This window comes from Dendropsophus ebraccatus, chromosome 3, assembly GCF_027789765.1.
Source record: "Dendropsophus ebraccatus isolate aDenEbr1 chromosome 3, aDenEbr1.pat, whole genome shotgun sequence".
In the NCBI taxonomy this organism is placed as follows: domain Eukaryota; kingdom Metazoa; phylum Chordata; class Amphibia; order Anura; family Hylidae; genus Dendropsophus; species Dendropsophus ebraccatus.
This window is the reverse complement of record NC_091456.1, coordinates 123,865,135-123,934,252: the sequence shown is the minus strand read 5'-3', so window position 1 is coordinate 123,934,252 and position 69,118 is coordinate 123,865,135. Positions and strand designations below refer to the sequence as shown.

At 45.9% G+C, this 69,118-nt stretch overlaps 2 protein-coding genes across 3 annotated transcripts; both read left to right on the top strand.

The window, feature by feature from the left end:
* Positions 1-11,625: 11,625 nt before the first annotated feature.
* LOC138787320 (uncharacterized) lies at positions 11,626-19,683 on the top strand. Its single transcript, XM_069964557.1, has 2 exons — positions 11,626-11,797; positions 17,437-19,683. Exon 2 carries the CDS (start codon positions 17,445-17,447, stop codon positions 19,587-19,589), a length of 2,145 nt encoding a protein of 714 aa, XP_069820658.1. The 5' UTR covers positions 11,626-11,797; positions 17,437-17,444; the 3' UTR covers positions 19,590-19,683.
* A 23,891-nt stretch (positions 19,684-43,574) lies between these two features.
* Positions 43,575-61,554, top strand: PHAX (phosphorylated adaptor for RNA export). 2 transcript variants are annotated; one of them, XM_069962626.1, is made up of 5 exons: positions 43,575-43,753; positions 47,752-48,344; positions 51,883-52,003; positions 52,440-52,523; positions 56,449-61,554. In XM_069962626.1, the coding sequence occupies exons 1-5, from the start codon at positions 43,637-43,639 to the stop codon at positions 56,707-56,709; spliced, it is 1,176 nt and encodes a 391-aa protein (XP_069818727.1). In that variant the 5' UTR covers positions 43,575-43,636; the 3' UTR covers positions 56,710-61,554. The 2 variants fall into 2 exon arrangements, with proteins under 2 accessions (XP_069818727.1, XP_069818728.1); XM_069962627.1 differs by lacking the exon at positions 43,575-43,753 and adding an exon at positions 43,768-43,882.
* Positions 61,555-69,118: the final 7,564 nt, after the last annotated feature.

The window sequence follows — 69,118 nt, the reverse complement described above, 5'->3', positions numbered from 1 at the left end:
AGCTATTTAGATCTAATCTGCTGCGTATCGCAGCAGTAAATACGCTGCGTATGCGGTGTGTGTGCTTGTACCCTAATGCTGTGACACTATCTTGCCTAATGACACTATCTTCCTCCAAACAGTTAAGTGAAGCAATAGTACAAATGTCTAGCCCCATTTCTACATTCACAGGAAAAGTCACCCCCTTACTCATGATCAGAGGGGTTCCAGACAGTCAGACCCCCATCATTTAGAGCAGTGCTTCTCAAACTTTTTCTACTGGAGCCTTATCTAACAGACCAAGGCAATGCCCAGGCCTCACCAGACTGACCAAGAGGGTGCCTGGGCCTCATTATCTGTGGTGAAAGTCCATTTAACCCCTTGCCTCTAAAGCCTGTTTTGGCCTTAATGACCAGGCTCATTTTTCAAAATCTGACCTGTCACACTTTATGCGCTTATAGCTCAGTGATGCTTTAACGTATGCTAGTGATTCTGAGATTGTTTTTTCGTCACATATGGCACTTTATATTAGTGGCAAAATTTGGTCACTACTTTGTGTGTTTTTTGTGAAAAACATCAAAATATCATGAAAAATTTGAAAATTTTTCATTTTATGAACTTCTGAAATTCTCTGCTTCTAAAAAAGGAAGTCATAGCACATAAATTAGTTACTAAATCACATTACCAATATGTCTTCTTTATTCTGGCATAATTTGGGAAACATATTTTACTTTTTTAGGCTGTTATGGGGCTTAGAAATTTATTAGCAAATTATCACATTTTGTGAAAGTTTCCAAAACTGATTTTTTTTTTTAGGGACCAGTTCTTTTTTTAAGTTGATTTAGGAGGCTTGTATGCTGTAAACCCCCATAAGTGACCCCATTTTGGAAACTAGACACCTTAAAGAATTAATCTAGTGGTATAATGAGCATTTTAACCCTACAGGAGCTGGAGGAAAGTATTCACAATTAGGCCGTAAAAAAATAGAAAATTTTAATTTTCCAATAATATATATGTTTAGATTAAAGTTTCTCCTTTTCAAAAGGAACATGAGAGAATCTGCACCCCAAAATTTGTAACGCAGGTTTTTTTGAGTACAACGGTACCCCATATGTGGGCGTAAACCACTGTATGGGCACACAGCCGGGCTCAGAAGGGAAGGAGCGCCAATTAGCTTTTTTAATGCAGATTTTTCTGAAAAAGTTTCTGAGCGCCAGGTGCGTTTGCAGTGCCCCTGTAGTGTCAGAAGAATAGAATACCCCCAAAAGTCACCCCATTTTCGAAAGTACACCCCTCAAAGAATTCATCTTGGGGTAGGATGAGCATTTTGACCCCACATGCATTAGAGGAAAGTTTTCAAAATTAGACAGTAAAAATGAAAAACACGAATTTTTCCAATAATATGTTCGTTTAGTTTGAAATTTCTCAATTTCACAAGGAAAAAGAAAAAAAAGTACCCCAAAAATTGTAACGCAGGTTCTCCTGAATACAACGGTACCCCATATGTGGGCATAAACCACTGTATGGGCACACAGCGGGGCTCAGAAGGGAAGGAGCACCAATTAGCATTTTCAGTGCAGATTTTGCTGAAGAAGTTTCTGAGCGCCAGGTGCTTTTGCAGAGCCCCTGTAGTGTCCGTAGAAGAGAACCCCCCCAAAAGTCACCCCATTTTGGAAAGTACACCCCTCAAAGAATTCATCTTGGGGTGTGTTGACCATTTTGACCCCACAGGTATTAGAGAAAAGTATTCAAAATAAGACAGTAAAATTGAAAAACTAGAATTTTTCCAATAATGTGTTTGTTTAGTCTGAAATTTCTCAATTTCACGAGGAACAGGAGAGAAGCTGCATGCCAAAATCTGTAACGCAGGTTCTCCTGAGTAGAACGATACCGCATATGTGGGCATAAACCACTGTATGGGCACACAGGAGGGCTCAGAAGGGAAGGAGCGCCAATTAGCATTTTCAGTGCAGATTTTTCCGAAGAAGTTTCTGAGCGCCAGGTGCGTTTGCAGTGCCCCTGTAGTGTCAGCAGAAGAGAACCCCCCCAAAAGTCATTCCATTTAGGAAAGTTCACCCTTCAAAGAATTCATCTTGGGGTGCAGTGAGCGGTTTGACCCCACAGGTATTAGAGGAAAGTATTCAAAATAAGACAGTAAAAATGAAAAACTCTAATTTTTCCAATATATGTTCGTTTAGTTTAAAATTTCTCAATTTCACGAGGAATGGGAGAAAAAACGTACCCCAAAATCTGTAACACAGCTTCTTCTGAGTAGAACAGTACCCCATATGTGGGCATAAAACACTGTATGGGCACACAGCAGGGCTCAGAAGGAAGGGAGCGCCAATTTGCTGGAGCAAAACCGCAGCTAGTAATGGTTATTAGAACAGCACAGTTACTAAAATACAATAAAAAATGAGGTTACAGGTAATGTGGGGTGGTTACGGGTAATCTGGGGTGGTTATGGGCAACCTGCGGTGGTTACGGGCAACGTGGGGTGGTAACGGGCAACATGGGGTGGTAACGGATAAACTGAAGTGCTTATAGGTAATCTGGGATGGGTATCTGTAATTTGTGGTGGTTACGGGCAATCTGGAGAGGGTCACTGGCAATTTGGGGTGGTCAGGGCAACGTGCGGTGGTCGGGGGCAACGTGCGGTGGTCAGAGGCAACGTGCGGTGGTCAGAGGCAATCTGGGGGGAATTACATGTGATTAGGGGCAACCTGGGGGGGTTACAGACAATCTGGGGTGGTTATGGGCAACGTGCGGTGGTTATGGGCAATGTGTGGTGGTTATGGGCAAAGTGCGGTGGTAACGGGCAACAAAGGGTGGTTACGGATAAACTGAAGTGCTTATAGGTATTCTGGGATGGGTACCTGTAATTTGGGGTGGTTACAGGCAATCTGGCTTGGTTACGGGCAATCTGGAGAGGGTCACTGGCAATGTGCGGTGGTCGGGGGCAATGTGCAGTGGTCGGGGGCAACGTGCGGTGGTCGGGGGCAACGTGCGGTGGTCGGGGGCAACGTGCGGTGGTCAGAGGCAATCTGGGGGGAATTACATGTGATTAGGGGCAACCTGGGGGGGTTACAGACAATCTGGGGTGGTTACTGATAAACTGAAGTGCTTATAGGTAATCAGGGGTGGGTACATGTAATTTTGGGTGGTTACGGCAATCTGGAGGGGGCCACTGGAACGTGTGTGAGTTAGAGGCAACGTGCAGTGGTTAGAGGCAACGTGCGGTGGTTACGTGCAATATGGGGGGTTACGGGCAATCGGGGCTGATTACGGACCATCTGGAGGGGGTCACTGGCAATTTGGGGTGGTTACAGGCAACGTGCCGTGGTTATGGGCAACGTGCGGTGGTTATGGGCAACATGCGGTGGTTATGGGCAATGTGTGGTGGTTAGAGGCAATGTGTGGTGGTTAGAGGCAACGTGCGGTGGTTAGTGGCAACGTGCGGTGGTTATGGGCAGCGTGCGGTGGTTATGGGCAACGTGCGGTGATTACGTGCAATCTGGGGCGGATACGTGCAACCTGCGGTGGTTACGGGCAACCTGGGGCGGATATGGGCAACCTGCGGTGGTTACGGTTAATTTGGGGGGGGGTTAGGGGTAATCTGGGAGTAAACTGCAATTATTACTATAATAAAAAGTGTGTGTTTTATTTTTTTGTATGTTTTTCACTTTTTGTACTTTATACATTCATTTTCACTGTATTTCTATGATTACTGTGATATTTTCTATCACAGTAATCATAGTTCAGTGACAGAGACCAAATTGGTCTCTGTCACTTTAAATTTTCCGAGATAACTGATTCTGGAGCGCGTGCGCACTTCAGAATCAGCCTGGACGTCGAGGAGGACGGACCTCCCTGGATCAGGTAATGTTTGTGGGGTAGGGGGGTGACTGGGGGACTGGGGGGCGACTTGGGGGGGGGCACGGTGACACTTTTTATCCCCTGTCACCAATGATTTATGGTGACAGGGGATAAAAAGTGCTGATCAGCACTGGGAACAGGCGATCAGCGGTATATAGTATATACAGCCGATCGCCTGCTCCGGGACCACACGGGGGGGTCCCCGAACACTGCCCCATGCTCTCCGCTACCTCCGGTGGCGGAGAGCATGGGGCTTTGATCACTAATTCATTTCCATCCCTGCGAACAAACATCGTTTGTTCGCAGGGGTGGGGGCGGCCATATTGGATCTGATGGCCGCCCGTGTAGGGTGATCTGGGGTCTGAGGGGACATTTTTCATCTCCCCCCACCGTGGATTCACGGTGGGGGGAGATGAAAGCTATCGGCGGCGCCGATAATGCCCGGTACCGGCGGATCGCCGCTAAAACGGTAGTAGCGGCGATCCGCCGGTATCGGGGGACGAGGGGGGGGGGGGGCCGGGGGACACACATTGAGTGGCGGTGGGGGGAGGCAGCGTTCTGCAGCCTCCCCCCGCCGCCCGATCGGCGGGGGACACTGAATCTCCCCATAGACGCTGCGGTCGCATTGACCGCGGCGTTTATGGGGTTAACTGCCCGGGGGAGCGCGGCTCCCCTCCAGGCAGTGGCAGCAGAAGGATGCTGAGTGACACAGCCTCCTCCTGCTGCCCGATCACCGTCAGGGACAGCGGGGGGAGGCAGGGAAACCATGACGTTTGGGAAACGTCATGTTGCGGGAACTACCTGCTTTACATGACGTTTCCCAAACGTCATTTTGCGGCAAGGGGTAAAGGGGTACTCCTGGCAAAATTTATTTTTAATATGTTATTACAAAAGAAAAGTTACACAAATCCCTAATATACACAAATTATGGGAAATGCACATATGATGCTATTTTCCCTCAACTCACTTCCTGTAAAAAAAAGGTGACGTCACAGGGGGTGCATGTATGCATCTATGTAGATGTATCAGTGCCTTCTCCCTCTTTGGGCTGGCTGACACTGACCCCGCTGTGAAGGCCCTTCCCCCGAACTAGCTCACCCTGCCACCAGGTCAGCGCTCCCACAACTAGCTCTGAGCCCACCCATCCTGTGCAGGAGCGCTCACCCGCCGCTCCTTCCTGGCAGGGTGAGCGCTCCTGTACCTCCCCATCTAGACGCCCGGTCCCTTGCAGGAGCGCTCACCTGCCGCCCGTTTGCGGTGCGGTGAGCGTTCCTGCGTCCACTCTCAGATACCCACAGCGCAGGAGCGGGTGTCAGGGTGAGCGCTGAGGCGAAGCGAGGACAGCCTCTGTGCCTCAGTGCTCACCCCGATGCCCGCTCCTGCATTGTGGGTATCTGAGAGGGGACGGGTTGATTTATACGGAGAAGGTACAGGAACGCTCACAGCACCGCGACCGGGCGGCAGGTGAGCGCTCCTGCAAGGGACTGTGCGGCTAGATGGGGAGGGCAGGAGCGCTCACCCCGCCAGGAGTGAACGGCGGGTGAGCGCTCCGGCAAAGGACGGGCAGCTCAGAGCACGGGCGGCTGGATGGGGAGGTACAGGAGTGCTCACCCTGCCAGGAAGGAGCGGCGGGTGAGCGCTCCTGCACAGGATGGGTGGGCTCAGAGGTAGATGGGGGAGCGCTGACCGGGCAGCAGGGTGAGCTAGTTAGGGGGAGGGGCCTCCACAGTGGGGTGAGTGTCAGCCAGAACAGAGAGGGAGAAGGCACTGATACATCTACATAGATGCATACATGCGCCCCCTGGTGGACCCCGCACTTGAGACGTAACATCACTTTTTTTTACAGAAAGTGAGCCTGCCTGATCTACTAAATTGAGGGAAAATAGCACCATATGTGCATTTCCCATAATTAGTGTATATTAGGAATTTGTATAACTTTTTTTTTTGTAATAACATATTAAAAATAAATTTTGCCCGGAGTACCCCTTTAACCCCTAGGCGACCTAGGACGTATGGGTACGTCCTGGTAGTCTGTCCCCAGACAACCCTGGACGTACCGGTACGTCCTGAGCTATGAAGCTCATAGCAGGTGGGGGTCGATCGGTAAAACGGACCGCCGGAGGTCTCTCACCTGCCTCTGTGTGGTCCGATCGCCGATCTGCTGCACTAAGCCTGCACATGCAGGCTCAATGAGCAGATCGCCGATAACACTGATCAATGCTATGTCTATGGCATAGCAATCATCAGTGTAGAAATCCAAGTACTGTATGTACAAGTCCCCCAAAGGGACTTCAAATGTGTAAAAAAAAAAAAAAAAAGTTAAAAACACCAACACACAACCCCAAAACCCCTCCCCCAATAAAAGTTAAAATCACCCCCCATTTTCCATTATACAAATAAAACATATAAAATGAAATAAATAAACATATAATATACCGTAGCGTGCGTAATTGTCAGATTTATTAAACTATAACAAGCGTCATTGCGAACGGCGAATGGCGTACACGAAAAGAGGGAAAAAAGTGCGCGGATTACCGATTTTATGTTACATTATATATAAAAAAAAATAATAAAAAGTGATCAAAACGTCCAATCTTCACAAATATTGTATAATTAAAAACTAGAGATCATGGCGGGAAAAATGACACCCCATACAATCCCGTAGGTAAAAAAATAAAACCGTTACAAGCATCACAATAGGCCCATTTTATTAATATTTAATTGTCAAAAAAAAAGGATTTCATTAAAAAAAATATATAACATTAGAGAATCTGTGTAAACCTGCATATGGTTGTGTTCGGACTGACCTATAGAGTAATAGTATCATGTCGCTTTTACCATATAGTGCATTACATAGACACAGGAACCCCCCAAACGTTACCATATTGCATTGTTTTTTACGATTTCACTTATTTATATCTTCATAAATAATATATTTGGAATTCCATCATACATGTTATGATAAAATGAAAGACGCCATTACAAAGTACAACTATTCCTGTAACAAATAAGCCATTACATGGCCTTTTAGATAGAAAACTGAAAGTGCTAGAGCTCTTAGAAGGGGAGGAGGGAAAAATGAAAGCGCAAAGATCAAAATTTGTGCAGTGAGGCTCCTGGCTCCGGTCCCGCTCAGCTGATCTGAGCAGGACCGGAGCCGGCAGCTTCACTGCCGAGCAGGTACTGTATGCTCTCGGCGGCGGAGATGCGGGCGGCGGAGGGCTGGGGGTGGGCTGATGGGGGGATGTGGCCGGGATGGGGGGATGCGCCGGCGGGGCTGCAAGCACCAGGGAGTCAAAGCACATATTCACAGCGGGATGTTAATCATAGGGGTGAATTGATACCGGATCCGCAGCAGTTCTCGCTTCGAATCCGCAGAAGTGAGATCCGCTGTGGATCCGGTAGGTGTGAAGGCACCCTAAAGGGGAACTATCAGCAGGTTAAACAAATCTAAGGGCCCTATTCTACAGTAACAATAATCGGCCGCATCGGCCCCATTTGGCCGATTATCGTTCGGTGAAATAGAGAGAACGATCAGCCGATGATCGTGTCATCGGCTCATCGTTCATTTAGGGCCAGACCTAAAATCATCGTTCCCCCACCGCGCATCACTACGGTTGAATAGCGGTGCGCGGTGGGCGACCGACGATTTCAGAAGCAGCAGCATCATCATACATTACCTGTCAGGTCTTCTTCTCCGCGCTGTCTTCATCCCCGGGTCCCGCGCGCTCTATCTTCAGAATGGCCGGTCAGCTGACGAAGCACTGAGTGTGGCCTGTCAGCTTACCGGCCATTCGGAAGATAGAGCACGCGGGACCCGGGGATAAAGACAGCGCGGAGAAGCCTGGACAGGTAATGTATGATACTGCAAGGACATCGGTAACGATCATCGGGCCGTGGAATAGGCCCAGTAAACGAGCGGCGATCTAACAGATCGACGCTCGTTTACATCGTTGATCGGGCCCTGCTCGGCCTGTGGAATAGGAACCTAACCTGCTGATATGTCCCTATTGCACAGAAGACGCAAACGAGAAAGGTATGTGTCTCTCACCTTCCTCCTCCGCATCGTTCCAATGCAGTTTGTCGTGTTCCCCACTACGGTCCGGTGGGACCGTTGGGAGCACTGGGGGGGAGGTAGGAGCACTGCCAGCCCCCATAGCACCGATCTGCCCCCTCTGTCAATACACTGCAGCGGAGATTCAAAGAGTTTCCCCACTCCCAGCATGATATGGATACATCATTCCAGTGAAACAGTCCAGGACAGGGCTTCCCCGGCCGTAGGGCCTGTAATTTACAGAAGGTGTGAATGCAGCCTTTGACCCCGACCGAGCAAAACTTTTAAAATGTCTCAATGACATAACAGAATAATGCTGCAGACGTAGGGATGCCAGTGACACGGTCCTCACGACCGGTCTTTTCTCGAGCACCAACGTGCCAATCCCCAGTGTAACAAAACACCTTCCCCTCTGTGTGCAGCACGGTACTTGGGAAAAGACCATTGACGATCACAGAGTGCGTTAAAAAAAAAAAAAGCTGATTCATTCAGGTAAAAAAAAGCGTAGTGATGTACCTGATGGTACATTTACTTTAAAGTGACTGTACCACCAGGCACAGGCTGAAGCACTGGAGGTGAACCGGGTTCGAGTCCATCCGAACCTGAACGTTCGGTATTTGATTAGCGGGGGCTACTAAACTTGGATAAAGCTGTAAGGTTGTCTGGAAAACATGGATACAGCCAATGACTATATCCATGTTTTCCACATAGCCTTAGGGCTTTATCCAACTTCAGCAGCCACCGCTAATCAAATGCCGAAAGTTCGGGTTTGGATGGACTCGAGCATGCTCGAGGTTTGCTCATCTCTACTAAAAATCTTAGTGAGCCCATATTTATGTCTGGGTTTCAGACCACCATTGGAGCAGCTGCATCTTGAACTGTGTGTGTGTAGCTCTAAGGGCTTATTCCTATGTCCTGTATTTTGCAGGCCCTACAAACAGGAAAGCCCTGTAATGCAGTGCTTCCCAGCCACATGTATCAATATCATGCCAGCAGCAGGGAAACTGTTTGAGGGTATATTCACACGAACGGGCTCGCAGCGAGATTCTCGCTGCGAGCCCGGCAGGTCCTATACACTACATACTTGCTGCGATCTAAACGACCGCAGCGAGTATGTAATTATACCGCCCTTAACCCCTTCTGCTCCCGCCTGGCTCCCCCCGCTGTAAGCATACTTTACCTGTCCTTGCTGCACGGGTCCGGCGTCCTGCTCTCCCGCCCGGCCAATTAGTGTGTTGCCCAGCCGCAGCCACTGATTGGCCGGGCGGGAGAGCAGGACGCCGGACCCGTGCAGCAAGGACAGGTAAAGTATGCTTACAGCGGGGGAACCGGGCGGGAGCAGAAGGGGTTAAGGGCGGTATAATTACATACTCGCTGCGGTCGTTTAGACCGCAGCAAGTATGTAGTGTATGGGAACTGCCAGGACCTGCTGGGCTCGCAGCGAGAATCTCGCTGCGAGCCCGTTCGTGTGAATATACCCTGAATCTCAATGTCTCTGTCAGTAAAGTGCAGCGGAAATTCAGTTTCCCTGCTCCCAGCATGATATTGATACATTTCGCCGAACGGGGAAACACTCCAGTACAGGGATTTCCGGTCTGTAGGGTCTGCAAAATACAGGACATGGGAATAAGCCCTTAGATTTGCAAACAGGGCTCAGCCTCCAGTTATTAAACAAGCAGGGACAAGGCTGAAGGGGGGAGGGTGTTACAGCCCTCGGCACTTCAGGAGCTTGGAAATGCCTATCAGAGGGACTGAAGAGATTTTTTTTTAATGAACAAGTGTTATGGTACTTTTACACGGAGCGATAATCAAAATGAACTATTTCTCGCTCGTCCCTTGATCGTTTGCTGCGTTTACACGTACGATTATCGTTCGAATTCGACAGTTATCGTGCAAATTCAAACGATAAATCGTTCCGTGTAAAACCACCATTAGAAAGTCATACAGATTTGTAAATACCTTCTATTCAGCTAATTAAATTAGATATAATCGCAGTCAATAGCAGATATAGGGGTCGGCACTATGCAACATGTAGATTAGCCAACGTGCCAAAAAAGAGTGCTCTGTGATCTGAAGAAGCGCCGATCAGTGGGCCTGAAACAGCTGTAATCATCAGTGGAGGGTGTTTGGCGTCCTCTGCCTGCAGAAACCATGCTTTCATATACAAGCTTTGAATAAAGAAATACTTTGGCTACTGACCGGTGAGTGCACCCAGAATTTCTTTTTTCACGTTTATGGACATTAAATTAGATATAGATATATATCTATCTGAACAAAAGTCCATGGCACTCGGGTGATGATGGTTGCTGGCAGTCACATCTGGAGCCTAGGTGTGAACAGGATACAGTTTTTAAAAAAATCCACAGCATTCGCTGGTTCTCAAGGTAAATTCAGCACTCTTTTTTCTCATGTGCAATAGCAACGTTACTGTCTGCACAGCTTGAAAACAGTCTGCATTGTGCAGACAGAAACATTGCTATTGCACGTGGGAAAATAAAGCACTGAATTTACCTTGAAAACCTGCAAGTGCTGCAGATTTTTGAACACTATTGGGGAGATTTATCCAACATGTGTAAAGTGAAACTGGCTCAGTGGCCCCTAGCAACCAATCAGATTCCACTTTTCATTTCTCACAGACTCTTTGGAAAATGACAGGTGGAATCTGATTGGTTGCTAGGGGCAACTGAGCCAGTCTCACTTACAGCATGTTGGATAAATCTCCCCCTATACATAAAACCAGGTTGGTGCTGGTGAGTAGATCCCGGTGGCACAGACCATTTTTCAAGCCGCTGCCCTGTTTCCACCATCTGCAACTAGGCCTGCTTGGCATAATGGAGACGGGCCCAGCTTCCTAACTTCACCAATATTCCCTCCCCTTGGTAACACGCCTCCTTTAGAATAGAGTCTGGCCGTGTCACCGAGGGGATACAGCGGGAGGAACGCCTGGAAAACTGGGATACAGCCTATGGCTGTATCCCAGTTTTCCAGGCGGTCCTCCCGCTGCATGGAGCGGGCAGACAGTGGTAATCATTACCGAGGGTTCGGGTTCGTAGGAACCCGAACCGAACGCGGTTCGGACCATCCCTACTCTACAGGAAGTGGTGTATTCTTCCCAGTCTGACACAGTGCTCTCTGCTGCCACCTGTCCATAGCAATAGCAAATCCCTATAGAAAACATGTCCTGTTCAGGTGGCAGACACTGTTGGAGGTCTCAGTGATTTTACCCCACGGACCTACAGTGGCAGCTAAGAAGGGGGATAATGTATGCTCAGACCCTATCCATGCAGACCATCGCATAACAGTACAGACACGGTCCCTGCAGTACAGCCAGGGTGCAGCTACCTCATATGGATCATATTGCACTGCACACATTGCCCAACACACAGCAAACTCTATCAATAAAGTCCACACTAACTGACTTCTCTGTGCTAAGGAAAAGCCCGGGAACATGCAGACCGTGGCTCCGCCCCCACAAGAAGCTGGTCACATGGGCATGATGTCACCAAAGGTCCTGTAGCTCACTTGAAAATAGCATTTGCCCATTGGAAACAGCATCTACTGACTGAGAATAAGAAGCTGGTCACTTGGGTGACGTCATCAGAGGTCTTTTAGTGCTCTTGGAAATAGCATTTACCAAAGAAAAGGCAGGGAAGCATGCAGACTGAGCATAGCTCCGCCCACTCAAGGAGCTGGTCACATGAGCATGATGTCATCAAAGGTCCTTTCGACCGCTTGGAAATAACAGCTACAATCTACCCAGAGCGCCTCCTCCTGCCCCACCATCTCTCTTGTACTTCTTGGCTGCCTGTAGTGAGCGCCGGAAGGTGGCGGATACGGGGCCCGCTCAGCCAGCGATTTTAATCGACGGTGTGAAGACGCTACCGCACGGTAAGTACATGTGTGTGACGTGGAGTAAGTGAGGTAGAGGAGGGCAGGCACACCGTACTGCGTGTACGTCTCCCTGGAGGAGTGCTGCTCCGGAGCTCACAGTTCATAGTTAACAACATGTAACTGGTGTAACATATGGTATTAGGCCATTTTTTCACTCCCAGAAAACTGGGGAATGGTGGTTGTAGCCTCCAGACTGCGAAAGAGACAACAATAGGCTACAGAGTTACTCTCAGAACACTTCACAATCACAAAACTTCTTCACTTCATTTTATAATTTTTTTTTTTCAGTGATGTGACCAAAAAATAAGCATCTCATAATAGGCAGGGCTGTGGGATCGGTAAGCCGCAGCTCCGACTCCAACTCCTGTATTTTATCAGGACCGACTCCTGCTCCTTGATAAATGGCCGGTCATATACCAGGGGAGCTATTTATCACACTGGCTCAGCAGCTTCTCCCTAATGTCCTACATGATCCTGGGGCGACTTCTGAGGGAATAAGGAAACATATAAAGCAGCTTCTAGTGTGGGCAGTAGATGCAGCCAGTCTCCAGCCTCCATGTCCTGAACTACTCACAACTAGACTAGATGGAGCAGGGGGTCTTTTCCTGCTGACAATCTTCTATGTTTCTAACTAAATATTCACCAAACACATAGAAACACTACTAACAATGCCAGATCCCTGTGATATAGAGGTCAGACATATTGATATAGAGGTCACACAGTGATATAGAAGATCACTGTGGGGTCACGCAATAGCGCGCAGACACACAGCCTGCCGCAGCTATAGCGCGCGGACGCACAGCCTGCCGCAGCTATAGCGCGCGGACGCACAGCCTGCCGCAGCTATAGCGCGCGGACGCACAGCCTGCCGCAGCTATAGCGCGCGGACGCACAGCCTGCCGCAGCTATAGCGCGCGGACGCACAGCCTGCCGCAGCTATAGCGCGCGGACGCACAGCCTGCCGCAGCTATAGCGCGCGGACGCACAGCCTGCCGCAGCTATAGCGCGCGGACGCACAGCCTGCCGCAGCTATAGCGCGCGGACGCACAGCCTGCCGCAGCTATAGCGCGCGGACGCACAGCCTGCCGCAGCTATAGCGCGCGGACGCACAGCCTGCCGCAGCTATAGCGCGCGGACGCACAGCCTGCCGCAGCTATAGCGCGCGGACGCACAGCCTGCCGCAGCTATAGCGCGCGGACGCACAGCCTGCCGCAGCTATAGCGCGCGGACGCACAGCCTGCCGCAGCTATAGCGCGCGGACGCACAGCCTGCCGCAGCTATAGCGCGCGGACGCACAGCCTGCCGCAGCTATAGCGCGCGGACGCACAGCCTGCCGCAGCTATTGAACACTGAAGAAAAACACACAATCTTCTCCCAGAGAGAAAACACCACATTGAGGACAGAGGTTACTGCTACACTACTTATGTATCCTCCTCCTCCTCTATATTACACAGGATATCTTCATATTACACTGCTGCTCATATACAGTCATCCAGCATCCAGGAAGAGAACAGCACAGATCTCCCCCCACACAATGGACTCTTCCAGCTCAGAAACAAACTGCCAAATAGTGACCGACAACTTTTCCCTGACCCACCTAGTAATAGTGCCAGTGTCCGATAACTGGTATATTCCCCCGACCACCCTTATGTAATAGGGCCAGTGTCCTATTAGAATGTTGCTCATAACATATATTCAAGAGCAAAACTTGTAAAATTCATATCAAAATTCAATTCTACATTTTTCAAAGATTTTTTTAAAGTCTGAGTCGGTACATTTTTTTCCGACTTCAGCCAAAGCTAGCTCCGACTCCACGACTCTGACTCCACAGCCCTGATAGGACAGTTCTGCATGTAGCAATACCTATTTGTTTATCATTGATTAAAGCTATGATATTGGTCATAGAGAGATTGCTGCTCTGCTGTTAGGCCTCATTCACACTTCCACAAAACGTAATCAGCAATTACGGACGTTTTAAAGTGGATGTACCATCAGGCCTACGCTGAAGCACTGAAGGCGGGCTGACCCACCCCCAGAGGAAATATCCGACCCTCTACGATGCGGTTCCTTTAGAATCAATGGAGCCGTGTCATAGAGGGGCGGGGGGGTTCCTCCCAATGGTCAGCCTGCCTCCAGTGCTACAGCCCAGGCCTGATAGTACATGCACTTTAAAATCCATTCATTTTAGGGTGCCCATTCACACATCAGCATTTTTTGCAGATTCGTGAACAGGCAGTGAGCTGTGCCTCGTCTAGAGCCTAAGGCCCTGTTGACACGTAGCAAAACTAGCGGAATTCCGCACCGCGGAATGCTGTTAGCCTCCCTGGGAGGTGCGCGCTGCTGTTCTCACAGCATCTCTCAGCGCTGAAGAATGAACATGTTCGTTCTTCAGCGTGAGGAGAGCAGCAGCGCGCGCCTCCCATAGACTCCCATTATGAGAGGGAGGCTAACTGCATTTAACGGAATTCCGCTAGTTTTGCTACGTGTGAACGTAGCCTAAGGCTTTGTGCACCCTACGGAATCTGGGCCCATAGACTCCATTCTATGCACAGGCGGATTCAGCCATCCTCCCAAAGAATGAACATATCTGGACGGGCGGAATCCGCCTGTGCATACAATGGAGTCTGTGTCGTGAGCGGCGGGTTATCCACCCAGATTATGTCGTGTGCTCATACCCTTAGATTCTGCCTGAGACATATTCTAGCAGCAGTTTGCTGATTGGGCAGCAGGAAGCTGGCTGCCATAGAAACCAGTCGTTACCCCTGCTGTCAGATTGTGAGGATGCTGATCAGTCACTAACAGGTGTCATTTCTGTTACTGAAACAATTAAAGGACAAGTGCCATGAAAAACTTTTTCCCAGTAATTGAAGCACATTACAAAGTTATATAACTGTGTAATGTGCTTCAATTACCTATCTGCCTCCCTTCCCTGTCTTTTCCCCCCTCCACCCCCCACCAGGAAGTGTCCTAACTCACACAGACCTAATGACTGTCCTCACCAGGCAGCTCCTTGTGAGGATGAGTCATCAGCAGGAGGGCTGGTCTAGGTCCTGTTACAGCAGCCCCCCCCCCTCCTTGTCAGGTGACTCTGCTTGCTCAGCTTATCTTCTCTAGTGACATGACTCATTCACTCAGGGCAGCAGGAGAGAGATTGAGGTGGGGGGGGCTGCCTGCCTATGTGCCAGTCGGAGGGAAGATAAGCAAGTGACATGTGACGGCTTGCAGTTGTTCAGCCAATGGGAGCTAAGCAAGCTGAGTCACCTGACAAGGCAGGGGAGGGGGGAGGCTAGTGTAACAGGAGAAGGAGCTGAGAGAAGAGCTTGGTGACGAGTCATTAGGTCTGTGTGAGTTAGGACACTTCCTAGTGGAGGGGGGAAAAGACAGGGAAGGGAGGCAGATAGGTGATTGAAGCATATTGCAGAGTTATATTACTTTGTAATGTGCTTCAAATACTGGGAAAAAGTTTTTCATTGCACTTGTCCTTTAAGGCACACCTATTATTTTTACAAACTTCTGACATGTGATAGCGACGTGCACACTCATGCAGAATAACATAATACACTGGTTCTTAGAAAATGCAAGTTTTATATGATTACAGTTTCTTTGAAACATGGCAATATTTGGTTAAAAAAAATGAGCTGTGTTGTTTATGCCCTGGATAAAGTATTTATTGGACCAAATCGTGTTTATTGTGAAAATCATGTCACTGATGAAAATTATTCTTGTATATGCAGTATGTTACTTGTGCTGCACAGTGAACGTGGCAAAATTGCTGCCCTGCTGCCCCCCCCCCCCAAAAAAAATAAAAAATAAAAAATAAAAATGTGGTAAAATTTAATAAGGCGCATGTATTCCAAAACGGTGCAGCTTATCCTATACATTTGCTCAGGAGGGGTCTGATGAGGCCTGTAATCCTGACCGAGCGAGGAAGCGTCCCCGGTTGCCATGGTGAGTGCAGGAGGCGCGCTAAGACGCTTCTGTGTTTAGTTGGGATTACACGCATCAGTTGTAATACTGTGCACAGAATCACCAGCCACTAGGAGCAGCAGACCACCGAAATGATAGTTGTTTTACTCCTCTTTAGAAAGGCGGCTGTGTCTTTACAGTAGTAGGAAGATTTGAATAGCTTTGGAGCTCCCAGCGTCATAATGTTACATGATGCCGAGGGTTCCCGAGGCCGGCCCACAGCTTCACACTCCGTAGCATCCATGATCTACAGAGCGTGTGCATTCGGCCTAACTGTATGCACAGAGAAGGTGAGTGATGCTACTGGATCACCACTTAAAGGGAACCTGTCCCCCCACCCCCGTGCCGGGTCAGAGCCTGGCCGACCCCCCGCTAGAGCCCCTTATACTCGCCTTGTTCCCAAAGTCCTGTTCCTGGAGCCGGTCCGGGCACGGCGATATCGCCGTGGGAAGCCCGGCGCGCTGCTGGAATGAGTCCGCTTATAGAGAATGAATGGAGCCGTCATTCTCTATGGGCGTTGAACTCATCTTAGTAGCGTCGGACTCGCCTCACCTTACCTGGATGACCCTATCTATATAGGAGAAGGGGCCCAACTGCCGTGAAGCCCCACCTAGGTGCCACTGTCCACCAATAAAAGTTGTGATTTTACAGCAGAAAGAAGACAGCTAATACAGGTATATATTGCTTGTGAATGGTGTGGAGAACCACACACAGAGTAAGGGGGGGTGACAATATCACTTTAACTTTTTACTTTCTGAGAGCCAGGCCCTCTGCACCTGACTCATTGAGAGTAAAAGCCAGTTTAAAGATTTACATAATTCCTTATTGAAAAACTCTGCTCAGTTCCAAAACAGCTTTCCATAACAGATTAAGATCGAGAACAGAGGTATTACTGTATTGTACTAAAGGCCCAAACGGACTGTAGATGCAACCGGCTCACTGGCGCAGCTTGCTTTACACTATATCTAAATATCTATCTAACTACATAGATTAGAGAGATGTAACAACTGTCTCCTTTCCCCTATGCTGCTCAGGAGGCTGTCACTGTTTAGTTTCCCCTCTCCTTGGCCAGGCGCTCACTGATTGGTGTGATGTCAGATGAGGGCAGTGTTACAGTTTGCCTAGCAACAGAAGAGAGAGGTCATGTGACCTTGGTCTCAACAGGAAGGGGGAGGAAAGAGGGGTGGAGACCAGAAGGTGGACCAGGAAGTGAGGATTTTCAGCAGCTTTAGGGTGTGAGTCAGAATGTGCTGCATAGAAACGGCCCAATGCATGTAATAGAAACCTATTACAAACAAGCTTAGATTATAGGTGGGGATTCAAAAGGGTTCAATTTTCTTAAGTGGAGTACCAGGTTACCAAAGTGGGATGCATGTTTAGTGTACTATATGAATTTTTTTGTTTTATTTTGTTAACATTGTCAGGTACAACATGGAACTGTTGAGTTGCTTGTAACCGTGTATGTGGTGCACATTACACTGATAAATAGCACCAGGTATAGCACTGTATATGTGATTGAAGAGTTTGTGATTCCTTAGGAAAAATCAATATGTAAGATTTGTACTTTCTTACTCTTAGTTTGGAAAATGGCAAGATAACAAAAATCTCCATGTGTTATATCTTCTGATCATTCATAACCTTTTTTTTTTTTTTTTTTTTTTACCTTTTAGATTTAGTCATGCCATCTTGTATTGTCAGTGGCTGTATTCATAAGACCACAAAGAGAAATTGCAATGACGAAGGAGTCATAATGCACGCATTTCCATCTAGTCTCTCCAGAATAAAGCAGTGGCTCAGAAGTATTGAAAAAAATAACCATCAGTATTTTGGGAACATTGATGCTTTGGCTGATAACATTTATTATAAAAAGAATAACAGTTCTTTTCGAATCTGTTCTGACCATTTTGTGTCACAAGCCTATGCTCCTGGACACAGTAAGAGAAGAGCTCTCAGACAGGATGCAACACCCACACTTTTCACTGCACCACTTACCTTGACTGGTGGTCAGGATGCTAGCCCTCCACAACATATTCCTTTCATGGTGGATGCCATTACGCAGACTGATCCCTATATAAATACACAGGATAAAGGTGTACAGTGGCCAGAATTTGAGTTCAATGTTGGTGGGCAATCTTGGAAGATAGAGCATGACCATGTGTACCACACTGTTCGAACTACTGCCAAAACTTCTAATCGAGTTGAGAATGCTAGCTCCTATGTAAATTCTGAAAATAACCCTGTGACTTATGGATTAAAGGTACAGCAGTCAACTCGGCCAAAAGAATCAATGGTAATGAACTCCTCTCACTCCCTAACACCCACCCAGGAGCATTCACCTCGTTCATCTGTGCGTTCAAACAGAGACCATTGTATACGCCAAAAAACTGCCGATGAGAACTGTGTAAAAGAGCGTAAATTTATTGTGTTTGAGTCATGTCTTGATGTTCTGTTTGAAAAGGTTGGATGTAAAATGAAAAACTGTAATGCCCCTGTTATCCGTACACAAAAAAATGTTTTAGGCTCTTACTTGTCTGTGACTGGTCAGTGTCTTAAAGGGCACTCTTTTCATCTGTGGCACAGTCAGCCTACCAGAGGTGAAGTTGCTCTTGGCAATGTCTTGAGTTCAGCTGCTGTTTTGTTCAGTGGATCACATTTTAACAAAGTACAAGAGTTGTGTCAATTATTGGGACTGCAGTTTATATCCTACCCTTTGTATGATCTTTACCAACACAAATATCTCTTTCCCACAGTGGACACCCACTGGAAGCAGGAACGGCTGAGACTAAATGAGGCTTCTTTAGGCACTCGGTTATGTCTTGCAGGTAGTGGCCAATGCGATACTTATGAAGATGGTTCCAGATATGGAATATACACTTTTCTTGATGCTGCAACCAAAAGAATTGTTGACTTTGAAGTTGTTAATGGAACCAACACTAATGCCTGTGTAGCCTTAAAAAGAAAAGCATTTGTAAGGTGCCTAAACAGGATATTAAAGGACCAGTTTGAGGTTGCATCGGTTGCTACAGACTATCATCCAAAACTAAAAAAGACTTGTGAGCAGTACTACAGGATCCAGCATGAGTATGATACTTGGCATTACACAAAAAGTCTGGAGAAACGTCTTTTAGCTGCAAGCAAGAAAGAAAATTGTTCTGTAATATCAGAATGGATTCCTAGCATAAAGAAACACTTGTGGTGGTGCTCAAGTACCAGTAATGGAAATGCAGTGGTGCTCCGCGAGCTGTGGCAATCTGTGCTTATGCATGTGACTGATCGACATAAATGGGATTGTGGTGAAATGTACCAGGAATGTGCACATAGACGATTAACAAAACTTCAGTGCCATCATGCACCCTGGATTAAAGAGAACTCTGAGCCATATCACGCATTATATGATGTCGTAATGAATCCTAAAGTCCTAAAAGACCTTGAGCATCTCTCCCAGTTTTTGCATACTGGAGAAATAGATGTATATCACCATTTTGTATCAAAATACAGACCCAAAAGGGTTTATTTAAAAAGGCATGCATTAGACACTCACATCAAGCTTGCAGCATTGGCACACAATGCTAATGTTCACAGAAACCGTGCAAAGGCCAATTCCATATGGCATGAAAAAGCTGCGATTGGAACACTGAGACCTGTTTCCACAAAGAAAAAAATGATCTCAAAAACCCTCTTTGAGTCATCCGATTCACACATCTTACCCATGATGACTGATGTCTTAAAGTTCTTTGATTGTCGCCTTTCTAGTGATTGTTCCTTGTGGACATCTGTATTAAAAGAAGTTACAGAACAGAGGCAGAACAAAAGGAGTTACTAGCACTAATACCTTTAACTTCTTGTTTGTACACTTGAATATATGGGCATATTCTTTTTGTTACTTTTGAAATAAAAGTAAAATTCTTTACAACAAAGGTTCATGCAAGACTTTACAATTCACCTCCTTTTCTATGGTCAATCACTGATAGGTCCTCTCATGATTTTTAATAAATGTATATCTATTTTTTTGTCTTAGCAAAGCTGTGTTCACACATGGCTGTTTTGATACATTTTTGCAGTATAAAAAAGTTTCAAAAATGGTACTGCATTTTGGGACAAAATAATGGGTAAATTGCTGTAAAAATGACGTGTGACTACAGCCCAATAGTGGGGTAACTACTAATTTAGGTAATCATTAACTGGACATATTGGGGGAGATTTATCCAGGGGTGTAAAATTTAGACTTGTGCAAACTTCCCACAGCAACCAATTTTCAGCTCTGGTTAAAAAAAAAAAAAAAAAAAAAAAAAAGTGGAGCTGTGATTGGTTGCTGTGGGCGGTTTGCACCCGTCTAAATTTTACACCCTTTGATAAATCTCCCCCGATATGTCCTGATTGCAAACATAAATATAGCTGCCCGGTGTTAGACGGTGTAGAAATTAAAGAGTAATTGTCATTTCCAGGCCCAAAGTACGCCAGCCCAGCCAAACAGTAGATTATGCCTAAGTATAATCATGCATTCTGTAATTTAGCTGAAATCATTAGGTTTAGTACCTTTTTCATCCCCCTATACATGCTGCAGCCAGCACCTCACCAACTGTCCTGTATTTCGGCTGGTGGGCGGGATCCTCCTTTGTCTGCCCTTTCTTTCTGTCTCACACAGCCTTACCTCACTACCCATAATCCACTACAAACCAGCTGAGACAAGCATAGAGGACAGACCAATCAGAGCACTGTAAGCTCTGCAGGTTTTAAGGGGGTAGAACAAAAGTAAAGATTAGCTGGACTATAAAACAAAAACGCTGATAAAGTATATTGGTAATTAATTTGAAAACGCTTAATCTATGCAAGTAAAAAAAAAATGACAGTTACGCTTTAAGGCTAGGTTCACACTATGTAACTGTGCGGCTGTATTTTTTATGCGGCTGTAAATGTGCGGATGAAACTCCGGCCGTGGGAAAAAATAGACATGCGGCTCAAAACATACGGTCATTTACTTGGAAATCTGGTTCAACTAAAAATAACAAATAAAATCTTAAGAAAGTGATGCAAACACCTCTGGATGCATCTGGGAAAGCAGGGAACACAGTTTACATGAATTGCTATTACCGGGGTTTGCGATCCTCTGCAGTAATGCCGATGTCTCTCATGGTTAATCTATTAAAATAATAAAACACATTTTCGTTGTAATAAAGTGCCTTTCGTTGTTCACTAATTAAATTTAAACTAATCCATCATTTTGCAATTAAATATACTGTTAAAATAAATAGATATATAAATAAATGTATATTTATATATATATATTTTTTGACAGTATATTTAATTGCACAATGATGGATTCGTTAGAATTAAATTATTGACCAACGAAACTGAATTTATTTCATCGAAAATGTGTTTTATTAATTAAATATTAATTAGTACAGAAAGCTCCATAAGCCGTTAATTCATATGCCGGCAATAGAGCATTCTGTACTAATCATCACTTTACTTTAATGAAAACATCAAATGTTTCTTCTAATTATGTTTCTCCCTTTTTGTTTTTCAGATATCGGTATCCTGTGGATTACGTGGACTACGTCGATGACCAGCGTTTTTTTTATGTTTTTTTTAATAAAATGGGCAATGAGGGGTGTGGGGGTGTTTTTATTTGAATAAAAAATTTTTTAACTTGTGTCTTGTCTTTATTTCTTTACTTTATAGACTTAGTAGTGGAAGCTGTCTAATAGACGGAATCCATTACTAAGTTGGGGCCTAGTGTTAGCCGGTATAAAATGGCTAACACTAACCCCCTATTATTACCCCAGTACCCAATGCCACCAGGGGTACTGGGAAGAGCCGGGTGCCAGTGGTCCCGGAGCGTCAAAATTGGTGCTCCTGGACCGGGCGGCAGCAGGCTGGTAAGAGTTAGGCTGGGGAGGGCCTAAACCAATGGCTCTTCCCACCCTGGTGTTACCAGGCTGCTGTCGTTTGGTTTTTAACCCGGCTGGTTATAAAAATAGGGGGGACTCTATGCGGTTTTTTTTAAATAAATAATAAAAAAAAAACGCATAGGGATCCCCCTATTTTTATAACCAGCCGGGTTAAAAACCAAACGACAGCAGCCTGGTAACACCAGGGTGGGAAGAGCCATTGGTTTAGGCCCTCCCCAGCCTAAATCTTACCAGCCTGCTGCCGCCCGGTCCAGGAGCGCCAATTTTGACGTTCCGGGACCACTGGCACCCGGCTCTTCCCAGTACCCCTGGTGGCATTGGGTACTGGGGTAATAATGGGGGGTTAGTGTTAGCCATTTTATACCGGCTAATACTAGGCCCCAACTTAGTAATGGATTCCGTCTATTAGACGGCTTCCACTACTAAGTCTATAAAGTAAAGAAATAAAGACAAGACACAAGTTAAAAAATTTTTTTATTCCAATAAAAACACCCCCACACCCCTCATTGACCATTTTATAAAAAAAAACACATAAAAAAAACGCTGGTCATCGACGTAGTCCACGGAATCCGACGTAATCCACAGGATACCGATATCTGAGAAACACACAAAAAACACACAAACAGGAGCACAACACCCATCATTGTGAACGGTGTTGTGCACCTTACAGTATGCAGCATCTTTACAGATCGCTGCTTACAGTCTTGGCCCCAAAGGGTTAAGGGAGGATGTATTGTATCCCCCTTAACCCCTTGGGGGTCAGACTGCACCCATCCCAGCAAGGAAGGGGTTAACCGACCCCCCCTTCCTTGCTGGGAGGGGTGCAGTGCTGGGGAGGGGGTGGGGAGAGCTCTATACTCACCCCGATGTGTCCTCTTCGCTGGTCCGCAGCACAATGAAGTCACTGTGCTGCGGACCGGCTCATTACATGTGCCCTCAGCCGATCAGCTAATCAGCTGAGCGCACATATAATTCTAAATGTTTCTTCTAATAATGCTATTGTGAAAACATAATTAGAAGAAACATTTGATGTTTTCATTAAAGTAAAGTGATGATTAGTACAGAAAGCTCTATTGCCGGCATATGAATTAACGGCTTATGGAGCTTCCTGTACTAATTAATATTTAATTAATAAAACACATTTTCGATGAAATAAATTCAGTTTCGTTGGTCAATAATTTAATTCTAACGAATCCATCATTGTGCAATTAAAGGAGAAGTCCGGCGAAAATTATTTTTTTATATGTTATTACTTATGGAAAGTTATACAATTTTCTAATGTACATTAATTATGGGAAATGCTCATATACTGCTATTTCCCTTAATTTAGTGTATCAGGAAGTGTTAGAATTATCTCTGAAGCAGTGACGTCACGACCAACGGTGTAATTCCCATGGAGTGTCCAGCAGGGGGCGCTCTATATATAGAAGTCAATGAGTACCATTGACTTCTATATATAGTGCGCCCCTGCTGGACACTCCATAGGAATTACAGTGTATGTAATGTAATGCACTGTACTGTTGTGACTTTATGAATACATTTATGGAATACTTTGGGGAGCAAGTGTCCTTGCTCCCCAAAGTATCCCATAAATGTATTCAATGAATACATTTGCAGGGCACCGAGCAGGGAGGGAGAGAGGTGCCATCTACCTCCCCCCCCCCCCCCCTTGCTCGGTGCTGGGAACTTATACAAAGCACTACTCCCCCATTATCTACAGATAATGGGGGAGTAGTACCTTTTGCTATCCCTATCACCGCCCGCGCCGCCGCTCACACAGGGGCTGCTATTCATCGCGCCGCTGATTCCCCGCCGCCCGCGCCGCTCCTAACTACCCGCCCCGTTCCTGGCCGCCGCTCTCTGCTCATGCCGGCCGCGTCAGCCCACCCCCACCCCGGCCGGGAGTACGGCGCTTCCTGGTGTCCCCGGGCCGGGGTGGGGGCGGGCTGACGCGGCCGGCATGAGCAGAGAGCGGCGGCCAGGTAGTTAGGAGCGGCGCGGGCGGCGGGGAATCAGCGGCGCGATCCTAAGTTTGATGCCGGGAGGAGGAGGGGGGGAGCGGCGGGGGGCATGAATAGCAGCCCCTGTGTGAGCGGCGGCGGCGCGGGCGGTGATAGGGATAGCAAAAGGTACTACTCCCCCATTATCTGCAGATAATGGGGGAGTAGTGCTTTGTATATGTTCCCAGCACCGAGCAGGGAGGGGGGAGGTAGATGGCACCTCTCTCCCTCCCTGCTCGGTGCCCTGCAAATGTATTCATTGAATACATTTATGGGATACTTTGGGGAGCAAGGACACTTGCTCCCCAAAGTATTCCATAAATGTATTCATAAAGTCACAACAGTACAGTGCATTACATTACATTACATACACTGTAATTCCTATGGAGTGTCCAGCAGGGGCGCACTATATATAGAAGTCAATGGTACTCATTGACTTCTATATATAGAGCGCCCCCTGCTGGACACTCCATAGGAATTACACCGTTGGTCGTGACGTCACTGCTTCAGAGATAATTCTAACACTTCCTGATACACTAAATTAAGGGAAATGGCAGTATATGAGCATTTCCCATAATTAATGTACATTAGAAAATTGTATAACTTTCCATAAGTAATAACATATAAAAAAATCGTTTTCGCCGGACTTCTCCTTTAAATATACTGTCAAAAAATAAATATATATATATATAAATATACATTTATTTATATATCTATTTATTTTAACAGTATATTTAATTGCCAAATGATGGATTCGTTAGAATTAAATTATTGACCAACGAAAGGGACTTTATTACAAAGAAAATGTGTTTTATTAATTTAATATATTAACTATTAGAGGCATTCGGCATCATTGCCGGCTATTTTTGAAATACTCCGTACGGACCGCCTGTCAATCCTCGGCCGCATGTCCAGCCGCAAACAATGGTCTTGTTCATTTTTTACGGGTCCGTTTACGATCGGGCCGTAGATTCATACATAGTGTGCACTGTGCAGCCGTATATCCTATACTTTCCAGCGTACGCATTAACCACCAAAAATACCGCCGCACAATTACAGCCGCAAATACAGCCGCACAGTTACATAGTCTGAACCTGGCCTAAGGCTGTGTTCACACTTGGTATTTTTGCTCAGTATTTTTCAACCAAAATCCACCAGAGTGGATTAAAAATGCAGAAAGGCTAGGTTCACACACTCTTGAAATTTAGTGGATGGCTGCCATTTAATGTCAATTGCTGGGTTTTTTTTATGGATGTTAGTTGCTGTTATATGACGGCCATCACTAAATTTTAAAAGTGTGTGTGTGTGTGTGTGTGTGTGTGTGTGTGTGTGTGTATGAACATTCTGTGTTTTCAATCCACTCTTGGTTATGGTTGAAAAAACACTAACCAAAATACTGTAGCCTAAAGGGGTATTTTGGGCAACAGTGAAAAATCCAGCGGGGACGGGGGTGGTGGGATCATAATAAAGAAATCCTATATACTCGTCCCCACGCCCCAACAGTCACTGCTCATGGTACTCTGCCGGGCTCCTGATCCTGTGGTATCACGGCCCTACTCAGAAGTGCCCACTCAGCCAGTGAGTGAGGTGCAACACTACAGTGTCCATTTTAGGACATAGAAGTCAAAGTCAAGAATCATTTTGACACAAAAGTGACTACTGACCAGAAGTGAGGAGTCAGTGTGATGTCACCAGGAGGGGCGGGGCCTCGACCAGAAGGGAAGGAGTTGTGTTGACCTTACAAGCAGGAAGTAGAAAGCAGTGAGCTGCTGCACCATTCACTTCTGCAGAAACAGGGAAGGAAGCAGCAATGTCCACAGTAACATGGGGGAGGACTGGTGTGTGTGGGGTCTGTATACAGGGGGAGAGGACTGGTGTGTGGGGGGTCTGTATACAGGGGAGAGGACTGGTGTGTGGGGTCTGTATACAGGGGAGAGGACTGGTGTGTGTGTGTGTGTGTGTGTGTGTGTGGGGTCTGTATACAGGGGGAGAGGACTGGTGTGTAGGATCTGTATACAGGGGGAGAGGACTGGTGTGTGGGGTCTGTATACAGGGGAGAGGACTGGTGTGTAGGGTCTGTATACAGGGGGACAGGTCTGGTGTGTAGGGTCTGTATACAGGGGACAGGTCTGGTGTGTAGGGTCTTATTACAGGGGAGAGGACTGGTGTGTGTAGGGTCTGTATACAGGGGGACAGGTCTGGTGTGTAGGGTCTGTATACAGGGGGACAGGTCTGGTGTGTGGGGTCTATACAGGGGAGAGGACTGGTGTGTGTAGGGTCTGTATACAGGGGAGAGGACTGGTGTGTGGGGTCTGTATACAGGGGGAGAGGACTGGTGTGTAGGATCTGTATACAGGGGGAGAGGACTGGTGTGTGGGGTCTGTATACAGGGGAGAGGACTGGTGTGTAGGGTCTGTATACAGGGGGACAGGTCTGGTGTGTAGGGTCTGTATACAGGGGACAGGTCTGGTGTGTAGGGTCTTATTACAGGGGAGAGGACTGGTGTGTGTAGGCTCTGTATACAGGGGGACAGGTCTGGTGTGTAGGGTCTATACAGGGGAGAGGACTGGTGTGTGTAGGGTCTGTATACAGGGGGACAGGTCTGGTGTGTAGGGTCTGTATACAGGGGGACAGGTCTGGTGTGTGTAGGGTCTGTATACAGGGGGACAGGTCTGGTGTGTAGGGTCTGTATACAGGGAAGAGGACTGGTGTGTGTGGTCTGTATACAGGGGAGAGGACTGGTGTGTGGGGGTCTGTATACAGGGGAGAGGACTGGTGTGTGTAGGGTCTGTATACAGGGGGACAGGTCTGGTGTGTAGGGTCTATACAGGGGAGAGGACTGGTGTGTGTAGGGTCTGTATACAGGGGGACAGGTCTGGTGTGTAGGGTCTGTATACAGGGGAGAGGACTGGTGTGTGTAGGGTCTGTATACAGGGGGACAGGTCTGGTGTGTAGGGTCTGTATACAGGGAAGAGGACTGGTGTGTGTGGTCTGTATACAGGGGAGAGGACTGGTGTGTGGGGGTCTGTATACAGGGGAGAGGACTGGTGTGTGTAGGGTCTGTATACAGGGGAGAGGACTGGTGTGTGTAGGGTCTGTATACAGGGGGACAGGTCTGGTGTGTAGGGTCTGTATACAGGGGGACAGGTCTGGTGTGTGTAGGGTCTGTATACAGGGGGACAGGTCTGGTGTGTAGGGTCTGTATACAGGGAAGAGGACTGGTGTGTGTGGTCTGTATACAGGGGAGAGGACTGGTGTGTGGGGGTCTGTATACAGGGGAGAGGACTGGTGTGTGTAGGGTCTGTATACAGGGGGACAGGTCTGGTGTGTAGGGTCTATACAGGGGAGAGGACTGGTGTGTGTAGGGTCTGTATACAGGGGGACAGGTCTGGTGTGTAGGGTCTGTATACAGGGGAGAGGACTGGTGTGTGTAGGGTCTGTATACAGGGGGAGAGGACTGGTGTGTGGGGGTCTGTATACAGGGGGAGAGGACTGGTGTGTGGGGGTCTGTATACAGGGGGAGAGGACTGGTGTGTGGGGGTCTGTATACAGGGGGAGAGGACTGGTGTGTGGGGGTCTGTATACAGGGGGAGAGGACTGGTGTGTGGGGGTCTGTATACAGGGGGAGAGGACTGGTGTGTGGGGGTCTGTATACAGGGGGAGAGGACTGGTGTGTGGGGGTCTGTATACAGGGGGAGAGGACTGGTGTGAGGGGGTCTGTATACAGGGGGAGAGGACTGGTGTGTGGGGGTCTGTATACAGGGGGAGAGGACTGGTGTGTGGGGGTCTGTATACAGGGGGAGAGGACTGGTGTGTGGGGGTCTGTATACAGGGGGAGAGGACTGGTGTGTGGGGGTCTGTATACAGGGGGAGAGGACTGGTGTGTGGGGGTCTGTATACAGGGGGAGAGGACTGGTGTGTGGGGGTCTGTATACAGGGGGAGAGGACTGGTGTGTGGGGGTCTGTATACAGGGGGAGAGGACTGGTGTGTGGGGGTCTGTATACAGGGGGAGAGGACTGGTGTGTGGGGGTCTGTATACAGGGGGAGAGGACTGGTGTGTGGGGGTCTGTATACAGGGGGAGAGGACTGGTGTGTGGGGGTCTGTATACAGGGAGAGAGGACTGGTGTGTGGGGGTCTGTATACAGGGGGAGAGGACTGGTGTGTGGGGGTCTGTATACAGGGAGAGAGGACTGGAGTGTGGGGGTCTGTATACAGGGAGAGAGGACTGGAGTGTGGGGGTCTGTATACAGGGGGAGAGGACTGGTGTGTGGGTTCTGTATACAGGGGAGAGGACTGCTGTGTGGGGTCTGTATACAGGGGAGAGGACTGGTGTATGTGTGTGTGTGTGTGTGTGGGGGGGGTCTGTATACAGACAGACACACACATCAGTCCTCTCCCCCTGTATACAGATCGACACACACACCAGTCCTCTCCCCCTGTACACAGACCGACACACACACTAGTCCTCCCCCCCTGTACACAGACTGACACACACACCAGTTCTCTCCTCCTGTACACAGACCGACACACACACACCAGTCCTCTCCCCCTGTACACAGACCGACACACACACCAGTCCTCTCCCCCTGTACACAGACCGACACACACACACCAGTCCTCTCCCCCTTTACACAGACCGACACACACACACCAGTCCTCTCCCCCTGTACACAGACCGACACACACACACCAGTCCTCTCCCCCTGTACACAGACCGACACACACACACACCAGTCCTCTCCCCCTGTATACAGACCCTACACACCAGTCCTCTCCCCTGTATGCAGACCCCCCACACACACACAACAGTCCTCTCCCCTGTATACAGACCCCCCCACACACACACAACAGTCCTCTCCCCTGTATACAGACCCCCCCACACACACACAACAGTCCTCTCCCCTGTATACAGACCCCCCCCACACACACACAACAGTCCTCTCCCCTGTATACAGACCCCCCCCCCCCCCCCCCACACACACACACACAACAGTCCTCTCCCCTGTATACAGACCCCCCCACACACACACACCAGTCCTCCCCCCATGTTACTGTGGACATTGCAGCTTACTTCCTGCTTGTAAGGTCAACACAACGCCTTCCCTTCTGGTCGAGGCCCGCCCCTCCTGGTGACAACTAAATGGGGACTACTAACTACTGACATTTCACAGATCAGATATTACACATTATTTAATCAGGAGTCGTATTCAGTGGTCAGGAGTCACTTTTGTGTCAAAAAGATTCTTGACTTTGACTATGTCCTAATATGGACACTGTGCAACACAGCTGCAGACGCTGAGTGGGTAGTTCCTGTGGGGCCACGATAATTCAGGTGCGAGGGCGCTAACATAGAGCTAATAAATCTGGGTCTATGTCTGGCCACAGTGCAGGTATCTGGCATTGTTAGCAGTTTTTCTTTCTTTAGGGTACAAACCCACTTGCCGGATCTGCAGCGAGTCTCCTTGCTGCGTTTTTGCAGCGAGACTCGCTGCAGATCCCAGCCGGATCCCGATCGGGGCTGCAGGGGGGGGGGTGGCCAGGATATACATTACCAGGTCCCCGCTCCTGCTTGCTTCGGGGGCTCCCGGCACGTTCTGCCCGGCCAATCAGTGCGCTGCCCTGCTGCAGCACACTGATTGGCCGGGCGGGCCGTGAAGACACCGGGACCCCCGAAGCAAGCAGGAACGGGGACCCGGTAATGTATAATGTCCGGCGGCTAGGGGGTTAATGGGGAGGGCTGCAGACAAAATCGCAGCAGGGATGTACATCCCTGCTGCGAGTTTCTCTGCTAATGAAAGTATAGGGCTGGGATCTGCAGCGAGTCTCGCTGCAAAAACGCAGCAAGGAGACTCGCTGCAGATCCGCCAAGTGGGTTTGTACCCTTAAGGTGAATATTTAGTTAAAAACATAGAAGACTGTCAGCAGGAAAAGACGTCCTGGACCATCTAGTCAAGTTCTGAGTTCTTTAGATCAGTGTTTCCCAACCGGGGTGCCGCGGCACACCGGTGTGCCGGGAGAACCCGCCAGGGGTGCCGCAGGATCCCAGTGGGAAATGTGCGCTGTCTCTTTAAGCATCCCAAGAAGCTGCGGCCGCACAGCTTCTCGGGATGCACAGAGCGCTTTGATGTTCCGCCTGCACTATGAGCGGGCGGAACATTAAAATAAGCAGAATATAGGAGCAGGTAGTGTCAGCGTCCTGCTCCTATATTCACTCCCATAGGCCGCCGGCACTTCATGCTAGCAGCCTATGGGAGGCCGGGACGTGACCTCTCCGGCAGGCGTGATCATGTGACGTCATCACGCTTGCCGGACGTTCCGACCCCGTGGCTCGGCAAGATGGAGCTCGAAGAGGAGGAGAGCTGCTTCCTGCAGCCACAGCGCGGATTAGGTGAGTAGGATGTTTGTTTTTTTTAAGGGGCAGAGCAGGGGGCATTAATAGTTCATGGGGGGCACCTCTGGGGGCATTATTAGTATATGGGGGCACCTCTGGGGGCATTATTAGTTCATGGGGGCACCTCTGAGGGCATTATTAGCTCATGGGGGCACAGCAGGGGATCCTACATACAGGGGGCATCCCACATTCCTACTCGCTTTACTGCACATAACACCAAACAGCGCAGTTACTTTGGGAGCCGCCAGGAGGGAGAAAGGAAAGGAAGTTGCTAGAAATATGCGGAGCCTAAATTGTTTGTCTTGCAGGTTCTGAAGAGATGAAAAGTAGCTGAAAGAAATCATCATGGCGGATGGAGAGGAAAAGGGAAAGTGACTCCTCAGATCAAAGAAGACGTCACCTGTGAGTCACTGTATGACGGTTTTCTTATTTTGTAGAACATTATTTAGTAGGGGTGCCCCGAGGAAATTTTTTTTTCCAAGGTGTGCCCGGAGGTGGAAAAGGTTGGGAAGCACTGCTTTAGATCATGATGGCTGGAGACAAGCTGCATTCACTGCACATACACTGCTTTGTATTTTTCTTTATTCCCCAGGATGAAGGGAACACTTAAATTAGACATTAGATCTTAATTATTGATTAAAGTTTAATTTCTAATAAAATACATTTTGTATTTTAATGGAAAAAAAATATCAGTGATCAGTGCAAACCAAAATAATCATTAACTAATAATGATAAAAATTCATTTACCAGGGGTTTAGCTAGGGGTTCAGCCTAGAGGGGGAGGCGAGTGAGTCTGAGTGGGCCCCCAACCAACCTTACTCATAGGGAACCTCAGCAGGTGACAAGGCTTTCTGAATAATAAAGGGAATATTCTTCTACATTACTCTTAGTGGATAAGGATAAAGAGCAGTGTAAGAGGCTTCTGTACATTTTACATATAGAACCACAAAAAAATGTAAAGTGCTTAAGATTAGAAAAATATAGCTGCCTTCTTCCACAGACAGCACCACTCTTGTCCTCAGTTTGTGTGTGGTATTCGACTGAAGTGAATAGTGCCAAATTGTAATACCACACACAACCTAAGAGCAGGGGTGGCACTGTTTTGGAAGAAAGCAACTATGTTTTTTTTTCTAAATTCTGGAGAACCCTTTTAACCAGATTATCTTTGCCTAAAAATAATAGTGGTATAGGTAATAAGTTTTTAGACATTAAGGCTATGTTCACACTGCGTATGAGTCCGGCCGCATTTCGTACGCTGGCGTACATGTGCGGCTGAAACTATGGGCGTGGGAAAAATCGACATGCGGCCGGATGCGTACGAACCGCGAACATACGCCCGTAGTAGAGTTATGCTTCACCAGCACCAGCATCTTCTCCCGTTCTCAGCCCTGCCCTCTCATGACATCACCACAAGTCCTTCATCCACAAGAATCCTCTCCAGTTCTCAGTCCCGCCCCCTTATGATGTTACCACAGGTCCTTTCTCATCGCTCTGCAGGCTGTCTGCAAAAGAAATAGCTTTTGCAGTCAGCATTAAGCCTCTGAGACCTCAGTGGGCCCCTGCCAGTGTGGGCCCAGGAGCCACTGCCCCCATGCCCCCCCCCCCTCTTATTTCGCTTATGTTATTTACATATACACTTATGTTGACTGGCAGCAATAAAAAGTGACACATCCATGGACTAAACAAAGGGCGACAGCGCTCCATAGCGAGGATCAGAAGGACAAGATGCAAAGGGATTAGGGGTGCACGGCAACCCTCACCTGGTATGGTTGTGCAAATGTGGAGGCACAACACTCCTAAGCATGTAAATCAAGGACCGCAGCCACTCCCGATATCCAAAAGGAAAGAACGAACAGAAACCTCCAACACCAAACTACACGGATTGTGGGGCGCAGGTCCAACTACAACTCTGGGAACAGCTGCTCTCTATTCTTGGAGAATTGACATCCATGGACTGGCCCCAATGCAGTCTATGGCACTTTTAGCAGTTCTGTTTACCATTCGCTTTAGGAGCAGGCTGCGTACCTGCCAGAGATTTAAGAAGCTATCCTGCTGTGCAAGCAGAATGGTAGGTACTAGAGTTGAACAAACCTTAAAGTGACACTGTTAAGGTTAAATTTAGATGTTGACCCCTCTCTATGGAGAAAAAGTCAAATACCCAGGATAAAGGATGGTTATCAATTGATAGCTAGAGTTGAAACCTGCAGTATTACCAACTCATCACTTATAAATCACGGACACAGATAAGACATTGTATCATGATTATAAGCCTGGATAATAATGGCCCAAGTTTTATTATGGTAATCACATTTTATAGTCAGATAAAATATAGGGTGTTAACAAATGCTAATAAGGCATAGATGAGGCGGTGCTAGTGATTTAGATATTCAGTCATGCGCAATGGCATCTATATTAGTATTCATTATTATTATTCAAAAAGGTCAAAACAATACATTCTTTGCAATGATACTTTCACATTATTCCCACTGTAACAGACAGTCAACTTTCCTCCGAGAATGTCCTTGAACGCTGATAAAGATGTCTCTGAGTGAAATAGTTCTTGAGACAAAACATTCTAGTGTCCATATCAGAAGTTTTCCAAGGTAAGAAATGTCCCAACTATAAGTTAACCCTATCAGGGACTCTCTAATGTGCTGGAGCTTCTAAGCAAGAGGCCTATATACACTCACCGGCCACTTTATTAGGTACACCTGTCCAACTGCACGTTACCACTTAATTTCTAATCAGCCAATCACAAGGCGGCAACTCAGTGCATTTAGGCATGTAGACATGGTCAAGACAATCTCCTGCAGTTCAAACCGAGCATCAGTATGGGGAAGAAAGGTGATTTGAGTGCCTTTGAACGTGGCATGGTTGTTGGTGCCAGAAGGGCTGGTCTGAGTATTTCAGAAACTGCTGATCTACTGGGATTTTCATGCACAACCATCTCTAGGGTTTACAGAGAATGGTCCGAAAAAGAAAAAACATCCAGTGAGCGGAAGTTCTGTGGGCGGAAATGCCTTGTTGATGCCAGAGGTCAGAGGAGAATGGGCAGACTGGTTCGAGCTGATAGAAAGGCAACAGTGACTCAAATAGCCAACCGTTACAACCAAGGTAGCGCAGAAGAGCATCTCTGAACGCACAGTACGTCCTACGTTGAGGCAGATGGGCTACAGCAGCAGAAGACCACACCGGGTGCCACTCCTTTCAGCTAAGAACAGGAAACTGAGGCTACAATTTGCACAAGCTCATCAAAATTGGACAGTAGAAGATTGGAAAAACGTTGCCTGGTCTGATGAGTCTCGATTTCTGCTGCGACATTCGGATGGTAGGGTCAGAATTTGGCATCAACAACATGAAAGCATGGATCCATCCTGCCTTGTATCAACGGTTCAGGCTGGTGGTGGTGGTGTCATGGTGTGGGGAATATTTTCTTGGCACTCTTTGGGCCCCTTGGTACCAATTGAGCATCGTTGCAACACTACAGCCTACCTGAGTATTGTTGCTGACCATGTCCATCCCTTTATGACCACAATGTACCCAACATCTGATGGCTACTTTCAGCAGGATAATGCGCCATGTCATAAAGCTAGAATTATCTCAGACTGGTTTCTTGAACATGACAATGAGTTCACTGTACTCAAATGGCCTCCACAGTCACCAGATCTCAATCCAATAGAGCATCTTTGGGATGTGGTGGAACGGGAGATTCGCATCATGGATGTGCAGCCGACAAATCTGCGGCAACTGTGTGATGCCATCATGTCAATATGGACCAAAATCTCTGAGCAATGCTTCCAGCACCTTGTTGTATCTATGCCACGAAGAATTGAGGCAGTTCTGAAGGCAAAAGGGGGTCCAACCCATTTCTAGCATGGTGTACCTAATAAAGTGGCCGGTGAGTGTATATATGTGTAGTCAGATAGGTATGGTGCAGGAAGGTAAAATCGCATATCCTGGCTTTATCATTCCCCCATTTGAGATCCGTGAAGCATGGACATGGGTCATCACTGGTGGTTGGGTCGTAGCCGGAGGTTTTGAGGACTCCACCCTCAGCCGCAGGTTGATCAAGGGACCACAGGTGAAATCATCCTCCGAGTATTAGTACAGCATCCAACCTCCAGAAATGTCCAGGCAGCACAGATTCAAGAGAACCAATAAATGAAAGAAAACATAGTAACATTAGTTACTCTTTATCTAAGAATTGATCTTCTCCTCTTTCGAGGTTTTATGTGAAAGAAAATACACATAAACACTTTTACTGACTAACAGATCAGTATTTTGCATAAGACCACCTGGAAGAGACCCTGAAGGACTTCCATTAGTTTTTGGGCATCACCATAGGATAGACAAAAATAGTACTATACGTTTTATTGAAAGTTATAGATGGCGGAACAAACTTTCTGTAGATGTGGTAGGTAGATCTGCAATAACCGAAAGAAAATACTAAACAATGGCTGAGTCTGTACAGTATACATCAATATACAGCTTAGTTACAACAAAACAAATAAAAGCTTATTATCAATACCCAAACTAATATATGTATATGACAAATACCTCTCTGGATTTTATCAAAATAACCAAACCTTATTGTCTTATTACTGTATATAACAGACGTGACTCTATCACAAGGACTCTACCACTTCGGCATCATGTGGGTATAGGAAAGTCACAACAACTAACTTTAAAAAGTTTCTGAAAAAGAAAAGTTTAGATGTGAGCAAATCTTATCTCATGGCAAAAGCAAAAATGAAAAGTTCATTGCTACATAAACCAAAAATAGCATAACAGGTAAATGCAATAAAATCTCCACAATGTGACCTTCTATGTAACCACTAGATTCACTTATAATAACCAGATAGTGAATTCACACTCATCAGTACGGGATTCTCAAAATTTCCACTTCTTTTTAGTCTTTTTACTTCATTTTGTACCTAGAAAACGTCTTTATGATCAGATCACACAGGTCTAATGACTGGTCACATGGTCACATCTCTTCCTGTACATAATCATTTACTGTAATACATAGACCAATAATATGAAGTAACTGGGCGCTTATTACCAATATAATATTTGGATCCTACTGAATTATCTCTTTCACTGAGATCATCACATATTACACATAAAATAACCACCATAGAAATAAAAGCAAAGTGTAAACGATACATCATCTAAGGTTTCAAAGCCTTTTTATGAGAATAATATATATCATATGATCCTTTTTGTAATAGTAGCATTGGTATGGATCCTTTATCCTTAAACCTATCTTTTGACTGACAGGCCTCTTTACAGACGCTTGGACTCTTGGCCTCAGTTATATATAGGCCACTAGTATCACCTCAGACATTGGCTTTGTTCTCTCCCATAGCTTTGGCTGACCTGTAAAGAAGACACCAGTACAGACAAGGACATACCTATATAGGCCACCTATAGCAGGTGGATGACGTCCACTTACATTCCCTGAAACAGGCAGGAAGATGACAGACTATGCAGACAGGCACTTTACGGTGTTACTTACAGTAGGTTATGACAGGTGTAGATAATACAGCTGTACACAACCCTCTCTGCTATATTTGTCGTCCCCTGGGCCGCCCAATGTGAGGATACTACATCACATTACACATGGCTTCCTTCTGCTGGTTTTGTCAGATAACCTACAGTGAGATACGAGGCATCAGGGTTTGTCTGCGTGAGCGTTGCGTCAGCCGCTCTATGGCAGCTTTTCTTCTTCTTTGAACATTTTTTTTTTTTCTTTCTTTCTACAAGTGTTTTTGGTAAGCCCAGGGATCAACCAAATCTCTAATTTGCCAACTAACCCATAATAGTGGGCTTCATATACACATCTGCATAGTTACCTTCAACCATCTTACATGTCTTAGTGATTGTCCTCACCTCCAGCTTATGGCAGGAGCGGTTTCTGCAGTGGAACGTCACTCTGCATGGCGGTCACCATATATCCTTGCGTCTTGTGTCATCCATCTTTTAAAAGTCTGAGATAATCTACAATGAAAACTTTTAAACTTTCATTAATATTTGGGCTTTCAATTACATTTTCATCTTTCACAATGTAAAATATCAAACACAATAAGTTAAAAAGTTTGTACGGTGTTTAAAAAATTTTTTTTTAAAACATAAAAATTGGCTACTTCATCAAAATGGGCTACTCCCATTTCCATTCACCTCTATCCCCTCCCCCATTTGAATCTACATCAAGAGGCAACAGAGATGCTGGATTCAATGCACTTAGCACAAGATATATATATATATATATATATATATATATATATATATTGGGGGGCATAAGGCGTTCAGGCTGGAGCCATGGATATGGGTTTGGCTTTACTAGGAATTATCAATATAGTTTGCTATAATCATCACAAAACTGTTAACCCTAAAAATAAAAATATTTAAAAAATAAAACATATTACAATCGGCTAGTCCCATTTAACCTTCTTTTGCTATAAATCAAATAAAACACAACTTAAAGATGAAATATAAAACATACGGTATATAGAATAATTCTTTTTATTAGAATTCTTTTTGTCAGAACCTTCAGCTTAATTTGTACCATTATTAGCTGAAATCCATTCCTCCAGTAAGCGGCTCTTATCAGTAAGCAGAACGCTCTGGGCCTCACTTCTAACCTTGAGCAGTGAGCAGTAAAATCATAGATTACAAGAGGGGGGGGGGGAAAAAAAAAACTTCTTAGAAGTATCAGTATTTTTTTTTTTTTTTATAAGGTTACATAGAAACATACTGTATATTACAGTAGTAAGTTACTACAGGCTCTTACACCATTGGGTTCTTAATAAGTGCACAAACTTCTGCGTTTGATCTTTACCAATTATCACTTTTCTCTTGACATTCCTAATAAAACATGCTTTTTTCTCTCTGACTCCTACTGACACTTACGTATAACAATCTTATACAATAATAGGTCTACTAGACCCGATTCCTTCAAACAGTCTCTATACTTTTCCTTTCAACAAATTTTTGTCTAACTTTCCTCACCATCAGGTAATAATATTCATTAATAAATGTGCAAAACAGTTGTTAGACTCTATCGGAGAGTCCTGTGCCCGCCCCCTCAGTGACACTAAGCAGTATGGGCGGGGGACAGAAATGCCAGAAGTTAAAATGGCCACCGGACTAGATAACCGGATATAGGGGTGTTGGCTTAGGGCATGGTTTTGAGACGTCACAATTATAATACAGATGTGGATGATATGTGGGAGTGGTTGGCTTTCAGTCGCCATCTTTGAGGGCTGATTACAGAAAAGTGGCGTACATAACTAAATACATGTTTTATGATCGGGACAACAGAAAATGATCAACATTTTGTAACATGTAACATACTTCTAGAGGGGAACACCAGCTTAGCAAAACTGGCTGAAATACAACAGTATATAATGTAGGAGAGTACATTACACTAACAGCTCTGATTCTTTTTTTTTTTTTTTCCTAATGCTGCTTGCATGTGATCTGCAGAGCTAGTTGACGACCTTACACAAAACATAACAAATAACACACATTATGTGCCAAATAATTGTATGCTGCTACACTACGCAGCATTAATTAACCTATTCAGCTCTCTCAGTACTGTATCTAGCAATGAGCTGGACTGTTCTCCTCGTCCATCTCCACTTACATGGCACTATACACTATTTGAGGTTAGGCTGCCCACTTCAAAAAGGCATTGGTCTTACAATCAGGTCAGGGGCACTTTAAATCAAAGTAACTACTTCAACAGCTGACCAAGGGGAAGATCCCTGCAGAACAAAGGGTCTATACGCCACCATTGGAGGTAGGTTGGCTTTTTGCAGGGTCTGGGGTTTGTTTACAGATATAAACTGGGTACAATGGTGTAACATAATGATGTGGCTTGGGTCTGCCACACACACTACAATATTCTGTCTTATCTAGATTTTTGTTGGTCACCGGCACATGTCCACCCAGCTGGACCTGTGTTTCCCACCCATTATCCTGAATGTTTTCCTTCTGTCTGACCCTCTGGCTCTCATCTATCTACTCCACACCCTCCCCTCTTAGAACTCTAATCCTTGATCCCCCCTTAGGGATAGTACTTAGATTGACCCCCTAAGGTTTCTGGAAATTCCAAGGACCCATTTGCCCTGCATGTTACATGTAGGTCTGGTTACCTACCCACAAGGCAAAAATAAGTGTGCACAGGAGTGTAAGGGGTTTCCCAGGTGTTGGTCAGAGAGCCAGAGGTTGGTGGGGCTCAGGCATGTATCTGCCTTTATATCAAACCTCCTCAAGATCTGTTCTAGGTCTTGCACTGCATCTTCTCATGCCCATCGCTAACTATATCTTCCTTAGCTTCACATCAGCTTCACATAAACTTCTTGTGGAGACTGGGGATCCCTTCTTTTAGTGAATAACTTTTAGTCTCATCCTTGCTCAGCTAATCCCTAGGTAGCGTATTGGGGAACGAAACCTAAACCTTAGGTTTTAACAAGCACAGCTACTATAGACCCAGACGCTTATAGTGATACACTATAGCGACGCTTTATAGCAACCTACTGTCCCTCGTTGCTAATTCCTCCTAGGGGGCAAGGTGGTAAATCACAGATCTTCTGACCTGCTCTCTACCACAGTACAAGCACAAATAATGGGATCAATACAAGTATTGTTCCCGCTGCTCGAGACAGATATCACTTATCAGGAACCCGTTCACTCCAAAAGTTATGTGCCTGCTGTCTGTGGCCTTGCAGCTGCTCTCGATGTTATGCTGTATTACAAGGGTTAAGCAATAATCACAGCCTCCCCAAAAGGACGTACAAGTGATCATGTTCGGCAATCCCTTTCCTTAATTCAACATAAATACAGCAACAGCTTATCTCAATCACACCACAGTTTGCGACGGCAATGCAGCACTTTAACCTTGTCCTATCCTGGGTTACAGAGTTCTTTGTCTAACAATTAGACTCAGCTTTACAAACATATAGAGAACGCAAGTGACAGGAATCTATTTCTATCCGCTCCGCGGAGGCACAGATAGTACGTAAGAAAGGAAAGTCTTTCTTACCTGGCCAGTTATATCTGCGCGTCCGATGACGGATAAATCACCACATCCCGTCAGTCTGCGTTCTGGTTTGCAAGAGGCTGAGTCCCTGTTCGGGTGCCAAATGTTAAGGTTAAATTTAGATGTTGACCCCTCTCTATGGAGAAAAAGTCAAATACCCAGGATAAAGGATGGTTATCAATTGATAGCGAGAGTTGAAACCTGCAGTATTACCAACTCGTCACTTATAAATCACGGACACAGATAAGACATTGTATCATGATTATAATCCTGGATAATAATGGCCCAAGTTTTATTATGGTAATCACATTTTATAGTCAGATAAAATATAGGGTGTTAACAAATGCTAATAAGGCATAGATGAGGCGGTGCTAGTGATTTAGATATTCAGTCATGCGCAATGGCATCTATATTAGTATTCATTATTATTATTCAAAAAGGTCAAAAAGGTTAGAACAATACATTCTTTGCAATGATACTTTCACATTATTCCCACTGTAAGAGACAGTCAACTTTCCTCCGAGAATGTCCTTGAACGCTGATAAAGATGTCTCTGAGTGAAATAGTTCTTGAGACAAAACATTCTTTCTAGTGTCCATATCAGAAGTTTTCCAAGGTAAAAAATGTCCCAACTATAAGTTAACCCTATCAGGGACTCTCTAATGTGCTGGAGCTTCTAAGCAAGAGGCCTATATATATATGTGTAGTCATATAGGTACGGTGCAGGTAGGTAAAATTGCATATCCTGGCCTTATCAACACTGTCACCCCCTTTGTGCATTCTGACATCTCTACACAGGTGTAAAGGGTAAATTTAGCGTTTTACATACCTTATTTCATATCATACGTCATGGTGCTTGTTCAAGTAAAAAGTGTCCTTTTATCAACTGCAGCGCCACTGAGCTCCGCCCACAATGCCATTGGCCCCGCCCCTTGACAACCATTGGTCGACATAAAGGGGGTGGGGTCTAGACCTTTCCGCCAGCCTGTTCCAATGGCCAGCGAGGGGGCGGGCCAACTGTTGTGTTGTGGGTGAGGCTAAGTGGTGCTAATGCCCCGCCCACTTAACACAATTTGCAAAGATGACTTTTTACTTGAACAAGCACCATGACGTATGATATAAAATAAGCTATGAAAACCGCTAAATTTACCCTTTACATCTGTGTAGAGATGTCAGAATGCAAAAAGTATCACTTTAAGCATGCTCGTCTGATTTGATTCGTCATTTGATCCACTCATCAAGGTGATGGCCTTTCTGCACTACTGCTCTCCCTGCCTCTCCACCCGGGTGCTGGGAAAAACGCTGGATCAATTCGGGAAAACCGTGATCGCTCACCTCTGCTCACATAGTTACAACAAATTTAAAGGACAAGTGCCATGAAAAACTTTTTCCCAGTAATTGAAGCACATTACAAAGTTATATAACTCTGTAATATGCTTCAATCACCTATCTGCCTCCCTTCCCTGTCTTTTCCCCCCTCCACCCCCCACCAGGAAGTGTCCTAACTCACACAGACCTAATGACTGTCCTCACGGTCACCAGGCAGCTCCTTCTTGTGAGGATGAGTCATCAGCAGGAGGGCTGCTCTAGGTCCTGTTACAGCAGCCCCCCCTCCCAAGTCCAAGTGATGGCTTGCAGTTGTTCAGCCAATGGGAGCTGAGCAAGCTGTCACCTGACAAGGCAGGGGAGGGGGGAGGCTGGTGTAACAGGAGAAGGAGCTGAGAGAAGAGCTTGGTGACGGTGACGACAGTAATCAGGTCTGTGTGAGTTAGGACACTTCCTGGTGGGGGGTGGAGGGGGGAAAAGACAGGGAAGGTAACCAGATAGGGGATTGAAGCACATTACAGAGTTAGGCCCCATTCACACGTCCGTGTCAGTTTTTACTTTCAGGAAATCCTGATCAGGAGGCCTTAAATGTCATCAGGAAAGTATCAGGATTTCCTGACAGTAATCCGTTTTTACCATCAGGAAAAACCTTCAGGATTTCCTGATGAGAAGAAAAATAGGACATGTATTTCTGCAAACTGGATGGTCACAGCTTGCAGAATTACAACTCCCATCATGCTTGGCTGACAGGTCATGATGGAAGTTGTACTTCTGCAGTCTGTGGTCACCCAGGTTGCAGTACATGATGGGAGTTGTACTTCTGCAACCTGGATGGCCACAGGCTGCAGAAGTACAACTTCCATCATGACCTGTCAGCCAAGCATGATGTAAGTTGTACTTCTGCAACCTGGATGGCCACAGGCTGCAGAACTACAACTCCCATCATGGCAACAGGCTGCAAAAGTACAAATCCCATCATGACCTGTCAGCAAGGCATGGTGGGAGTTGTACTTCTGCAACCTGGATGGCCACAGGCTGCAGAACTACAACTTCCATCATGGCCTGTCAGCAAGGCATGGTGGGAGTTGTACTTCTGCAACCTGGATGGCCACAGGCTGCAGAACTACAACTCCCATCATGGCCTGTCAGCAGGGCATGATGGGAGTTTTAATCTCACCTGTCCTGGTCTCCTGGCCGCCGGGGGGGCCGCGAGTGGCCGTGGGAAGGGGAGGGTTCGGGGGGGCCGCGAGTGGCCGTGGGAAGGGGAGGGTTCGGTGGTGCCGCGAGTGGCCGCGGGGGGGGGGGGGGGGGGGGGTGCGGGGGTGCCGCGAGTGGCCGCGGGGGGGGGTGCGGGGGTGCCACGAGTACCTGCAGACAAGGATGCGGAAGAGGCAGCAGGAGGCCGGGGCAGAGGCGGAAGGTGAGTGGAACTCCGGACGCTTTCCTGATGTGCATCAGGAAAGTGTCCGGGGCCCGGGCGCTCCCATAGTCTCCTATGGGGGCGTCCGGGCCGGATTTCCGGACGAAAATAGGACCGGTTCTAAAAAATCCGGTCCTATTTTCCGGAACGGACACCCTTCCGGAAAATTCCGGACGGGTGTCCGTGTCCAATGAAAGTCTATTCCTGATAGGAAATCCGGGTGGTTTTTCCGGACGTGTGAAGGGGGCCTTATATAACTTTGTAATGTGCTTCAATTACTGGGAAAAAGTTTTTCATTGCACTTGTCCTTTAACAGTTGGTGAAGTTTTTATTTTTTTTTCTCTACCATGCAGGCGCAAACATCCTGGTGGTGCAGTCTATTTTTTAAAACACTGCCCGGGTCTTACGGGTTTCTTCATGTGCACCGGCCAGCTCTATGCACTGGAGACAGGCCCAGTGCCCCCTGTGTAATGATATCCCGTATCCTCGGTGACGCAGCCACCGAACGTCGAACTATTTTTTTTTATAACAATCAGCGTTTAGACGGTACGATATATCGTACGTAAAAATCGTTTTGCGATCGTGCGCCCACAGCCCGTCCCCCCGCTCGCAGCCCGGCCCCACGATCAACCGCAGCCCCCTGCGCCCCCCCCCCCCCGGCCACGAGCATACGTTACCTGCTCCGCGTCACAGGTCTTCGACATCCCCGGCTCCGCTCTTCAGTGCACTGATTGGCTGAAGAGGGGAGCCGGGAATTTCAAACGGCTCCTCTTCAGCCAATCAGTGCTCCTCTTCAGCTCCGGCTCCCTTCTTCAGCCAATCAATGCACGGCAGCACTGATTGGCTGAAGAGGAACCGTTTGAAATTCCCGGCTCCCCTCTTCAGCCAATCAGTGCTGCCTTGCATTGATTGGCTGAAGAGGGGAGCAGAGAATTTCAAACGGCTCCTCTTCAGCCAATCAGTGCTGCCTTGCATTGATTGGCTAAAGAGGGGAGTCGGGAATTTCAAACGGCTCCTCTTCAGCCAATCAGTGCTGCCTTTCATCTGATTAGATTTTTTCAGCCAAACTAAGGGCCCTTTTACACAGAAAGATTATCTGACATATTATCTGCCAAAGATTTGAAGCCAAAGTCAGGACTGGATTTGAAAAGAGGAGAAATCTCAGGCTTTCCTTTATGACCTGATCTCTGTTTATAGTCTGTTCCTGGTTTTGGCTTCAAATCTTTGGCAGATAATCTGTCAGATAACCTTTCTGTGTAAAAGGGCCCTAAGGAATGGACTATAAACAGAAAACAGGTGGTAAAGATAAGACTGAGATTTCTCTTTTCAAATCCGTTCCTGGCTTTGGCTGAAAAAAAATGTGTCAGATAATCTGTCAGACATCTTTTGGTGTAATAGGGCCTTTAGTGTCTGTTCACATGTACAGCACGCAGCTGCTGCGGCCAGTACTAGGCTACCATTACATATCAGTATGGCAGATCCTGAGGGGAAGGGGGGCATATATAAAGGCAGGTTTGTCATTTTACCCCAAAACTTTGTAGTTTCCCAACCAGTCACTTCTGGGTGAGGGAACTAGTGACCTCCGTATTTCAGCACTATATACAGTATATATACAGCCTGTCGTGTATGTCCTGAGGTGTCAATCCCTCACAGCAGACAGGGCAGCTCGGCGCCCCAGGTTCCCGCCTTTCTCTCGGCCGGAAGTCAGGCGCGCGCTCCGCTCCGGTTGCCGCCTTCTTGCAGGTTGACGTGATTCCGCCTCAGCCTGGTGTCATGGCGCTGGAAAGCACCCGGGGAATGATGGAGGATGAAGAACTGGAGGACGGAGAGCTTAGCGGTTCTGACTCCGACATGAAGGAGACCAGACCGGCAGACAAGGCAGCAGTGCAGGTAGCTTCCAGGGCGTGTTGCAGATCCATCACCGGGCGGCATCGCTCTGAGCCATTGTACTGCTGCGGAGTGTGGGACCGTCTAGTGCCGGCGTGTGGCGCCATACTGCCCCTTATGCACAGTTATATGGTGTGTACATTGTAATGCAGATGTACGGTGCGGGCTGAAGTGGAACAATTACCTATAGTAACCAATCAGCTTGCTTCATATATCCTGTAACTAGTGATCTGATTGGTCAATTACCCCGCTGTCACTGTGTGTGTGGTGCATGATGAGACTTGTGGTGCTGCAGCTGGATCCGCAATGTCCAGTAATGGAGCTGCAGGTATAGTCTTATGTGCCGCTCAGGTTACATTAATGGTATCTGAGCTGGGGAAGCTCCTCACCTACTCTATACCAAGTGTATGCTTATGCCCCAGCCAGTACTACTAATACTGTAGTATAATACTATTAGTGCTATTTCATAGAGGAGTGTGACCTGTGCAAATAGAGGGGTACACATTGCAGCCTGCTGGAAGAAGTGTCATGTGAACAAACCATATATATATATATATATATATATATATATATATATATATAATACACACACATCTCATAAAGGAAACCAGTGTTCCCTAACCGGCAGCCCATGGCTAGGTAGGAATGATAGCCCGCCCCGGTGCCTACCGTAGTTATAGGACATTTGCATGGGGGGAAAAAAAGGGTTTTGCCAGATAGCTGGCCCGGTGGAGCAGAGTATGTTAGGATAGAGTGAATTGAGGTTTATTAGAAAGGAGTTTCAACTTTTTTAAGCAAAACATGGTGATTGGTTCCCTTTGAAGTGACTCTGTATGTAGAGGTCCTCTTGCAGTGTCTGGTTCGGGGGTTGGCCTTTCTCCCGGTACCAGTATTTTGAAGAAGAACTACTTTCATTCCTGCAGCAGGGCGGGGAGTCAATCTGGCGTTACCTAGAGCATCTGTGCCCTAGGGCTGTGACACCTCTCTCCCTGCCTCCATCCAGCCCAGGGTTGTGTTATAAGTGAAGGGGGGGAGAGAAGCACGCAGGCCTAGGGCACAGATGCTCTAGGTCATACCAGATTAATGCCCTGCAACAAGAAAAGATGTTTTTCTTTAAAATACCGGCATCGGGAGAAAGGCCAGACGCTGCGTGAGGACCTCTACAATGTGGTACTGGTGGTTTTGGGGCGGCTGCATGTTGGCACAGGGTTGCTTTAAAGGGGAACTCTAGGTAGAGGTTAAAAAAATTTAAACTTCTGCAGAAGCTTAAAGAGGATGTACCACCAGGTACATCCTCTTTAACCTGAAGCCACGGATCGAACAGCGCCGACATGGGGATTCCATTCATTCTAATGGAGCCGCGTCATACAGGGGAGGGGATTCCCTCCCACTGGGGGCGGCTCGGCCTACCTCCAGTGCTTGACCACCGGCCGGTTCCGGTGCATAGAACGGGCCTCCGGCACTGGCTTCCCCGTGTCGGCGCCGTTCGATCCTTTCCTTCAGGTTAAAGAGGATGTACCTGGTGGTACATCCTCTTTAAAGCATTACTTACCTATCTATTCCAGTTTTGAAACTACCAAAAATCCATTTGTTTTGGGGGGGTTTTATTCTGTTTTGTGTTTCTGTATTTCCTGGTTGAGCAGTTGTACCCAGTACTACAGGTTTCAGAATGCAATGCTTTCCCTCAGCTGTTCATCACAGTCCCCCACCCTGCCTATTCCCTGCCCAAATCTATTGCAGAACATCTAGGCTGTGTTCACACATTGCAGTTTCATTGCTTTACTGAATTATTTACAGTACTTTATCATTTCATTGTTGTCTCACCCACACAGCACGCTGTATTCTCTACCTGTAACACCACACAGTACTCTCTATTCTGCTGATATTGGAATAAAGTAAAGAACTTTTTGAAATTTTTTTTCTTTTCATTTCCACGCACATACCGAATTTTCCGGCCTATAAGACGACTTTTTAACCCTGGAAAATCTTGTCGGGGGTCGTTTTATACGCCGGGTATGGTCGCCCCATACGGTGGGGGGCTCAAAAATAACCCGAATCCCCACCGTATGGGGCGACCATTTAAAAAAAAAATTAAATCACCGGGGCCGGTTCCCGGCCTCTGCGCGTCTTCTCCTCTGCCCACGTTGCCAGTGTGACGTACACTGACTGCGCCGGGGATGCCCGAAGCTCTCTCCAGCAGTCGAGCGTCTAACCGGAGATGCTCGATTGCTCGGGAGAGCTTCGGAAGAATGACAAAGGCTTCGGGAGGCTCCGGAAGTACCCGAAGCCTCTGTCATTCTTCCAAAGCTCTCCCGAGCAGCTGAGCATCTCCGATTAGACGTTCGGCTGCTGGGGAGAGCTTCGGGCATCCCCGGTGCAGTCAGTGTACGTCACACTGGCTGCGCCGGCAACGGGAGTGGAGGAGAAGACGCATGGAGGCTGGGAACTGGCCCGCGTGAGTTAACTGTTTGTTTGTTTTTTCTGTTAGTTCAGCTGCAGTTAACCCCTGCCTGACCGCAGCAGGGCTGCGGTCAGGCAGGGGTTAACATTTTACGGCGTATAAAGCGAATCCCTGATCTGATTAAAAGTCAGGGGTCGTCTTATACACCGGAAAATACCGTATTATGATCAAGATCTTTTATCTTTGAAGTTGAGCCCTACAATAAGGCTCTGATCCTCTCTGCCGTTTAGCATCATTTACTTGTGTTACAGCATCATTCTTGTGAATACGCTGCAGTACTGCAATGACACTCCAACGTGTGTGAACACAGCCCTAATTTCACTGCACAATCAGAGAAATTAGTGCAACACCTGCTTCTGGCTGGTCAGAGATGGTGAATCACTCGGAGGATTGGGTTATCAAGACAAGCCTCCTGTCTGCACCATCAGCCTGATCTCAGCAAACACACACAATGTGAGACAGAAGCATGCAATATTTGTCTCCTAAGGGGGGATAGCAGAAGGAGCAGGAGACAATGTGGATTGGCACAGGGGCCGTTTTTTTTTTCACTTCCTGGATTTCTATCAGCTACCAGTGTGGCAGAACCGTACAGATACAGTAATACATTATATAGACACATCCTATATAACTTTTAATAGAAAACAAGTTTTTCTTATTCGGAGTTCCCCTTTAACCCCTTCAAGACAGAGCCCTTTGATGCACAAAAGTCTGGGTCAGATTAATGCAATGTTCCTCCCCGCTTTCTAAGAACCATAGCACTTTTATTTTTCCACCTACAGGGCTGATTGGGGTGTCATTTCTTGCATCATGATCTCTAGTTTTTAACAATATCATATTGTTGTAACAGAAAAATTTCGATCGTTTTTAATTAATGTTTTTCTGATATAATTTATTAAAATCAGCAATCCTGGTGTGTGTGTTTTTTTTCCGTGTTATATTTTGATCGGACAATTCTGCACGCTACGATATGTAATATGTTTATTTTTTTTATAATTTTAGAATGGGCAAGGGAGTATTTTTAACTTATTGGGAGGGGGTTTATAAGCGCTTTTCATTACTTTTTTTTTTTTTTATTACATTTTTTTTTTTTTTCACACTTTTTAGCACTGTAAAACATGCAATGAATAGATTGCATGTACTGATCTATGCTATGCCATAGCATAGCATAGATCAGTGTTATCAGCGATCTATGTATAGAGCCTGCCTGAGAGCAGACTCTATGCATAGATCGCCGATCCGACAGGATGGAGGTAAGTGGCTTACCCCCGCCTGTCGGCACAAGCAATTGGGACCGGGTCCCAATCACTCAGTGAGAGAAACTTGTTCTGTCACTGAGTACCTTGAACCTTGAATCGCTATAGGTTGCGGTGGTTATTGAGACGCAGGGGTTAAAGAAGTTAACTGGGATTTTTAAGTAAAGTTTTATTCTTCAGGTAGGTCATCAATTTTAGAGGGGTCAAAGCTCAATAAATATGTTTAACAGTTTTTTTTTTTTTTTATTGTTTCATTTTATAATTTTGTGGTCCTTCTATTTTCACAGAAACTTGACGTAGGTATAGATGACAAAGGCTATCGGAGTAACACATCCCTTCCAACAAATGTCCCCTATAGGAATATCAAAAACGTCGACTCCAGTGAAGATAGTGCAAGTGATTCTGATGAGGATGAGGGTTCTCCATGGAAACGTAAACGCCAGAAGACTTTTAACCCTCCACCCAATTTTTCCAGACCAACCCAGTTTGTGTTTGGTAGTCAGAACAAGCTACCAAAGAACAACATCTGGGGGGCAGTGCTGCAAGAACAAACACAGGAGGCTGTAGCAAATGAACTTGGGATCATGGACATGGATGGCCTAATAGATATGAGCAGACAGTCAGAGACTTATAATTATGTTCTCGCCAAAAAATTAATGACAAAGGAAGAAGATAAGGAAAAAGTAAGCTTAGACAAGGAATTGGAGGAGTATATGAATGAAGATAGGGCACATGTCTCAAAGGAAGAAAATGGGCACTTAAAGAGGAAGCGACCTGTAAAGGAGAGATTAGGTGAAAAGGAAGAAATGGACTTCAAGGGTCGATATGAAGTTACAGAGGCTGATCCAGAAGATAAAGTTGCTGATGAAATTGCCTACAGGTCAGTTCTCAGGATTTACTATATGTGGTGTTTGTCATAAATCTGAACATGCTGGGAAAATCTGAGAATCACTCAATCAAATGTTAAGCTGGCCTTATCAATTGTCAACTAAACTTGCCGATTTGTGTGGGTCTGGCCAACAATCCAATGTATATGGTGCCTTGAGCTCTCCTCCTGTATTGAGGGAGATGAGGATCAGCTGGATTTTAACCCAATTTGCCCAATCAATTCAAAGTAGTTTTTAAGGCCCTATTCCACGGAACGATTATCGGCCGTTATGGCCGATAATCATCCCGTGGAATAGAAGGCAACGATCAGCCGACTTTGTTCATGTCGGCTGATCGTTGCAGTCGTTTGTTTTTCAACAAGTTAAAAAAAAACAAGCGACTGATATAGCAGCGATCTGCTGCCGTCGCTCCGTGGAATAGGAGCGGTGGCAGCAGACCGCCGCTATGCTCTATTGGTTGCCCTGGGTTTGTGAGGCCCTAAGGACCTGACAGGTTCTCTACGAACATATTCCCGCGCCTGGGAGAGAATTCATGAGCCAGCCCTGCAAGGCCCAGCAAGTATTGTGCATGAGTCCTATTACAGTAAGTAGAATTGAAACCTTGTGTAATGCTCAATTGGTGGCACATTGGGTTTCAACCAGAAATTAGGGAAGCAGATTCGTTTTGCTTCGTACTAAGTAAAACTGATCTGCACTCCATGGTATCCTTTCTCTTCATGGAGCCAGTTCAGTTGAATACCCCAGTTCTTATTACCGTGTATTGCCCTCTCTGACATCAATGACAGCTTAAAGTCTTTGGTGGTATTTGTGGATTAGGCTCTTTATCTTCTCAGATGGTAAAGCTGCCCATTCTTATTGGCAAAAAGCCTCCCGTTCCTGTTAATTTCTCGGCATGAACTGTGTGCTTGAGATCTCCCTAAAGTGACTCAATGATGTTGAGGACAGGAGACTGAGATGGCCACTCCAGAACCTTCACTTTGTTTCAAAATCCAAGGAATTGATAATGCCAGTCAGCATTGTTCAAACTGTGATTAAAGGGAACCAATCACGCCGAAAATCCATCTTAAGATAAAGAAACGTGCTGGCACATCACCCAGCACGTTTCCTAAACATCCCCCTGTAACCTTTGTGCCCCCCTCCATCAGTCAGTAATCTTACTTTAAAAAAGTCCTGCGCTGTATGTAGATTTCCAGCAAGTAGTCACGGTGGGCAGAATTAGTTAAAGGACAACTCCGGCGGGACCCCCCCCCCCCCCCCCCCCCCCCCCCAAAAAAAAAAAAAAAACACAGACACACACAGACACCATACTCACCATCCCTCCGGTGACGATCGCCACTCCATTCGTCCGCCTCACCGTCACCTGCCTCCGCCGTCCAGCGATGTCTCTTGCTTCCGGGTCCATGAGAGAGAAAAGGCTGCCAGTGCGCTTGCGCACCGGCAGCCTTTTCATTGGCTGGAGCGCATCACATGGCTTCCAGCAAGCTCAGCCAATCAGGGCTGAGCAAGCTGGAAGCCATGTGATGCGCTCCAGCCAATGAAAAGGCTGCTGGTGCGCATGTGCACCAGCAGCCTTTTCTCTCCCATTCACTCTCAATGAAGACGCCGAGGAGGAAGAAGACCCGGACCGCCCCCAGCTCTGACATCACCCGACACCAGAGAAGAGGACCGTGACGACCGTAATAGGTAATGTATATATTCTTTAACTTCCGGGGTGGGGGGTCGGAGAGTGGGGGAAGGGGGCCAGACCGGGTATTTAACCACATTACAAAGTTATATAACTTTGTAATGTGTGTTTAAATAAGCCAAAAAAAAATTTTCGCCGGAGTTGTCCTTTAAGGTGGGCAGAATCAGTCACAGGTCCTGGGCGTCTGTAATGGCTGTAACGACGCCCAGAGGGGTGTGATTGAGAGGTGTGCCTTCCATCCAAGTAACCCGGCGGCTTGCATTTCACGTCGGCGGCGCGCTGACGTAATCCGCATGCAGCGCAGACGTCTTCTGTAGTCTGCGCATGCGCAGTATGGTGGGAGACGACGCCGACGTATTGCGCATGTGCGCACTCCGGAAGACGTCTGCGCTGCGTGTGGATGATGTCAGTGCGCCGCCGACGTGAAACGCAAGCCGCCGGGTCACGTGGATGGAAGGCAGACCTCTCAATTACAGACGACCAGGACCTGTGACTGATTCTGACCACCTTGACTAATGGTGCGTTTACACAGGCAGATTTATCTGACAGATCTTGGAAGCCAAAACCAGGAACAGACTATAAACAGAGAACAGGTCATAAAGGAAACACTGAGATTTCTCCTCTTTTCTAATCCATTCCCTGGTTTGGCTTAAAAAATCTGTCAGATAAATCTGTCCACCGTGACTACTTGCTGGAAATTTACATACAGCGCGGGACTTTTTCAAAGTAAGATTACTGACTGATGGAGGGGGGTGCGGAGGTTACAGGGGGATGTTTAGGAAACGTGCTGGGTGATGTGCCAGCACGTTTCCTTATCTTAAAGGGAACCTGTCACCCCCCGTGCCGGGGTGACAGGCTCCCGACCCCCCCCCCCCCCCCCCCCCCCCCCCCCCCCCCCCCGTTAGAGCCCCATATACTTACCTAATCCCGCCGGGTCCCGCTTCTGGAGGTGGTCGGGTGACGGAGATCTCAGCCGCTGCAGCCCAGGAGAGTCCAGCGCTCCGTCATTCTCTATGAGCGTTGGACTCATCTCTCAGCGCGCGCGCCGGGCTGCAGCGGCTGAGATCTCCATCACCCGACCACCTCCAGAAGCGGGACCCGGCGGGATTAGGTAAGTATATGGGGCTCTAACGGGGGGTCGGGAGCCTGTCACCCCGGCACGGGGGGTTACAGGTTCCCTTTAAGGTGGATTTTCCGCGTGATTGGTTCCCTTTAACAAATGGAAAATCAGGGGCTCTGTAAAGACCAAAACAGAGTCATGTAGACCAACAAACATTTCAGCCACGACTGCCAGAAAAGTTTTTCGGGATGCAAAGAAAAACCCACAAATAATATCAGCTGAAAAACAGGACTCTGAAAACTAGCGGTGTGGCTGTTTCAAGATGCACAATAAGGAGGCACTTAAAGAAAAATGGGCTGCATGGTCGAGTTGCCAGAAGAAAGCCATTACTGCACAAGTGCCACAAAGTATCCCACCTACAAACATTACATTTGGAGAGTTCCCCCTCCCCTCTGACGTGGCTCCATTGATTCTAAAAGAGCCACTTCATAGAGAGGCGGGGGTTTTCTCCCACTGGGGGCGGGCCGCCCCGCCTCCAGTGCTTCAGCCCCAGCCTGGTACCTGTGGATAGAATGGTGCCGTACACTGGAACTGGCGGTTCAGAAAACGGATTGTGCACCATCTTCCCCGTGACGGCGCCGTTATATCTGTGGGTCATATTAAAGAGGATGTAGCTGATGGTACATCCTCTTTAAGGATTTTAGAACTGTACAAATTGATAAAAGAATGTACAAGCTGCTTGCATGTCAGTTTGTTTTCATAACATATGTTCATTGCTCCCATATAGACTACATGAACCCAAGAAAGATTTGATTGAAAGAGTTGTAAAAACAATTGGCACAAAGAAGGCAATAGAGCTCCTCATTGAAACAGCTGAAGTGGAACAAAATGGTGGCCTTTTTGTTGTGGTAAGCATTGTAATTTGTCTTCATATTCTCAGGTCCATCTCTAGTCCAACGTATTCTGTGGATAAAATATATTCACAATTTTTTAACATTGTGTTTGTACCCTAAAGTCTTATTCAGTGATGGCTAGAGATAGAAGCACTCATCAGAATGGGGTAGGCAGAAGGAGCCAAAAAAACAGGGAAGCATTTTGTTCTATGCTGTTTCCAAAACTTGTGTAGAAGTGAATATTACTGAAATGGCATAGGACTACTGCTTTCTTGTTTGTGGAATCTTTGTCACTGGTGAGAAAGGGGAGTCTGGCTCCTATTCTGATGCCTGAAGTAGACACTAGAGGGAGCTGACATCTTTGTGCAAGCAGCCCGCATTCAATGTATTTATTTGGAAAACTAGTGCTCTGATGTTCATTTCTTTATATGTGCAATTTTTTTTCTTGCAGAATGGAACCAGGAGGAGAACTCCCGGCGGTGTTTATTTAAATCTCCTGAAAAACACACCAAGTATTACTTCTGATCAAGTGAAGGTATATACAGCAGAGTTAGTGGAAGTCTAACAAATAGAATTCTTTTTTTCCCCCTCCAACATTCTATAAATCTTCCAAGTGAGGCTGAGGGCAGTCCTACTCTTATAACAGAGTTCTGATCTGTTCAACCCCTTGTATGTTACAGATTCACTAAAGGACCCCAGGGCTATTTATTGATAATTTATGTTTTTAGGGTTTTGGGGTATGGCCTTAATCTCATTTCCGTCCATACAGCCCTTTAGACTTAAAACAGAGATGCCTAGATGGAGATTGCTGCAAGCTTGTGAGTGAAATTCACGTTCTCCTGATAAGGTGGAGGGGGCACAAGCAATATATTGCATTTAGTTATATAACAGGTCACAAATCAACTGCTATACACAAATTCAGTACCACCGTAACAGCTTGTTCTTTAACCTCTTAAGGACATAGGACGTACCGGTACGTCCTATGTCCTCATTAGCACTTCAAAGCGGGGCCGCGCGGCGGCCCCGCTTTGAAGTGCCGCGATCCCGGGTGCCGCGTGTAGCCCGGGACCGCCGCTATTAGCGGGCACGGTCCGATCGCCGTGCCCGCTAATTAGCTAATCGGAGGCAGCTGTCAAAGTTGACAACTGCCTCCGATTACCGGAGGCAACGTTTCCCTGGTGTCTAGTGGGGAGATCGCTCCTCCGGGACCTTGTCCCGGAGGAGCGATCTCCGTTACTGATGCCGGCCGGGGACGCGTCCAAGATGGCGCCGTCCTCGGCTCGGCACTCGTTTGTTTCCGGCTGCAGCAGCCGAAAGCAAACGAGTGCCGATCTCATGGATCTCTGCAGCATATCTATGCTGCAGAGATCTCTATGAGAGATCCAAGTGTATATACTAGAAGTCCCCCAGGGGGGCTTCTAGTATATGTGTAAAAAAAAAAAAAAACCGTGTTGTTAATAGTAAAAATCCCCCTCCCCTAATAAAAGTCTGAATCACCCCCCTTTCCCCAGGTTTTAAATAAAAGTAAACAAATAAATAAATAAATAAACATGTTTGGTATCGCCGCGTGCGTAATCGCCCGAACTATTAATTAATCACATTCCTGATCTCGTACGGTAAACGGCGTCAGCGCAAAAAAAAATCCCAAAGTGCAAAATTGCGCATTTTTGGTCGCATCAAATCCAGAAAAAATGTAATAAAAAGCGATCAAAAAGTCGTATATGCGCAATCAAGGTACCGATAGAAAGATCACATCATGGCGCAAAAAATGACACCTCGCACAGCCCCATAGACCAAAGGATAAAAGCGCTATAAGCCTGGGAATGGAGCGATTTTAAGGAATGTATATTGGTTAACAACGGTTTGAATTTTTTACAGGCCATCAGATACAATATAAGTTATACATGTTACATATCGTTTTAATCGTAACGACTTGAGGAACATGCATAACAAGTCAGTTTTACCCCAGGGCGAATGGCGTAAAAACACATTTCCCCCAAATAAAAGAAATGCGTTTTTTTTTTTCAATTTCACCACACTTTGAATTTTTTTCTGGTTTCGCAGTGTACTTTATGCAAAAATTCAGCCTGTAATTGCAAAGTACAATTAGTGACGCAAGAAATAAGGGGTCATGTGGGTTTCTAGGTGGAAAAATGCAAGTGCTATGACCTTTTAAACACAAGGAGGAAAAACCGAAAACGTAAAAACGAAAATGGGCCATGTCCTTAAAGGGTTAAAGGGATACTCCAGTGTAAAAAAAAACTTTTTAAATCAACACTCATGATAAAGTGCCAGAGATTTGTAATAACTTCTATTAAAAAGAAACTCCAGTCTTCCAGTACTTATCAGCTGCTGTATGTTCTACAAGAAGTGGTGTACTCTTTCCAGTCTGACACAGTGCTCTCTGCTGCCATGTCTGTCTATGTAAGGAACTGCCCAAAGCGGTAGCAAATCCCCATAGAAAACCTCTCCTGCTTACAGACTTTCTCTTTTGTAATATGTTCTTAAAAACATTGAACCAGAAAACCTCTCCTGCTGTCCAGAATGGAAAGAATACTCCACTTCCTGGAGGACATACAGCAGCTGATAAGTACTGGAAGACTGGAAATTTTTAACAGAAGTAAATTACAAATCTCTGGGACTTTCTTGCACCAGTTGATTGGATAGATTTATTTATTTATTTATTTTTTGCTGGAGTACCCCTTTAAAGTGTTTGTGTATCTTTAAAAACGTGACATGTCACTCAAACATAGAGCCTCACCAATCAAGATAGCTGGGAGAAGAATGTGGTTGAGCACCTCACTCCCTGTCTTGCAGCTGTACCATCTCATTTCAGGAGATGGGTTCTGTGGACTTTAAATGCCTATACACCTTCAATAACTGTCAGCTGTATACTTCTTTCCTGTCCACCCCATACATTTTCATCTAGTATGGCCAAATGTTCCTTATGGGGAGGGGTAAGCAGCAGTCAGACAGCCCTGGCAGAAGCCTGGAGAAAGAAGGAGTTGGTCAGTGAATGTCCAACACGCCTGACCCTCGTGCAAGCCTGTGTCCGATTGAGGTGGGGGCAGGGCTGTGGAGTCGGTAAGCCACAACTCCGACTCCTGAATTTTATCAGGATCGACTCCCGACTCAGACTCCTGCGCCTTCATAAATGGCCAGTCATATAGCAGGGGAGTTATTTATCACACTGGCTCAGCAGCTTCTCCCTAATGTATTACATGATCCTGGGGCGACTTCTGAAACATATAAAGCAGCTTCTCCTGTGTGTGCAGTGAACAACTCAGAACTAGAGTAGATGGAGCAGGTAGTCTTTTTCTGCTGAAAGTCTTTTATGTTTCTAACTAAATATTCACCATACTTAAAGAAACACTGCTAACAATGCCAGATCCCTGTAATATAGAGGTCACACATAGTGATATACAGGGGGGGTCGCACATAGTGATATAGAAGGTCACTGTGGGGGCACGCAATAACACACACACACACACACACACACACCCTGCTGCAGCCATAGAACACTGAAGAAAAACACACAATCTTCTCCCAGAGAGAAAACACCACCCTGAGGACAGAGGTTACTGCTACACTACTTATGTCTTCTCCTCCTCCTCCTCCTCCTCCTCTATATTAGGGCGGGTTCACACTACGGAATTCTCGCGGACAATGTCTGCAGAATTCCGATAGCTGTCCGCCCGCACGGGTGCGCGCTTTTCCGCCGACTCCATGAGCACCATTCTATGGGCCGGCGTATTCCGCGATACGCTGAAAGAAGTGACAAGACACTTCTTTCAGCGTATAGCGGAATACGCCGGCCCATAGAATGGTGTCTATGGGGCCGGCGGAAAGGCGCCCAGATGTGCGGGCGGACAGCTGGCGGAATTCCACGGACATTGTCCGCGAGAATTCCGTAGTGTGAACCCGCCCTTACACAGGATATCTTCATATTACACTGCTGCTCATATACAGGCATCCAGGAAGAGAACAGCACAGATCTCCCCCACACAATGGACTCTTCCAGCTCAGAAACAAACTGCCAAATAGTGACCGACAACTTTTCCCTGACCCCCCATTATCTAATCGGGTCAGTGTCCTATTACTGATATATTCCCCGACCACCCTAATGTAATAGGGCCAGTGTCCTATTACTGATATATTCCCTGACCACCCTTATGTAATAGGGCCAGTGTCCTATTAGAATGTTGCTCATAATATATATTCGTGAGCAGAACTTGTAAAATTCATATAAAAATTCAATTCTACCTTTTTTTTTTTTTTTTTTTTTTTTTTTTTTTTTTTTTAAAGCTGGAGTCGGTACATTTTTTTCCCGACTCCAGCCAAAACTAGCTCCGACTCCACGACTCCGACTCCACAGCCCTGGGTGGGGGGCACTTTTGACTGCTGAGACCGTTCTCCCCATTCAGTGACCAAAGCAAAATGTACTTATTTTTCTTTTGAAGGAGATATTTTATATGGAAAACCAGAAGGAATATGAGAGCAAAAAGGCAGCAAAAAAGAGAAGGCGTCACATAGTTGGGAAGAAGATGAAAGAAGCCATCAAAGGTCTTAATTTTCAAGAGCATGATGATACGTCAAGAGAAACCTTTGCTAGTGACACAAATGAAGCTTTGGCGTCCTTAGATGACGAAAACACTGAAATGAAAGCAGAAACTGAGGATGCCATTGAGATTGACAATTCCCATGACCTTGAAACCTTTTAACTGAAATTTCGTTAGAACTTTGTGGACGATGAGGCTGTATTATTATTACTTCTGACAATAAGAAGTTACAGGATACACCAGAAAAAAAAATGTAGAACAAAGCGTGTGATGATATTGCCTTATTAAATGCACCTCAGTTTTTTGGGGGGCCAGTTTTGATTTTGTACTTATCAACTAACTAACCATATCAACTAACTTGATATGGCCACTGCAGTGCAGTTTATTTTAATATGAGGTACTGGTGTACGGCAAGTGAAAAGGGTAAGTTGGGAGTAGTTGTGCTACTATTTTGTTGTGTTCAGTGTCTTAAAATGCTGATGGCAGATCTGCATTCTGGAAACATTTACACAAGCTTCTTGTGCTAAGCTGTGAGATATGTGCATAACATAGCACTTACTCCTTTAATATGCACTAGTTGCTTAAGGGCCATGCCCTCTTTGGACTAACCCTCTCACATAGCACGTGTTTCTCTGCAGCATTGTGTGGCTCCTATTGAAATTGGTGGGCATCTGGGTATTGCACATGGGCCATTGGTCATCCAGAGCAAGAGTTTTTGCTGGAGCTCTGCTCTGACTAAATAAGCAGTAGTTCAGAGTAGAGGTCTGAAATGCTAAATTGGGGGCATATTAAAGGGACTGATTGACACATGCAGTTTCTTTAACCCATGTAAGGAGGGAGTGCATCCTTTGTAATTTAAAAACAAAAAACTACTTTGCAGCAAAATGCTAGGTACAAATCAAAAGAAAAATATAACCTCTACTTGAGAAATCGATTTAAAAGAAAAAACATACCCAAGTGCTGCATGTTCCAATAATGGTGATTTTCAGACAGTGTTTTATACGGACCTATAGTGTAGAATCACCATGGATGAAATTTATCAAACTGGTGTAGAATTGTCTTAGTTGCCCCTAGCAACCAATCAGATTCCAACTTTCATTTTTCAAAGAATCTGAGGAATGAAAAGTGGAATCTGATTGCTAGGGGCAACTAAGAATTTTACTTTATACCAGTTTGATAAATCTCCCCTCATGTCTTTCCCATGAATCTAGCCTTATTCTGAATGTCCACCCTTTTAAAGGAGGAGTCCGTAGAATTTATTTATTTTTTTAATCAAAGCATTGTATTGGCCCCCAAAAGTTATACAAATTCCTAATATACACTTATTACGGGAAATGCTTACAAAGTGTTTTTTTTCCCTGCACTTACTACTGCATCAAGGCGTCACGACCCGACTTCCAGAGCTGTGCAGGCTGTGGCTGCTGGAGAGGATGATAGCAGGGGGACACTGAGGGACACAGGGTACTGGAGGGACACTGAGCATCCCTCTGCCATCATCCTCTCCGACAGCCACAGCCTGCACAACTATGGGGGTCGGGTCGTGACATCACCATTTTATCCAGGAAGTGAAGCCTTGATGCAGTAGTAAGTGCAGGGAAAAACACTTTACGTGTGTTTCCCGTAATAAGTGTATATTGGTAATTTGTATAACTTTTGGGGTGGCAATACAATACTTTAATAAAATTTTTTGTTGGACTTCTTTAATAACACCTTTACCACCCTAAATTCATGGCTGTATTACATTCCCGGTATATAGCTATTGCAGGCAGAGTTATAGAGGTAGACAAACATTACATTTTTGTTTGCTGCAGCCACCTCTAGGTGTAGCTCAGCTACATCTATTTCCTTCATAAAGTATATAAATCAGCGCAGAACTAAAGGGCACAAATTTATTTTAAAGGTAAACAAATCTAACTTACAAATTCCTTACTTTAAAGTGAGACAAATCTAACTTGCTGATAGCTCCCTATTGCACACAGGACACGTAGGATGATGGTAAGTGTAATCCTGTTTCCAGTAAGGCTGTTTAGAGCATGGGTTGGGCCTACCACCCCCAGAACACAAGGCCAGCCCGCTCCACTGATCTTTATTAGAAGGGGCAGGCTGACACTCTGGGGGAGGTATCCAGTGCTTCAAACTGCCTTAACCCCTAGACGACCCTGGACGTAGGGTTACGTCATGGAAGTCTGTCCCCAGACGACCCATGACGTAACCTTACGTCCTGGGTGTTTCTCCCGCTATGAAGCGTGCTCCGGAGCGGAGCGCGCTTCATAGCAGGTGGGGGCCAGGTGCAATCAGCAGCCGGGACCTCACCGGTAATGACACGCTGCAGCGATCGCGCTGCCGCGTGTCATTAACCCCTTAAACGCCGCGATTGCGGCGTTTAAGTTAAGTGACAGGGGGAGTCCCCTGTCACTTACCGATCGGGACCCCCGCAGTGTGACTGCGGGGGTCCCGATCGTTGAAACGGACTGCCGGAGGTCTCTTACCTGCCTCCGTGCGGTCCGATCGGCGATCTGCTACACTGAGCCTGCACAGGCAGGCTCAATGAGCAGATCGGCGATCTGCTACACTGAGCCTGCACAGGCAGGCTCAATGAGCAGATCGCCGATAACACTGATCAATGCTATGCCTATGGCATAGCAATCACCAGTGTAGAAATCCAAGTAGTGAATGTAGAAGTCCCCCAAAGGGACTTCAAAAGTGTAAAAAAAAAAAGTTCAAAACACTAACACACTACCCCAAAACCCCCTCCCCCAATAAAAGTCTAAATCACCCCCTTTCCCATTATATAAATAAAACATATAAAAATAAATAAATAGATAAACATATAATATACCGTAGCGTGCGTAATTGTCCGATCTATTAAAATATAACAAGCGTCATAGTGATCGGTGAACGGCGTACACGAAAAGAGGGGAAAAAGTGCGCAGATTACCGATTTTATGTTACATTATATATTAAAAAAAATCAATAAAAAGTGATCAAAACGTCTGATCTTCACAAATATGGTATTAATAAAAACTAGAGATCATGGCGGAAAAAATGACACCCCATACAGCCCCGTAGGTGAAAAAATAAAACCGTTATAAGCGTCACAATAGGCCCATTTTATTAATATTTAATTGCCAAAAAAAAGGATTTCATAAAAAAATATATATATAACATTAGAGAATCTGTGTAACCTGCATATGGTTGTGTTCGGACTGACCTATAGAATAATAGTGTCATGTCGCTGTTACCATATAGTGCATTACGTAGACACAGGAACCCCCCAAACGTTACCATATTGCATTCTTATTTACGATTTCACCTATTTATATCTTCATAAATAATATATTTGGAATTCCATCATACATGTTATGGTAAAATGAATGACGCCATTACACAGTACAACTATTCCTGTAAAAAACAAGCACTTACATGGCTTGTAGATAGAAAACTGAGAGTGCTAGAGCTCTTAGAAGGGGAGGAGGTAAAAACGAAAACACTAAGATCAAAATTTGCGCGGCCCACTGGGTCATTTTGGGCCTGGTCCTCAAAGGGTTAATGGATATAGGATTACACTACAAACTGCACAGGAACGCCGCTAAGGATGAAGGTAAGGGACTTACCTTAGGAAATCTCTCATGCTGATAGTTTCCCTTTAAAGTGAAATTTTGGCTATAAACTGCTGTTATCAATTAGATGTCAAGTTGACATATGAAACTTTTCATATATCTATCTGTGCATCCATAGTGTAGAAAAATGCTTTTATTCTCTAGTGTCTAGCAAAGTGTTGAGGCTTTCTAAAGCACCCTGATCTGCTGCAGATGAAATGTTTCCCAATTACCCCTTCTGCCCCTGCTTTATTAACAGTCTGGAATCTGCTTCTAGCTGACTGCCAGTCAAGCAGAGATGGGGATGGGAGGGAGAGAGAGCAGGCATTTCAGCTTGCCGCAGGGCAGGGGCTTGGCAAAGCCTCTTTAAACTTTGCACTGAAAAATAAAATCGCATGAAATGTACCATGCATCTCCTTGACCAAACTGTCACTTTATGGATTAACTACATTAGGTTAATGTTCCAGAGACGCAGTCATATTAGTTTGTCAAGACTATAAGTTGGCCTCTTTATTTGTAAAATTGTATCTTTCTGCCTTCATGTTTCACAATTTAAACATTATTTTTCATGCTTTTGTGTTTGTTTGTTTTTTATTTAGGGTTTTGCCTTTTATGTTGCATGCATGCAAACAAATGTCAATACAATATTTAAAGGGGTTATCCAGTGCTACAAATGGTCACTTTCTTTCAGAGACAACACGACTCTTGTGTCCAGTTCAGATGCGGTTTGCAATTTAGCTCCATTCACTTCAATGAAACTGAGCAGCAACACACCGCCTAAGCTGGAGACAAGAGTGAGGCTGTCTCTGGAAGAAAGTGGCCATGTTTTTGTAGCGCTGGATAACCCCTTTAAAGAAGTCATCCAGAGTTAGAAAAACAGTACCACCCCTGTTTTCAGGTTATGTGTGGTATCACAATTCAGCTCCATTCACTTTAGTGCAGCTGCAAAACCACACCCAAACTGAGGGCTGTTTCTGGAAGAAGGTGGCCATGTTGCTTAAACCCCTTTAACTTCTAGATCACCAATGTAAAGGACTACAGTTCCTATAATTCCTCTCCCAGCATTCTGTTTACAGCTGCCTGTAGGCATCACAGGGTATGAAGTAGTGCTGTCACAGCGTCTGGTCTTTGCTGACAACACACTTTCTGCTAATGAAGGACTGTCTAGCATGTGTCCCAATGCAGGAAAGTGGGAACTTTCAAAATGGTAGGTAGAGAAGAGGCATATCATGTCCCAAGAATAGGGTATAAAAATGTGTTAGAAGTACCATGAGCACAGCCATGTGACTTTAGGTGCAAACATTTGTGATGATTTAAACTACAGTCAGATCCTGGGAGGGAATGAATCATCTGCGTTGTATGTACCGCTCTGCTCATGCCAGAAAATATATGTACAGCCTTACCCCTATTCATCAAACGTGTATTGTATTTTTGTCAGGAAAACTATAAAGTGCGACTGCTGTGAGCTTGTGTAGATTGACAAAAAAAAAAACATAAAAGCCGTACATAGGAAGTAGTAATTGCAGGTAAGGGGACCTATAAATATAACATTTTAGGCTATCACATACTTATTACTTGGGAAGGTAGACTGGGGCATAAAAGTTGCAAAGTTTTAAGAAAGTTCTTGCGTAAAAGGTTGCAACTTTTTGACGCAAGGGCACAACAATAATTGATTCCCCCTACGTTCCTTGCAACCCCCTCCCCAAGGTCAGTATATCACTTTAATCACAGAAAATCTGATTTAGCGTAAATGTGCTGTTTGGAGGGGTATGAATGGCCTTTTCTTTCTGACATCTGCAAATCTATAGTAGTAACTAAGTCGTTGGCTTTCAGGCTGCTTCACTTTGTTACTACTGTAGAGCATCTCTAGCAGCAATGTATTGCACTGTATAAGCATTAAGTGTAACCAGTTCCACCACCATCACACAGTGAAAGGAGACAAACTATTCACTGTGTAGTGCAGATGCTGAGGAGCTTATTGGTGTGGATATCTGCACCCTGCCGATCAGTCTATTTGCAGTCTCCTCGCTACAGGAGATGGCTCATAGACTTTCTGTAAAAATGTCTTTTGCAGCAAGAAGATAGTGGGGAGAGGAAGCACTAAGCTGAGCGCTTCTCCAAGTTCGCTATAGACATTTCAGTACCCAGACCCCAACCAATCAGATTTGACAGTGTGGATTTGATGCTGTGTTCATTTAGTCAAATCCGCTGCGCTGCGATGCGGTACTCTTGAAGCCACTCTAAGGGGGCGTACACACATACAGGATCTATGGCAGATTTGATGCTGTGTTCAGTTATTTAGATCAAATCTACTGCGGATCCACAGACGAAAATCCGCTGCGATACGGTGTGTGTGAAGCTACCCTCAGGATATATTTCAAATAGAGGTGAGCGAATTTACAGTACTAGCTTTGTTACCTTGGCAATCTGCTTATCTGCTTTTAAAGTCTGTACTGCTGCGCCCCAAGTGCCTAGAAAAGCTGGATCCAGTCCTGGGAAACTGCTTCCTGGACTTGATCTAGCTATTCCAGGCATCCAGGGCGGAGCGGCTCGGACTCCAAAGGCAGCAGGCTGACAAGCAGATGTCCGAGCTAACGAAGCTTCTACTGTAAATTCACTCATCTCTTATCTATATCATAAAAATCAAAGTCTGTCTGTCTGTCTGTCTGTCCTCTAGAGACTTCCAAACGCCTGAACCGTTTGACCCCAAATTTGGCACACAGATACATTGGGTGCCCGGAAAGGTTATTGCGAAGGTCCCGTCCCCGCCAGATGTACAGGAGGGAAGGGAGAGGGGAAAGAGAGGCGCCCCATAGAGATGAATTGGAAAATCTCCTCACTGCAAACACAGGTGATATAATTAGCTGCAGCAGACACGGCAGTTGGAGCCTTAGCAACCAATAGGATTACTGCTTTCATTTTCACAGGGAGCAATGGTTGCTAGGGAAGCTGCCTCACAACATCCACAGTAATAACTGGTAGACCCCCTACTCCATCTATACAGTACATGTATATACAGGACCCCCTACTCCATCCATACAGTACATGTATATACAGGGCCCCCTACTCCATCTATACAGTACATGTATATACAGGGCCCCCTACTCCATCCATACAGTACATGTATATACAGGACCCCCTACTCCATCTATACAGTACATGTATATACAGGGCCCCCTACTCCATCTATACAGTACATGTATATACAGGGCCCCCTACTCCATCTATACAGTACATGTATATACAGGGCCCCCTACTCCATCTATACAGTACATGTATATACAGGGCCCCTTACTCCATCTATACAGTACATGTATCCAGGACCCCCTACTCCATCTATACAGTACATGTATATACAGGGCCCCCTACTCCATCTATACAGTACATGTATATACAGGGCCCTCTACTCCATCTATACAGTACATGTATATACAGGGCCCCCTACTCCATCTATACAGTACATGTATATACAGGGCCCCCTACTCCATCTATACAGTACATGTATATACAGGGCCCCCTACTCCATCTATACAGTACATGTATATACAGGGCCCCCTACTCCATCTATACAGTACATGTATATACAGGGCCCCCTACTCCATCTATACAGTACATGTATATACAGGGCCCCCTACTCCATCTATACAGTACATGTATATACAGGGCCCCCTACTCCATCTATACAGTACATGTATATACAGGACCCCCTACTCCATCTATACAGTACATGTATATACAGGGCCCCCTACTCCATCTATACAGTACATGTATATACAGGACCCCCTACTCCATCTATACAGTACATGTATATACAGGGCCCCCTACTCCATCTATACAGTACATGTATATACAGGGCCCCCTACTCCATCCATACAGTACATGTATATACAGGACCCCCTACTCCATCCATACAGTACGTGTATATACAGGGCCCCCTACTCCATCTATACAGTACGTGTATATACAGGACCCCCTACTCCATCTATACAGTACATGTATATACAGGACCCCCTACTCCATCTATACAGTACATGTATATACAGGACCCCCTACTCCATCTATACAGTACGTGTATATACAGGACCCCCTACTCCATCTATACAGTACGTGTATATACAGGACCCCCTACTCCATCTATACAGTACGTGTATATACAGGACCCCCTACTCCATCTATACAGTACGTGTATATACAGGACCCCCTACTCCATCTATACAGTACATGTATATACAGGACCCCCTACTCCATCTATACAGTACATGTATATACAGGACCCCCTACTCCATCTATACAGTACATGTATATACAGGACCCCCTACTCCATCTATACAGTACATGTATATACAGGACCCCCTACTCCATCTATGCAGTACATGTATATACAGGACCCCCTACTCCATCTATGCAGTACATGTATATACAGGACCCCCTACGCCAACTATACAGTACATGTATATACAGGGCCCCCTACTCCATCTATACAGTACATATATATACAGGACCCCCTACTCCATGTATACAGTACATGTATATACAGAAACCCCTACTCCATCTATACAGTACATGTATACAGGACCCCCTACTCCATCTATACAGTACATGTATATACAGGACCTCCTACTCCATCAATACTGTACATGTATACAGGACCCCCTACTCCATCTATACAGTACATGTATATACAGGGCACTACAGGACAGGTATACCAAACTGTGACTGGGTAACACCGCCACACCAGACCTGACCAATACCGCCATACTGTGACTGGATAACACTGCCATACCAGACCTGACCAATACCGCCACACTGTGACTGGATAACACTGCCATACCAGACCTGACCAATACCGCCACACTGTGACTGGATAACACTGCCATACCAGACCTGACCAATACAACCATACTGTGACTGGATAACACTGCCATACCAGACCTGACCAATACCGCCATACTGTGCTGGATAACACTGTCATAACACACCTGACCAATATTGCCACACTGTGACTGGAGAACACTGCCATACTAGACCTGACCAATACCGCCATACTGTGCTGGATAACACCACTATACCAGACCTGACCAATACCGCCATACTGTGACTGGAGAACACCGCCACACCAGACCTGACCAATACCGCCGTACTGTAACTGGATAACACCCCCATACCAGACATGACCAATACCGACACACTTTACTGAATAACACTGCCATACCAGACCTGACCAATACCGCCATACTGTGACTGGATAACACAGCCACACCAGACCTGACCAATACTGCCATACTGTGACTGGATAACACCGCCATACCAGTCATGACCAATACCGACACACTGTGACTGAATAACACTGCCATACCAGACCTGACCAATACCGCCATACTGTGACTGGAAAACACCGCTATACCAGACCAATACCGCCATACCCCCCTCGAAAAGACACCAGATTTTCTGGCAAGTCTGAACAGGAGGATACTACCCCTCTGCAAGGTGCTACCCTACACACCAGACCATGGGTGCCTAATGGTAAATACGACCCTGCAGGTATACAGGACACTGACACTTTATACCCGGGCAGCGCCGGGTACATTTTCTAGTTTGTAATATAAACAGTTGAAATTAATTTAATACACCTGTCTGACTAAGATTTTTTTTTACAGTGTGTATTTGCATATTTGGTAAGTATTACAGTGTGATTTAAAGGGAAATTTTTCAGGTGCAATTCACATTACAAACTGCTGACGCAGTTAGATAGCTGTTAGGTGTGCTTCCAAAATGTAGAGACTAAAGCTGAACATTGGTTGCTATAATAATTCATAATGTTTTTACACTGACATTTTGTATGGTGTCAACACCCTTCCCTGCGATTACGGGGAAGCAATGATGAGGATTTAGGGTTCCGAGTTAGGCCGCATTCACACGTTCCGTGTTCTGCACGGATGTGGAATGCATGTAACGGACTACATGCATGGGGCCTGCTACATCAATCCAGTACATGCATTCCACGTCAGTGTTCTGCGCAGAACGCGGAACGTGTGAATGCGGCCTAACACTGGATATTTGGAGCCACACATGCTCAATCTGGCAAGTGACAGGACGAAAGAGGAAATTTCATCAGAATATTTCTTCAGGCTTAGGACCTAACTTTAAATAATGATATTTCAGCACAGAGAAAGATTATAAATAAGGGACGTCTTATTCCAGGGTTTATTGGCATCTGGAAGGTCTGAAACTTCTGGTACATTATTATGCCCTGTTTGAGATAACTAATAAGTATTTGTCTGTCAAAAATATCTTCAGGGCAAATGGCAGCACAGTATACTATTACTCAAAATGTGGTATGTGCTTGGCCTGGCAGTTTTCCCACGTATAGACGGTGTCAGCATCCATCACAAGCCATGATAGAAAGCTGATTTGTCATTACAATGCATTATTTGCTTTTGCAAATTTAAAAATAAGGCTAGATTCACACTCACCAGATTCGCAGCTGATTTCACAATGTGAAATCTGCTGCGGATCCCTTGCCTGTAATTCTCAATGATATTATATGTCACTGACAGCTGCGCTGGTACATACATTACCTGCTCCACGATCCAGCTTACGGCAGGGGTTCCTGGCTGGACATCCCACTCAGCCAATCACTGATTAACCCAGTGGGATGTCTAGACACCAGGAGACTCTGAAGCAAGCCATATCGTGGAGCAGGTACAGTATGCTCCGGCCAGCGTGGGGATTAAGGGAGCTGTCACTTACATACTTGCAATGTGACACTGCGAGTATGTAATTTCATTGAGAATGACAGGCAAGGCATCCACTGCGGAATTTTCAGCGTAAAATCCGCTGTGGATCCGATGTGTGAATTGGGCCTAAAGGAGATAATATATATCTGTGGAATAAGAACTGGGGAATCGGGCAAATGAATATAAGCATTCCTGCTAGGGTACAAAGAATGAAAGAGGCTTTTCCAAGCTCCTGAATAGCTGCAAGCTGTAATGTCCCACCCCCCACCCCTTGCTTGATTGACACCTGGAAGCTGAGTTCCAAGCAGGGTCAGGTATGGGAGGGTTAGTAAGGAATCTTCATACTATAGAATATAAGCATTTCTCTGTGTTCTGGAATCATAGACAGATATATGAATGGTACTGTGTGTCTGCCTTATCTAAAAGCTATCAGTGTCAGCAGTGTGGAACGTGAATTGCAGTCAAATCATGACAGCGGTAGGTAACGGGTTCTGGTCAGGTGCGGTATTATACTCACCTGATCGGAAGTCAGGCGTCTGGGCCAACGATCAGCGCCATGGCCAGTTGCCAGTGTGAAGCCTCTACCTAGCCATGCCTGAGATTGCTAGATTGTCTGTGAGCTCATTGCTGACACATTCAATACACTGCACTACAGTAGTACTGCAGTGAATTGTAACTGTGAGTAAGGGTGCCTTCACACATACCGACTTGCAGCAAAAAACTCGCTGCGAGTTTCTGCTACGAGCTGAGGTCCTGGAAGGCCCCTATCACTGCATACAAGCAGTGGTCTGAAAGACCGGTCCCGCACCGCTGTCTCCATACATTACCTGGCTCTGGCTGCACGGGGTCTTGCTCTGCCGCCCAGCCAATCAGTGTGTTGCCCAGCCCAGCAGCCACTGATTGCTGCTGGGCGGCAGAGCGGGACCCCGTGCAGCCAGAGCCAGGTAATGTATGGAGACAGCGGTGCGGGAGCCGAAGGGGTTAAGGGGGCGGCTGCATTACATACAAGCCACTGCTTGTATGTAGTGATAGGGACCTTCCAGGGTGTGAAGGCACCCTAAAAGATCCCTGCTTCGTGTACAGTAATGTACAAGAGTGTAAAAGTGAAAAAAAAAAAAAAAAGTTTGCACCAAAACATATTAAAATAAATCCCCCGCCCTCCCCTATAAAAAAATGTATTATATTCCCCATATATAATAAACCTTTATTTAAAAAAAAAACAACACATAAATAACCTAAAACCTATAAATGTTTGGTATCACCACGTCCATAATGACCCAATCTATAAAACTGTATCATTAGTTATATCACGTGACACACACTGTAAAAAACATTTTGGAAAAAAACTGCACTAGAATTGCTGTATTTTATCAATCCGGTTCAGAAAATACGTCATAAAAGAGATCAAAAAGACATATTTACGTAAAACTTGGTATCAATAAAAACTACACATCTTCCCGCAAAAATTTAGTCCAAAACCAGCTCTGTTGCATGAAAGCTATGAATCTTGCAATATGGCAACAGTTTTTATCCTTTTTTTCAGGAAGATAGTTTCTATTGTGCCAAAGTGGTAATAGTAAAAATAAAAAATAAAAACTATGCAAGTTTGGTATCAACATAACCATAGTGACCCAGAGAATACAATCATTATGTTATTTTTACTGCATGCTGAATAGCGGATGTTTTAAAAAAAAACAGGAAAAATATTTTTTTTCATGAGATTTTGCCAAATTTTTTTCACAAATTTTGCCCCTAATATAAAGTACAATATGTCACGGAAAAACTGTCTCAGAAGTGCTAGCATACGTTAAAGCATTACGCTATCAGGCTGCGTTCACACTACGCATATTTCAGTCAGTATATGTATATTTCAGTCAGTATATATCAGTCAGTATTGCAACCAAAACCAGGAGTGGATTAAAAACACAAAGGATCTGTTCACACAATCTTGAAATTGAGTGGATGGCTGCCATATAACAGTAAATAACTGCCATTATTTCAATATAACAGCTGTTGTTCTAAAATAACAGCAAATATTTGCCATTAAATGGAGGCCATCCACTCAATTTCAACATTGTGTGAACAGAGCCTTTCTGTGTTTTTAATCCACTCCTGGTTTTGGTTGCAGTACTGACTGAAATATACATATACTGACTGAAATATACGTAGTGTGAACGCAGCCGAGGCTATGTTCACACTGCGTACGAATCCGTACGCAGGTCTTACGCCAGCGTA

Bases quoted from the DNA above. Each gene is read 5' to 3' on its own strand.
- LOC138787320 (XM_069964557.1), top strand. From the start codon at position 17,445: ATGCCATCTTGTATTGTCAGTGGCTGTATTCATAAGACCACAAAGAGA.
- PHAX (XM_069962626.1), top strand. From the start codon at position 43,637: ATGGCGCTGGAAAGCACCCGGGGAATGATGGAGGATGAAGAACTGGAG. The intron at 43,754-47,751 runs GTAGCTTCCAGG...CTATTTTCACAG, and splicing joins CAGACAAGGCAGCAGTGCAG to AAACTTGACGTAGGTATAGA. The intron at 52,004-52,439 runs GTAAGCATTGTA...TTTTTCTTGCAG, and splicing joins ATGGTGGCCTTTTTGTTGTG to AATGGAACCAGGAGGAGAAC.